At 39.9% G+C, this 60,948-nt stretch overlaps 1 protein-coding gene across 1 annotated transcript; it reads right to left on the bottom strand.

Moving 5' to 3' along the window:
• Positions 1 to 582: 582 nt before the first annotated feature.
• Positions 583 to 25,056, bottom strand: TMEM192 (transmembrane protein 192). Its single transcript, XM_065877209.1, has 6 exons — positions 24,946 to 25,056; positions 22,442 to 22,588; positions 17,434 to 17,698; positions 14,225 to 14,359; positions 1,044 to 1,146; positions 583 to 721 (listed from the first exon to the last, which is right to left on the bottom strand). Exons 1-6 carry the CDS (start codon positions 25,054 to 25,056, stop codon positions 583 to 585), a joined length of 900 nt encoding a protein of 299 aa, XP_065733281.1.
• Positions 25,057 to 60,948: the final 35,892 nt, after the last annotated feature.

Genomic DNA, 60,948 nt, shown 5'->3' with positions numbered 1-60,948 from the left:
TATTTCTGGAGAATGGAAACCTGTAGGGGCTGCAAAGTAAATCATCCAGTGAGACCTTGGTCCTACAGTGACGAAATTCTTATAAAAGCTATAAGGGCCAAGGCTATCCAATACCACACAAGCATATAAAATACATAAGGCTCCATGGGAAAAAACACTAACCATGAGAAATGATGACTTCTCTCACCAGTATAAAAGTGGGAAAAACTCAAGCCCAGTTTTAAATAGGTTGTCATTTTAGACTTCCTCTATAAAAAGCCAAATTATTACCAGGTCCCATAAGTATGGAAGAAGTGCTGGTCAAGGAGATGTTTAATCTATACCTTTGATCCTAGGATAAACCAGGCAGTTAAATAATTTCAAAATGTGCAAAACAGACATTCCCCTTGAGTTCGTGAGGCGCTACAAAGTGTCTTTCAAATGACCTGCGAGTCCAACTTATTAAACAGCCACACAGGTGAGAACCAAATTCAGGTTTCCAACAGAAATTGTAGAATGTTACTTGGCAAAGCTACATTTCCCTAAGACAGCTTGTCAGGTAGCTGGTCAGTCTAAATTACTTTGGCTCCTCTGGAATTGCTGTCAAATCCCACTTGGCTGAGAGCTGAGGTCAGAGGACGTGAAGGCCAGCAGACGCTGGCTGAGCAGGGCATTGTGCCGCTTCAGGTACACTATGATGTCTCCTTGCTTCTCCACAATCTCTTCCAGGCTTGAGAGAGTCCTGCACAGAACCAAGGTATTCATGAGTTACACATGTTCACCAAAAGTCTCTTTGCAAATGGATCTCTACTAGTTTTCAGTACAGCACGTTATATCCGTTACTTTTTCTTAGATTTTATAAGCCAAGGCAATATCCCCAAATGAGATTCTTTCTTTAGACTTGGTTTCACCACAGCTGAGAGGAAGTAAACAAATCAAACATAGTTGTAAACATATTTTAACATATGCAGAGTCCTTAAACTCCAAGCATCAGAATGGTCTCTAGATTTCCAGATGGAATAACCTTTTAAATCTCTTTCACTAATCTTTTACTCCACACTTACCTGAATCCAGTCTCCGAGGTAATATTGCTGGGGTAAGCATAGATTTTTTCTTCTTCAAGTACATCAGGCTGTGGCTTGGCTTTATTAAATTTTCGAATTTTCACTAAAATAATAAAGTCATTATTGTCAGGTTATCCAATCACGAAAAATTTTCTAATTCCATTTATTCAAATTTCATTAGTAACTGGCTATTCTTTTCAAGTAATATGCAAAAAAAAAAAAAAAAAAACGGTTCATAAAGTGAATAAACAAATAGGGAAAATGTGCTAAAAGGGAATGGAAATGATGATGCAGAGGCAAGAGAAGAGTCAGGAAAGAGCCATCAGCGCTCATTGGCCGGAAGTGAAGACACGTGGAAGAGCCAGGGAATTCGGTGACCTGGAGGCCACTGACGAACCTGAAGCCTTAACCCCAACATGAGTGTCCTTCGAGATGTGACCTTTGGTGAGGTAATCAAAGTAAGAACAAAGTAATGGGGGCTGTGCTGATCTGAGAGATGAAGGGACACCAGGAATGCACCTGCACAGAGCAAAGGCCACGTGAGGACACAGCGAGAGGCGGCCACCTACACACCAAGGAAGAAGCCTCTGGAGAAGCCAGGCCTGCAACACCCCGATCTCAGAGGTCCAGCCTCCACAACTGAGAGAAAATAAGTTTGTGTGTCTTAGTCACCCAGGCTGGGTATGTGCTCTGGAAGCCCCAGCAGCCTAATGCACGTGGGTAGAAGTCTGCTGCAGAGAGTTGAATAATCAGACACAACAAGGCTGTTGTTCCCAACCTTGCAGGTTTGGCTACAGACTGAGCTGAACAATCTGCATGTCTGAGTAAGAGCCACTGTCTGGGGACACTGACCCACCTGCGTAATAACCCTGGGACACGGCTGGAATGAGCACTCCCACCACAGATGGTGACAAGGGGACAAGAGAAAAGGCTGAGCCAGGCCTCAGTGATGGCAGTGACTGTCCAATGAGACTGGCCTTGAGAATTGTTCGTGCAGCTCCAAATGGGTCAAGTATTCAACACATGGGAAGGGGGAGGGGACGTCGGTTAGGCCCCAGCACAATTTTTAAAAACTCCACATATGATTCTTTCCTTTCTTGTAACAACCCTTGAGATATAATTCACATACAATGCAATTCCTTCAAAGTGTACAATTCAATGGTTCGGTACATTCAAACAGTTGTGCAACTGTCTCCACAATCAATTTTAGAACATCTTGTCACCCCAAAAAGAAGCCTGGGATCCATGAGCAGTCACTCTCTAGGTACCCCCACCTCCAGGACTAGGCAACCACTAATGTGTTCTCCTTCTCTATAGATGTGCCTGCTCTGGGCATTCCAAGTACACAGAATCATACAATATTTACGTCTGGCTTTTTTTTCTCTCAGCATAATGCTTTCAAGGTTCATCCATACTGTAAGTGTCAGTGCTTCATTCCACTATTCCTTCCTTTTTGTGGCTGAATACTATCCTCTGTATGGGTAGAACACCTTCTGTTGGTCTAGTCCTCACTTTATCCTAACACCATTTAGGTTGTTTCCACTTCTGGTTGCTATAAATAATGCCATTTGGAACATCTGTGTAAAAGTACACATGGACCCAGAAGTGCATGTGCTGAGTCATATGTTCAACCTGTCATGGAACTCCCAGGACCCACAGATGATTCTGATGTGACTCTCAGATGAGAATGAGGCTGGAGAAGATTAAACAAAGAGGTTAAAGAGAAATGTGAGAAGGTTAGGAGACATGCAGCGGGTTCAATCAGAAAGGACCAGAAGGAAGTGGGCAGTGAGATGCCGAAAGAACCAGTGAGGGAATGTAACAAGAAGCCCTTGATTTTTAGGTGGTGGCCAAGAGAGTTAGAAATGAGAAGCCCCTCACACAAAAACAGACACACACAGATCAACACACAGAAACAGAACAGAGGACACAGAAATAAACCCACACACTTATGGTCAATTAATCCATGACAAGGGAAGCAAGAATATACAATGGAGAAAAGAATCTCTTCAATAAGCATTGCTGGGAAAACTGGACAGCTACATGTAAAAACTGAAATTAGAACATTCTCCAACACCATATACAAAAATAAACTCAAAATGGATTAAACACTTAAATGTAAGGCTGGAGACTATAAAACTGCTAGAGGAAAACATAGGCAGAACACTCTGACACAAATTGCAACAGTGTTCTTTTGGATCCATATCCTACAGTAATGGAAATATAAGCAAAAATAAACAAATGGGACCTAATGAAACTTAAAAGCTTTTGCACAGCAAAGGAAACCATAAACAACACAAAAACAAAACCTACAGAATGGGAGAAAATATTTCCAAACCACAAGACCAACAAGGGATTAATTTCCAAAATATACAAACAGCTCATATAGCACAATATCAAAAAAACAAACAAACAACACAATCAAAAATTCGGCAAAACTCCTACACAGACATTTCTCCAAGAAGACATCAAGATGATCAACAGACACATGAAAAGATGCGCAACACGGCTAATCAGAAAAATGCAAATCAAAACTACAATGAGGTATCACCTCACACCAGTCAGAATGGCCATCATCAAAAGTCTACAAAAAAGGGCTTCCCTGGTGGCGCAGTGGTTGAGAGTTCGCCTGCCGATGCAGGGGACATGGGTTTGTGCCCCGGTCTGGGAAGATCCCACATGCCGCAGAGCGGCTAGGGCCGTGAGCCATGGCCACTGAGCCTGCACGTCCGGAGCCTGTGCTCCGCAACGGGAGAGGCCACAACAGTGAGAGGTCTGCGTACCGCAAAAAAAAAAAAAAAAAAAGTCTACCAAAAAAAAAGTATACAAATAAAATAAAATAAAAAGTCTACAAATAATAAATGCTGGAGGGGGTGTGGAGAAAAGGGACCCCTCCTGCACTGTTGATGGGAATGTAAATTGGTACAGCCACTATGGAGAACAGTATGGAGGTTTGTTAAAAAACTAAAAGCAGATTTACCATATGATCCAGCAATCCCACTCCTAGGCATATATCCAGAGAAAAAACATGGTTCAAAAGGATACATGCAGGGGACTTCCCTGGTGGCACAGTGGTTAAGAATCTGCCTGCCCGCGAGCTGCGGCTAAAAGCGTGGACCCCAAGGATGGGCACGAGCCGCGGCTAAAAGCGCGGATCCCAGAGACGGGCGCGAGCCGCAGCTAAAAGCACGGACCCCAGAGACGGGCGGGAGACGCTAAGGCTGCTGCTGCCGCCACCAAGGGGCCTGTGTGTGAGCACAGGTCACTATCCACACCCCTCTTCCGGGGAGCCTGTGCAACCCGCCACTGCCAGGGTCCCGGGAACCAGGGACAACTTCCCCGGCAGAACGCACGGCGCACCTCAGGCTGGTGCAACGTCACGCTGGCCTCTGCCGCCGCAGGCCCGCCCCGCACGCCGTGCCCCTCCCTCCCCCCGGCCTGAGTGTGCCAGAGCCCCCACATCAGCGGCTCCTTTAACCCCGTCCTGTCTGAGCAAAAAACAGACGACCTCCAGCGACCTACACGCAGAGGCAGGGCCAAATCCAAAGCTGAGCCCCTGTGAGCTGTGAGAACAAAGAAGAGAAAGGGAAATCTCTCCCAGCAGCCTCAGAAGCAGCGAATTAAAGCTCCACAATCAAGTTGATGTACCCTGCATCTGTGGAATACATGAATAGACAACGAATCATACCAAATTGAGGAGGTGGACTTCGAGAGCAAGATCTATGATTTTTCCCCCTTTTCCTCTTTTTGTGAATGTGTATGTGTATGGTTCTGTGTGAGATCTTGTGTGTACAGCTTTGCTTCCACCATTTGTCCTAGGGTTCTATCCATTGTTTTAATTTTTGTTTCTTAATAATTAATTTTAATAACTTTATTATACTTTTCCTTCCTTCCTTCCTTCCTACCTCCCTCCCTCCCTCCCTCCCTTTCCTCCCTCCCTCCCTTAGACAACGAATCATCCCAAATTGAGGAGGTGGACTTTGAGAGCAAGATTTATGATTTTTTCCCCTTTACCTCTTTTTGTGAGGGTGTATGTGTATGCTTCTGTGTAAGATTTTGTCTGTATAGCTTTGCTTCCACCATTTGTCCTAAGGTTTTATCCATCCCTTTTTTTCTAAATAATTATTTTTTAATTCAATAACTTTATTTTATTTTACTGTATCTTCTTTCTTTCTTTTTTCCTTCCTTCCCTCCTTCCTTCCTTCCTCCCTCCCTCCCTCCTTTCTTTCCTTCTTGCCTTTTCTTTTCTTTCTTTCTCTTCCTTCCTTCCTTCTCTCCTTTCTTTCTTTCTTCCTACTTCTACTAATTCTCTCTACTATTTCTCCCTTTTATTCAGAGCTGTGTGGATGAAAGGCTCTTGGTGCTCCAGCCAGGAGTCAGGGCTCTGCCTCTGAGGTGGGAGAGCCAACTTCAGGACACCGGTCAACAAGAGACCTCCCAGCTCCACATAATATCAAACGGCGAAAATCACCCAGAGACCTCCATCTTTACACCAGCATCCAGCTTCACTCAACGACCAGCAAGCTACAGTGCTGGACACCCTATGCCAAACAACTAGCAAAACAGGAACACAACCCCACCCATTAGCAGAGAGGCTGCCTAAAATCATAATAAGGCCACAGACACCCCAAAACACACCACCAGACGTGAACCTGCCCACTAGAGAGACAAGATCCAGCCTCAACCACCACAACACAGGCACTAGTCCCCTCCACCAGGAAGCCTACACAACCCACTGAAACAACCTTAGCCATTGGAAACAGACATCAAAAACAACGGGAACTATGAACCTGCAGCCTGCAAAAAGGAGACCCCAAACACAGTAAGATAAGCAAAATGAGAAGACAGAAAAACACAGGGCAGATAAAGGAGCAAGATAAAAATGCACCAGACCTAACAAATGAAGAGGAAATAGGCAGTCTACCTGAAAAAGAATTCAGAATAATGATAGTAAAGATGATCCAAAATCTTGGAAATAGAATGGACAAAATGCAAGAAACATTTAACAAGGACCTAGAAGAAATAAAGATGAAACAAGCAACGATGAACAACACAATAAATGAAATTAAAAATACTCTAGATGGGATCAATAGCAGAATAACTGAGGCAGAAGAACGGATAAGTGACCTGGAAGATAAAATAGTGGAAATAACTACTGCAGAGCAGAATAAAGAAAAAAGAATGAAAAGAACTGCGGACAGTCTCAGAGACCTCTGGGACAACATTAAACGCACCAACATTCGAATTATAGGGGTTCCAGAAGAAGAGAAAAAGAAAGGGACTGAGAAAATATTTGAAGAGATTATAGTTGAAAACTTCCCTAATATGGGAAAGGAAATAGTTAATCAAGTCCAGGAAGCACAGAAAGTCCCATACAGGTTACAGCCAAGGAGAAATACACCAAGACACATATTAAACAAACTGTCAAAAATTAAATATAAAGAAAGCATATTAAAAGCAGCAAGGGAAAAACAAAAAATAACACACAAGGGAATCCCCATAAGGTTAACAGCAGAAACTCTGCAAGCCAGAAGGGAGTGGCCGGACATACTGAAAGTGATGAAGGAGAAAAACCTGCAACCAAGACTACTCTACCCAGCAAGGATCTCATTCAGATCTGATGGAGAAATTAAAACCTTTACAGACAAGCAAAAGCTGAGAGAGTTCAGCACCACCAAACCAACTTTACAAAAAATGCTAAAGGAACTTCTCTAGGCAAGAAACACAAGAGAAGGAAAAGACCTATATTAACGAACCCAAAACAATTTAGAAAGAGGGAATAGGAACATACATATCGATAATTACCTTAAATGTAAATGGACTAAATGCTCCCACCAAAAAACTGAATGGATACAAAAACAAGACCCATATATATGCTGTCTACAAGTGACCCACTTCAGACCTAGAAACACATACAGACTGAAAGTAAGGGGATGGAAAAAGATATTCCATGCAAATGGAAACCAAAAGAAAGCTGGAGTAGCAATTCTCATATCAGACAAAATAGACTTGAAAATAAAGACTATTAGAAGAGACAAAGAAGGACACTACATAATGATCAAGGGATCGATCCAAGAAGAAGATATAACAATTGTAAATATTTATGCACCCAACATAGGAGCACCTCAATACATAAGGCAAATACTAACAGCCATAAAAGGGGAAATCGACAGTAACACACTCATAGTAGGGGATTTTAACACCCCACTTTCACCCATGGACAGATCATCCAAAATGAAAATAAATAAGGAAACACAAGCTTTAAATGATACATTAAACAAGATGGACTTAATTGATATTTATAGGACACTCGTCCAAAAACAACAGAATACACATTTTTCTCAAGTGTTCATGGAACATTCTCCAGGATAGATCATATCTTGGGTCACAAATCAAGCCTTGGTAAATTTAAGAAAATTGAAATTGTATCAAGTATCTTTTCTGACCACAATGCCATGAGACTAGATATCAATTACAGGAAAAGATCTGTAAAAAATACAAACACATGGAGGCTAAACAATACACTACTTAATAACGAAGTGGTCACTGAAGAAATCAAAGAGGAAATAAAAAAATACCTAGAAACAAATGACAGTGGAGACACAACAACCCAAAACCTATGGGATGCAGCAAAAGCAGTTCTAAGGGGGAAGTTTATAGCAATACAAGCCCACCTTAAGAATCAGGAAACATCTCGAATAAACAACCTAACCTTGCACCTCAAGCAATTAGAGAAAGAAGAACAAAAAAACCCCAAAGTTAGCAGAAGGAAAGAAATCATAAAAATCAGATCAGAAATAAATGAAAAAGAAATGAAGGAAACAATAGCAAAGATCAACAAAACTAAAAGCTGGTTCTTTGAGAAGATAAACAAAATTGATAAACCATTAGCCAGACTCATCAAGAAAAAAAAGGAGAAGATTCAAATCAATAGAATTAGAAATGAAAAAGGAGAAGTAACAACTGACACTGCAGAAATAAAAAAGATCATGAGAGATTACAACAGGCAACTCTATGCCAATAAAATGGACAATCTGGAAGAAATGGACAAATTCTTAGAAATGCACAACCTGCCAAGACTGAATCAGGAAGAAATAGAAAATATGAACAGACCAATCACAAGCACTGAAATTGAAACTGTGATTAAAAATCTTCCAACAAACAAAAGCCCAGGACCAGATGGCTTCACAGGTGAATTCTATCAAACATTTAGAGAAGAGCTAACACCTATCCTTCTCAAACTTTCCCAAAATATAGCAGAGGGAGGAACACTCCCAAATTCCTTCTACGAGGCCACCATCACCTTGATACCAAAACCAGACAAGGATGTCACAAAGAAAGAAAACTACAGGTCAATATCACTGATGAACATAGATGCAAAAATCCTCAACAAAATACTAGTAAACAGAATCCAACACCACATTAAAAGGATCATACACCATGATCAAGTGGGGTTTATTCCAGGAATGCAAGGATTCTTCAACGTATGCAAATCTATCAATGTGATAAACCATATTAACAAATTGAAGGAGAAAAACCGTATGATCATCTCAATAGATGCAGAGAAAGCTTTTGACAAAATTCAACACCCATTTATGATAAAAACCCTGCAGAAAGAAGGCATAGCGGGAACTTTCCTCAACATAATAAAGGCCATATATGACAAGCCCACAGTCAACATCATCCTCAATGGTGAAAAACTGAAAGCATTTCCACTAAGATCAGGAACAAGACAAGCTTCCCCACTCTCACCACTCTTATTCAACGTAGTTTTTGAAGTTTTAGCCACAGCAATCAGAGAAGAAAAGGAAATAAAAGGAATCCAAATCAGAAAAGAAGAAGTAAAGCCGTCACTGTTTGCAGATGACATGATACTATACATAGAGAATCCTAAAGATGCTACCAGAAAACTACTAGAGCTAATCAATGAATTTGGTAAAGTAGCAGGCTACAAAATTAATCCACAGAAATCTCTGGCATTCCTATATACTAATGAGGAAAAATCTGCAAGTGAAATCACGAAAACACTCCCATTTACCATTGCAAAGAATAAAAGAATAAAATATCTAAGAATAAACCTACCTAAGGAGACAAACGACCTGTATGCAGAAAATTATAAGACACTGATGAAAGAAAATAAAGATGATACAAATAGATGGAGAGATATATCATGTTCTTGGATTGGAAGAATCAACATTGTGAAAATGACTCTACTACCCAAAGCAATCTACAGATTCAATGCAATCCCTATCAAACTACCACTGGCATTTTTCACAGAACTAGAACAAAAAATTTCACAATTTGTATGGAAACACAAAAGACCCCGAATAGTCACAGCAATCTTGAGAACGAAAAACGGAGGTGGAGGAATCAGGCTCCTTGACTTCAGACTATACTACAAAGCCACAGTAATCAAGACAGTATGGTACTGGCACAAAAACAGAAAGATAGATCAATGGAACAGGATAGAAAGCCCAGAGATAAACCCACGCACATATGGACACCTTATCTTTGATAAAGGTGGCAGGAATGTATAGTGGAGAAAGGACAGCCTCTTCAATAAGTGGTGCTGGGAAAACTGGACAGGTACATGTAAAAGTATGAGATTAGATCACTCCCTAACACCATACACAAAAATAAGGTAAAAAAGGATTAAAGACCTAAATGTAAGGCCAGAAATTATCAAACTCTTAGAGGAAAACATAGGCAAAACACTCTATGACACAAATTACAGCAAGATCCTTTTTGACCCACCTCTTAGAGAAATGGAAATAAAAACAAAAATAAACAAATGGGACCTAATGTAACTTCAAACTTTTGCACAGCAAAGGAAACCATAAACAAAACCAAAAGACAACCCTCAGAATGGGAGAACATATTTGCAAATGAAGCAACTGACAAAGGATTAATTTCCAAAATTTACAAGCAGCTCATGCAGCTCAATAACAACAAAAAAAAAACAACCCAATCCAAAAATGGGCAGAAGACCTAAATAGACATTTATCCAAAGAAGATATACAGACTGCCAACAAACACATGAAAGAATGCTCAACATCATTAATCATTAGAGACATGCAAGTCAAAACTACAATGAGATATCATCTCACACCAGTCAGTATGGCCATCATCAAAAAATCTAGAAACAAAAAATGCTGGAGAGGGTGTGGAGAAAAGGGAACACTCTTGCACTGCTGGTGGGAATGTGAATTGGTTCAGCCACTGGAGAACAGTATGAAGGTTCCTTAAAAAACTACAAATAGAGCTACCGTATGACCCAGCAATCCCACTACTGGGCATATACCCTGAGAAAACCAAAATTCAAAAAGAGTCATGTACCAAAATGTTCATTGCAGCTCTATTTACAATAGCCAGGAGATGGAAACAACCTAAGTGCCCATCATCGGATGAATGGATAAAGAAGATGTGGCACATATATACAATGGAATATTACTCAGCCATAAAAAGAAATGAAATTGAGCTGTTTGTAATGAGGTGGATAGACCTAGAGTTTGTCATACAGAGTGAAGTAAGTCAGAAAGAGAAAGACAAATACCATATGCTAACACATATATATGGAATTTAAGGGAAAAAAATGTCATGAAGAACCTAGGGGTAAGACAGGAATAAAGACACAGACCTACTGGAGAACGGACTTGAGGATATGGGGATGGGGAAGGGTGAGCTGTGACAGGGCAAGAGAGATGCATGGACATATATACACTACCAAACGTAAGGTAGATAGCTAGTGGGAAGCAGCTGCATAGCACAGGGAGATCAGCTCGGTGCTTTTTGACCACCTAGAGGGGTGGGATAGGGAGGGTGGGAGGGAGGGAGATGCAAAGGGAAGAGATATGGGAACATATGTATATGTATAACTGATTCACTTTGTTATAAAGCAGAAACTAACACACCATTGTAAAGCAATTATACCCCAATAAAGATGAGAAAAAAAAAAAAAAGGAATCTGCCTGCCAATGCAGGGGACACGGGTTCCAGCCCTGGTCTGGGAAGATCCCACATGCAGCGGAGCAACTAAGCCCATGCGTCACAACTACTGAGCCTGTGCTCTAGAGCCCCCGAGCTGCAACTACTGAGCCCACGTGCCACAACTACTGAAGCCTGTGCACCTAGAGCCTGTGCTCTGCAACAACAGAAGAAGTCACCACAATGAGAAGTCCTCGCAATGCAATGAAAAACAGCCCCCGCTCGTCACAACTAGAGAAAGCCTGCACGCAGCAACGAAAACCCAATGCAGCCAAAAGTAAATAAATAAAAATAAATAAATCTGTTTAAAGAAAAAAAGGATACATGCACCTCAAGGTTCATTGTAGCACTTTTTACAATAGCCAAGACATGGAAGCAACCTAAATGTCCATTGACAGATGAATGGATAAAGAAGACGTGACACATATATACAATGGAATATTACTCAGCCATGAAAAAGAATGAAATAATGCCATTTACAGCAACATGGATGGACCCAGAGATTATCATACTACATGAAATAAGTCAGACAGAGCAAGACAAATATCATATGATTATCACTTATATGTGGAATCTAAAATATGATACAAATGAGCTTACTTACAAAACAGAAATAAACTCACAGACACAGAAAACAAAGTATGGTTTCCAAAGGGGAAACGGGGTGTGCAGGGAGGGATAAATTAGGAGTTTGGGATTAACAGATACACACTACCGTATATAAAATAGACAAACAACAAGGTCCTACTGTATAGCACAGGGAACTATATTCAATATCTTGTAATAACTTACAGTGGACAAGAATCTGAAAAAGAATATATACATCTGAATCATTTTTCTGTACACCTGAAACTAGTACAACACTGTAAATCAACTATACTTCAAGAAAAAAAAAAGATATGAATAGGCCCTTGGCTTCCGATGGCACGAGAACAGCGCGCCCACCCAAGGGCGGACAGGGACTGAGCGCTGGGCTCCACCACGCAGGCCGGGAGAGCTCAACAAAAGAGAAGATGGGGCCATCAGGGGGCCAGGCGGGATGCCAGGAAACCAGCTTCCCAGGACAAGTAAAGAACACACCTCAAGGAGGGAGCGAGCCACTGTGTCCAGTGCCACTCAGGAGATGAAGGCTGAGACTCGACGGTCTCATGAGGCTTGCCTCTAAATTGGAGTTACGTTCATATGGCATCTCCTTATAATGATGTCTTCCATATAATAACTCCAAGATAAATGAAGATACTTGGAACAAGTTTAAGTTTCTTGAACTGGGCAAAAAGAAATAACAGTTACAGGATATTAAAGTAAAAGTTAAGAGGCAGAAATAAAAGACAATAGCTCAACAACAGAAAAATGTCCATCTTTGAGACTCATCTTTGTGGGGTTTTTTTTCCCTGAAGGTGTTCCTTTTTTTTTTTAAATTGAAGTACAGTTGATTTACAATGTTGTGATAGTTTCTGGTGTTTGTGGTTTTTAAAATAAATTAAATTCCATGCAGTCAGCATATATCAGATCACAGGCCAGGCAATAACACCAGTGCAATCTACATGGAATGAGAATCTTCCACTCTTCCTTTCCACCACAATAAGCCAAGGAGAGCTCTCACTAAACTGCAGGACACTGGACATGGGCCTGCTGCCCCTTACCGTCTTTTCCTCCTGAGCTGAAGCCCAAACATCAGGGCTACTGGAAGGCTGGTAACTGAGTGGCATTTTTTGAATCCTTGCTTATTTATTTATTTAATTATTTTATTTTTTTGCGGTACGCGGGCCTCTCGCTGTTGTGGCCTCTCCCGTTGCGGAGCACAGGCTCCGGACGCGCAGGCTCAGCGGCCATGGCTCACGGGCCCAGGCGCTCCACGGCATGTGGGATCTTCCCGGACTGGGGCACGAACCCGTGTCCCCTGCATTGGCAGGTGGACTCTCAACCACTGTGTCACCAGGGAAGCCCCGTTGCTTATTTTTAAACAAATGGAAAGCTAATCAAATCACCACAAAGCTTTTAAGTTTTATTTCCCTAGTTTTTTCCTACAGAGGCAGTCAGGTGCCCAATGAGAAGAGTCCATCTTGACTTTTAGAGATTAACTACTTTACTGCAGACAAATTAGTCAAATTTAGATTAGAATTAGTATATCAAAGAATCATATCATGAAGAGTTACTATCAGCATTACCAAAACTAGGAATCTTTTAAATCTTTTTAATATAGAGAAGCGAGAAAAATGCATGTATCAGGGAATCAACCTTAAATTTTTTGCGATACACTGAACAAAGTCAACATTTGCCCTAGAAGCCTTAAGAAGAGGTACAAAACAGTAAAATGAAACACAAGCTTTGGCCCATGTGACTTTTCCTTCATAACTGAAGAAATAATCTCTTTCAAAATGGACAGATAAGGTATTTTATTGTCACAAAACAACTGTTGCTCAATGCCACCAAATTAGCTGCTATTACAGATTTTAGTGCATGTCAGTACTGCAGCTGGAATGAAATCTTGTTTCTTCCGGGCATGGAGTTTTTTCTCTTCAGGTATCCTTCCATCTATTTTTCATGTTAACATGTTTGAAGCTTATTTAATTTTACCACTGAGAGTTTTGAGAGACAGCCAGACAGAACAATCCTCAGACAGTTCTAAATTTAGAAAGAAGTGGGTTCTTAAATGGTTTATCAAAATCAAGTTTGGGCTAAATGCAGTTTTGCACGTATTAACTTATTTACTTACTTTATTTTACTTTTATTTTGCCGCACAGCATGTGGGATCTTACCCCTACCAGGGACTGAACCCATGCCCGCTTCAGTGGAAGCGCAGAGTGTTAACCACTGGACAGCCAGGGAAGTCCTATATTTAGCTATATTTTAAGTTAAAGCCAGACTTACATCTCAGTTGCTTTTGAGGATGCAAAAGTTTGTAGATCTTTTTTATTTTTTCATTTTCTTCTTTTTTTTTTAATGGAAAGCCTTCATTCTAGTTGATAAGAATTTATTGATGACACAACTTTAGAAATGCGACTCACCGGTATGTTCCTGGTGGTTTGAAATTACAGGAGTCTGGATGTGGTCAGCAAGGAGGTATGGGTGCTCAATAGGGTAACGGCCACGTAGAAAAGGTTTCCCGCCAGAAAGGTAATGGGCTGGGCTTCAGGTGGGGATGCGACCAGCAGTGAAAGGCCTTTCTATAAGAAGAGGCTCCTTGTCATTCTCACCTGTGTACACGAGCAGGCACGTCAGGGAACAGACCAGCTCCACGGCCAGGGTGGCCAGAATGAGGTCCAGGTACAGCGCGCTGGGCTCGGGGAAGGAGTGCTGCAGGCAGAGCAGGAAGAGTAGCGCCGTGTTGCCTGCGGGGAGGAGACGCAGCGTGCGTGTGTGCGTGGGCAGGGCGGAGTCCCGGAGCCCGCGCTGCTGCCCCCGGCGCAGCCCCCTCAGGAGTACCGCGAGGGCGCGGGCACCCACCCAGCTACGCGGCGACCAAGGAAGGTAGAGGATGGAAATCAAACGTAACACGGCTAAGAGCAAATGATGCCCCATGACACAAATACGTAAGAATCTGGACTTTTTTAAAACTCAAGGAGTGAGTTTCTACGAGGACCCGGTGGCCCCTTCTGGTCATGCAGCACAGTAAAGGACGCAGCGAGTATCCAGAAAAAAACCGGGGACACGCTGCTGACCTTGGACAGATGACCTAACACCTCCACTCCTCGTCTGAAAAATGGGGTGACAATAAATATGAGCTGTTTCCCCCCTGCTCAGCATATCCATTATTTATTTTTGAAGACCATTTTAACCTCATTCTGCACTTACAGTCTGAAGACTGTCAAAGAAAATTTAGGGGCAGAAGTCATTCCCGTAATGTTTTACCTTAGAATTTCCTAAAACTAACATATTTATCCAAGTCTGATCAAGGCTGGCGAGATGCTCATTTGATTTACCTTCTGCTTCTTGGTACAAAGGGATGACTGTGAGCCAAAGAACCCTGTTTAAATAACCTATCAGAAGTCCCTCTACACAAAGCAGTGGTCCAGCACAAATCCCTACGCCCTCCCCTTACACTCACAAATGTCACAGTGTCTTAGCATGTTGACCAATAGCTCAATTTATGAATTAGTTTTGTGTACAAGACAAATATAACTTTACAGCTTTAGGGAGAGGAAAAAACTAGGGAAAAACCTCTGCAGGGAAAGTGAACACAAAGTTTCCAGAGGATTTCTGATGCCCTGAGCAAGGCCTGTGTCAGCAGTGTGGCAGGTCACAGGGTGAACTGCAGGCTGGCAGCAGAGACTGCAGAAGTAAGACATTCCCCTGAATGATAAGCACTGTGGACATCATGAGAGCACCCTGCCCAGCACCATGTCTCCAAGGGTCAAGTTTTCGCTTCAATGAAAAGAACAAATATGCAACTTGCTATGCAGCTAATAACATTTGATAGAGTTCATGATGTATTTCAATCTAAGGAAGGAGAACAGATAAATCAGATAAATATTTTCAACTTATTTGGAAGGAAAGCAAAGCCCCTTCTCCCATCTCCACAAACTAAAATAAAATCAATTTATTTTTCTTTCTGCAGAGAACAACAAGCATCAGGATGAAGCCAGACAATACCCAGCAATACTATCACAGGCAAAAAAAAAAGAATGGTCACATACTTCGGATTAGCTGGAAGTTCTATATCCTCATAGATTTACCTTCTTTTTCTTCAAATAAGAAAAAAATATTTAAAAAAATAGAAACAAAGTAAACACCTGCCCCAATTCTCCTGGATTTTCTGGGTCCTTATATGAGTAACTTAAAAGTGATGCTGTCTGTGATTAAACTGAGGGTCCAATTGTTTAGAAACAGACTGTGATTCAAGGTCACATGTGTAGCAATAATTTGAAAGTCAGAGGAAAGGCAAAGATTAGACAATCTCTTGGTGGGCCTCAAAAATACTATTTCCAGACCATCAGTGGAGAAACTGAACATTATTTTGGTCAGTATACAAATAGGTTTCTGCTTTTCTCTTTGTCAGAGGCGCAAAGATTATAGGGACATCTTCTGGCCAAAAACAAGTACTGCAATCAGCAGTAGAAGTAGAAACCGCACTCTTCCTCAGGGGGCAGTAAAGGCCGCCCCTTGGAAGTGCTTCAAGACCAGCCACTCCAATACAATACTTTTTTCTCTGCAACCGCTGGGCCCTCCCGCTCCCATTTACAGCCTCGCTGAGCAGATGAACTCAGAGCCTGCCCTTTAAGAAAATGCACTACCAGAACACAGGAAAAACATTAAATTCTGTAGAACTGTTTTTCTGGGGAAAAATTAATTTCTAATTTGGTTTCAAAATGTTCAAACATTTATTCTGGACTCAAATTGAAAAAGAGGGCTTTTTAGAAAAGGTAGAAACCTTGACAAAAAATACCTGAAGAAGTTCAATTTAATTCCATTAAGCCTTTAAATTGTCTGCATCCTGGATGGACTTTCTGACCTTGCCTTCATAAATTGTTTTCCAGGTTTTCTGCTTTAGTAATACATCTTATTATATAACAGTCCTTCTCTTACTGCGGGAAAAGCACTGAGCTTCATTTAAAATAAAACAATCCCCTCTTATCCTACAAGTATCAACTAGCGTCAGCTGTATATCTCCTTGCGATGAGTAAGTCTGCTAGTATCAAAAGGGGGGAAAAGTCCACATTTCGCACAGGGGTACCTTGATCATAATGAAGGGGACAGAAAATGCTACCCCAAAACATGCCTCCTTTGTCTTAAGGATTATTTTAAGCTGATTATTTTTAAGAAATGGCAGACACTGATGAAGCTCTGAAAACCAAGTAGGAATTACCTTTTATAAGAGACATTTACAATTATAAGGGAAATCTCCATTTGTAAGGTTATATCCCTCTCTGTACCAGGATGACTCTAAATCTCTAGAAACTCTAATCAATGCAGAAGGCAAGCATAACAAACTTACCCTTGTTTACTGTGCTTTTCCTGGTCACCTCCCAGAACTATCGCCCCTCCCACAACCCTCCCCATCTTCTTTGGTCTTTAGCTGGAGATATTACTTAAGAGGGTGGCTTAGGCCATTGTGGAGTTACTCTGCTTTCCTGGGTCTCTCCCATGTATACAGGAGGTATAATGTTATTAAACTTCTATTCGTTTTTCTCCTGTTAATCTGTCCTTTATTGGTGGAATCTCAGGCAAGAACCTAGAAGGGCAGAGGGAATATTTTTCCTCCCTTACATAACAAATACAGATTTCAAAGGGAAATATAAGAAAAACTTCAAGACATTAAGGTGATCCTAATTTTAGTGGCCACGTCACTCTCACAAAAATGAGAGCATGTATTTGATTATAAAATCAAACTTAACATTTTCTTTCTGCTGTCATTTATTACACTCAAGCAAGCCACCGAATAGCTGAGTGAGACAACTGGGCTTACCAGTGGAGTGTATCATCAGCGCAAGGCTTTTAAGATGCCTTGTTGACCGGTAGATCTTGTTATAGCCTCGGTTTCTTACTTTGCTGTGGTGATACTGGATGTATCGTTCAAGGAGGAAATGCAGAATCCACAAAATAACTTTTCCGAGGATTATGACTGTCTGAACTTTCAATGGGTTGGTATAGTTTCCTGGGCACTTGTCCTCAATTGGATTGGGGTAAGAACAAAGCACACCTGTTAAAAATGCTAAAATAACAAACACAATCTGGTGGAAAGGAAAACAGTAGAATTAATATTCAATATTTGGATTTAAGAAACAATAATGACCATCCCCAGCACATATTCTTATACCTATGACTTTCAGTATCCTACTTTTATGAGTTTAAAAATACTTTCTTTTTTGCCATTTTTACAAATTTTTTAAACAGATAATCTGGAGAAAAATTTGCAGAAAATTTGGGAAACAGATAAAATCACAAATAAAATAAAAATCACCCCAAATCCCATCTAACAAAGATGAGTACTTAATGTTAAATTCAATTTCCTGCCCACTTCTCTTTTATTAAAATGAGTAAAAACAGTTAATTTAGCACCTCAAAACTAATAAAAATTGTAAATTAAAAAAGTTTATTTCTAGCTTCAGTTTTAAGAGAACAAGAATAACTATCCAATTAGATTGACAAAAATTTAAAAGATTGATGTCAACATATGGGCAAACAGACAGTCTCATAAAATGCTGACTGGTCTGGGAAGTGCTGCTGAAAAATAATTTGGAAATATCTTGACCCAGAAATCCTACCTTAGGACCCTATCACTCAGAAGTAAAAGCACAGTACCTAGGATATATGGACACATATATTTACTGCAGTGTTCTCTGTATTTGAAAAAAACTGTAAATTGCCCAAGTATATGTATGCATCCATAGCAGAATATTTGAATAAATTAAGGTATACCCACTCACATAATAGAATGATATTTAGCTATAAAATAATTAACTAGGCAACTTCCCTGGTGGCACAGTGGTTAAGAATCCTCCTGCCAATGCAGGGGACATGGGTTCAATCCCTGGTCTGGGAAGATCCCACATGCTATGGAGCAACTAAGCCTGTGTGCCACAACTACTGAGCCTGTGCTCTAGAGCCCACGAGCCACAACTACTGAGCCCTGGTGCCACAACAACTGAAACCCACATGCCTAGAGCCCGTGTTCAACAACAAAAGAAGCCACTGCAATGAGAGGCCAGTGCACCACAATGAAGAGTAGCCCCCGCTCTCGTCACAACCAGAGAAAGCCCAAGTGCAGCAACAAAGACCCAACACAGACCAAAAAAAAAAAAAAAGAATTAACTAAAGCTCTATGTATTAGTTTGGGTGGATACCTATGATATGTTAAGATTAAAGAAAGTAAGGTGTAAAGTAGTAGTTCAAAGTGTGATCTCCAGACCAGTTAGAAATGTAAATTTTCAGGCCCCAAATCAAAATCTCGGCGTGTGGCGAGCAGCCTGTAGTGTAATAAGCCTGCCAGGGTATCTGGTGCATGCTCAAGTTTGAGGAACACTGCTGTTGAGTAATAAATACCGTATTATCCAATCTTTTCTTTTCTGGAAATGGGGGACATCCTTTTATAACGTGGTAATCTTTTTGTATACATTTGTATGAACTTAACGAAAGACACTGAAAGAGATACAGTGAACTGACCCCATTTATTAACTCAGGGAGAAGGGGTGAAGCAGAGAAAAGGGAAGATTATATCTTTGTATACTCTGGTAATGTTTTACTTGTTAACCATAAGGCAGTATTATTCTATAATTTTTAAAAAATCAAAGAAAATTTTAAATGCTGTCATTAGCATCCATCACCAAGCATCCAATAGCAGCCAATCTTAGCATGTAATAAATCTATTTAAAATTTATGTGGTTTGTCAAGAGCAGTAATATTTGCTATAGCAGCTCAAGATGCATATCCTCATAAAGTAAAAGTGGAAAAGTCAACATATTCCCTCTACTGTAATATACTGTACATTGAACCCAACTGATCCATTTTGTACAAAGTAGTATATAAAGACATTAGTTTTTCTTGTTCTTTAACACAAGATTCTCTTAGTCCTAAAATTAGGGCAATCAATCCCACAGTATCGAAGGCAGGCAATTTAACATAAAAAGTTTTTTTTAAGTGGTGTGTGTGTGTACTGTACATGCATAAAGAGTATGTTATACCCTTTATATAATTTATAATTATATAATTTATAAATTATATCAATACAAAGAGGCACAAGGAAAGAAGTGCTTCAGCTGCTATTTGGGGATCAGGAAGCCATGGCAGAATCAGGCCACTTACTAGATCTACATGAGGAAAATAGGTGCACCTCTGTCCTCAATGCACTCAGTTCTGAGTGCAAGTCTTCCACAGTGCACCTCACTGGAGCAGCAGCTGGGCCAGTCCTCAACCACATCCACCCCTTCATGAACACCCAAGGAGTGGTGAGAATCTGCCTTCTTTTGATCTTTCACATTGCCGCAAAGAATAACTACAGCCCCTAGTGTTTGAGACTGCAGTAACCAAAATGAGGAAATAATTAACAGACTTGGAGCAGAGCCCCCAGTAAGCCTACAAGACCATTCATACATGTGTCTTGTTTTGTTTTTATGAGGTTGAACTTTATTTATTTTTATTGAGGGATATAATTGACATAACACTGTATAAGTTTAAGGTGTGCAATGTGTTGATTTGAAACATTCGTATATTGCAAAATGATGGCCACTGTAGCTTTAGCCAACACTTGTATCATGTCACATAATTACCATTTCTTTTTTGTGGTGAGAGCAATTAAGATATCTAGTCTCCTAGCAACTTTGAAATTTATAATATTAGTGTTGACTATAATCACTATGCTATGCATTAGATCTCCAGGATTTATTTATCTAGTGGTTGCAACACACATTTTTAAAAATCCCCAGACATTTGTAATTTTATCATATAAAACATGGGGCAACAGTACACTGATTCCTCTGCTTAACACTATTTCCTAGGTGTAAATAAATAGATAAATTTCCATGTCAACATACGTAGATTTATTTGTATCTTTTTTGTTTTTATAACTTAAAAAGTAATACATGCGTATGATAAAAAAATTCAAATAGTACAAAAAGTAAACATTAAAATATATTAGGTGTCCCTTCCATTGAGGCGCTCAGTGCAACTAGCATTAAAAGGGTCTTGTGGGGCTTCCCTGGTGGCGCAGTGGTTGGGAGTCTGCCTGCCGATGCAGGGGACACGGGTTCGTGCCCCGGTCCGGGGGGATCCTACATGCCGCGGAGCGGCTGCGCCCGTGAGCCATGGCCTCTGAGTCTGCGCGTCCGGAGCCTGTGCTCCGCAGCGGGAGAGGCTGCAGCAGTGAGAGGCCCGCGTACCGCAATAAATAAATAAATAAAAATAAAAAATAAATTAAAAAAAGGGTCTTGTGTATGCTTCTGGAAATATTCTATTACAGAATACGGGAATAAACGTTAAAAGTTTCCAGTACCAATTCCAATGTGTTTGTGGGGGGGAGGGGACGGCGGAGGGGGGCAGCAAATCTCTGACACCAACTGGGAGCTCAACTGGTGAAATGGGTGTCTTGATGAAGACAGCTCAACTCAATTCTGACACTACCTGGAGAGAGCATCAGATCCCATGGGTTGAAGGCTCAGTCCCACAAGACTGCCCTCACTTCAGATGCTAACTGCAAGTCCAAGTTGTCACCAGCGCTTCTTACCCACTGGCTACAAATCAGAGGTTCCCACAACCCCCTCCTTGGACTTTAGATACCACTTGCAAATCCAGGTTGTTACCTGCACTTCTGACTGACAGGCTATAAATCAGAGGTTCCCATCAACTCCTTCTTGGGTTCAATTAGTTTGCCAGACTGGCTCACAGAACTCAGGAAACCTGTTTACTCAACACATTACCAATTTATTACAAAGGATATTAAAAGATACAAATCAATAGCCCGATGAAGACATACTTCCTGCCAGTTCCCAAACAAAGGAGCTTCTGTCCTGGTGGAGTCTGGGGGCCTGGCAGTGGTTCATAACAAAGTGTTCTAGCTCACCAACCTGGAAGCTCTCTGAACCCCCTCCTTTTGGGTCTTTATGGAGGCTTCATTACATAGGCCTGGTTGATTAAATCATAGGCCATTGGTGGATGATTTAACCTCCAGCCCCTTTCCCATCCCCAGAGGCCAGGGCGTGGGACTGAAAGTTCCAACCCTTTGTTCCTGCTTGGTTCCCCTGGCAACAGTCCCCATCCTTAGGTGCTTTCCAAAGTCACCTCACCAACATAAATACAGCAGTGGTGGGAAGGGGTTGTTATGAACATCAAGACACCCATTTCACCTTTATGACTTTGAAGTGATTTTAGGGACTGAGGACAAAAGACCAAAAATTATAACAAAAGATGCTCCCATTGCTCTTATCACTCAGGAAATTCCAAGGGTTTTGGGAGCTATGAGCCAGAAACCATGGATGAAGACCAAAGACATATGAGAACTATATTTTGATCATCTGAATGACCAAATATATTTCTTATAAGTCACAACATCACCCATATACACATTTGTCTCAACACTCTTTTAAAATGTACAAACAGGAACATTCTGTACACACCACTGTAAACCTCATTTTTTTCCATTCAACAATGAACCGTGAAGGGTACACATCCACCCCAAGTTTCTCTTCTAAGTTTCTCTTTTGATATTGTATAAGCATTCCTTCATATGGACAGGACATACAAAGCATCTTCTGGATGGTGGCAGATTGTAGTTTCCTCATATTACAGACAACATTGCTATCATAAACGATATCCTTACATGTGTGCAAATATGTCTACAATAAATTATTTGAAGTAGAGATATGAGTAAATGTATGCACACTTTAAATGTTAATAGATATAGCCAAACTGCCCTCTGAAGAGGTTATAAATTTTTGAAAAACATCGCCTTTGGATGGATCACTTTCTCCCAGTCAACTTACATGTATCAACAAGAGAAGATTTGCAATGATGACTGTAGGAAGAGCCTGGAATCTGGGCCTAAAATGAGCGTGTAATGAGTGATGTGGGAGATGCTGGGTGTCCAGAAGGGGGTCATCTTCAATACTTTGGATGAGATCCAAGGAACCCTGAGGTGCAGAAAAAAGCAAGCTATAATCACCACTCTCTGGATTATGTTTCCAAGACAAATCTACTAAACTATAAAGCTTTAAAATTCATTACACAAATTATAGGCAAGAAAACACACTCCCTACCTAAAGCTAATTTTGAAAAAATACCATAAACTTCTTGATGACTACTGTAAACTGGTAAAAACAATTATTAAAACAAGTAGAAGAATTCTTTATCGCCAAATGAGGTAAGTCAAAATGAGATTATGTATAAATAATCTCATTAATTATCAATTATTAATCTCATTAATCTCAAATAATTTTCTTCAAGCCCTCAAAACTTAGATATTGATTTATTTAACATTATACACACACACACACACACACACACACACACACACACATATATTTACATTTCTGGCTGTGCCGTGCAGCATGTGGGATCTTAGTTCCCTTACCAGGGATCAAACCCGTGACCTCTGCAGTGGGAAGCGCAGTTTTAACAACTGGACCACCAGGGTAGTCCCCAACATTATTTATATTATTGATAAAAATTACATATGATTGCAATTCTTAAACTATATCTCGGTGTTCCACAAAATTTTGGAAAGCTGGTTGAGGCATTACTAAGAGGTCTTAAACAAACTTTCAATCATGAGAGAAATATGTTAGAGTGTTAATAGAAACAGATCACCCTGATAGACCCTCGAGGAGATTTCAGTTTGTAGATACCAGATTCTCAATGAAAACAACTAGTTGCAACGTCACTGAAGTAGCCAGCAAAGGCTGAGCTGCAACCTCAAAATCTTGTTAGTCATGTTTAAAGTTAGGGTCTTGACAGGAACAGCATCTTAGGTATCTGGTGCATAAAACAATCTCTCAGTCTCAGAGCCTTACTGAAAACTGTTACATATAAGGCACTGTTCCTGAGATAAAAGAATGTAAGACATAGTCCCTATTCAAAAGGAGATGACATTTTCATCGGGGAGGTTAGGATAAAGGCATGCAGGACTGAACAATATAAGAATGCAAAATAAAATATAGTGTGTGGCATATTATGGGGCAGTACATAATAAATTAGCAAATGAATAGCACAAATGATGCAAAAAATTTAGGTTAGATAATTGCACTAGAACAAGAGGGAAATGAAAATTTAGTGGGAAAAGGGGAAGCCTGAGAATTGGATTTGAAGACAGAGGATATGGGCTCTTCACTTTGGAAGGGGTAGAGAGGGGGACCAACGGTGTAAGGGCAGGCTGCTGTGCACCAGGATTATAAAGATAACACAGCAATCTGGGAAATGATCAGATCTGGAATGGGCTTCTCAATATCCACTCCCAGACATTCAATGCTGCTGCAATTTTTTTTATTCAATGCCTAGAGAGCTTCCTGTTTAGTTTGCCATAACTCATGGAGCAATTCTGATGATTTCTATTCTCTTCAAGACTCCTCTGCTTCTAGCTTTCTCAGTTAGAGGCTGTCCCACCTCTATGGCTCTTCCCTTAACTAATGTCCATGAACCTCTCCAGGCCATCCTTCCAGTCTCTGTGCCTCTTCATCCCTCCCCACCTGTCAAGTGTCTGTCTTAGCAAAAATGCTGCCTTCTCTGATGCCTCAATGCTGTTCCTTTTTCATCTGACATTGTAGTTTTTATTTCTGCAAGTTTGAGTGGGTTTGTTTTATATCTCCCATGTGTCTTTTTAACCTTTGGAACATATAGAAAACAGTTATAATAATTTTTTTAAATGTCCTTGTTTGCTATTTCTAGCATGTCATTTTTGAATCAGTTTTAATTGACTCATTATGTCATATTTCCCTGCCTCTTTGCATGCTTGATCATTTTTTCCACTTTATTGAGATATAATTAACATGTCACATTGTGTAAGTTTGCATACCATGAGTTGATTTGATACACTTATATATTGCAAAATGACTACCACCATAGCATTACCTAACACCTCCACTAAATCACATAATTAGCAGTGCCTGGTAATTCTGGACTGGATGCCAGACATTGCAAAATTTACCTCTTTGGGTGCTGGACATTTTTGTATTCCTATATTACTGAGCTTTGTTCTGGGATTCAGTTAAGTCACTTGAAACAGTTTGATCTTTTTGGTCTTTCTTTTAAGGTGCTTTCTTAGGTGGGACCATACCATGTTTGGTCTAGTGCTAATTATTCCCCACAAGTGATGCAAGACCTTTCTGAAAACCTAATACCCTGTGATTATGAGGTTTCCACTCTGGCTGGAAGAACAGGCACTACTCCTGGCCCTGCATGACAGTACTGCACCCTCTGGTCTTTCTGAGTGTTTTTTTTCCCAGTCCTCAGGGAGTTTCCTCAGAGGCACGAAGAACAGGACTCAGCTGAATACCTGAGGGGACTCTGCACCTCTTCCGAGCTCTCCCTCTGCGCAGCGCTCTCCTTTCTGGGTTCTCTGTCTTGTGAACTCCAGCTGCTTCGGTATCTCCAGATTCAGCTCCATCTCCTCAACTCGGGGTCTACTGAAGCCCCACTTGGTCCCCCTTCCTCTGCCCACCCCGAAAACTCTCTCAAGGCAGTGAGCTGGGGCAATCATATGGCTCACGTCATTTGCTTCCCATCTCTCCAAGATCACTGTCCTTCATCGCCTGATGCCTATGATCTCAACAAGTATTTTTTCATATATATTTTTTGTTTTGTTTCATTTTTGTGTTTTTTTTTGCTTTAAAATATACTCTTTATTTCTCCAATTATAAAAATAATACACCATCCAAACAGATAGCTTAGGAAGCACAAAAAATCACCCAGGAAAATGACAACAAAAGCCCCTCCATCCCACCAGCCAGAGACTGCTGGTGTCTGTGACAAAGGTGCACCTGAAGCCACGCACCATGTACAGATGATGCCTTTTAAGTCCGGGCAGAAGACAGAATAACTCACACTAGAAGGAAGGCTGCAGTAAGGCTCCAAAGTTTCTGCACATAGAAGAGTGACCTTAAAGTCTCCTCCCCTTGACCATTTTTGATGCTGCAGAGCCCCACCCACGGGGGGACGGAGGAAGAGCAAGTCCTGGCTCCCTGGGGACAGGGCTGGCCTCTCCTCCTCTCAGTCAGACGCCCACATCCATGGCCACATGAGATGCCCCAGGGCTCCACGGGGCATAGCGGGGACTTGCAAGCAGGGACCCCGAGACTGTGGGTGCGAATACGCATTCCAGAGCAGGCAGCAGGAGACAGGGCTGGAGTCCCAGCTCTGCCGCCCACTGCCCTTGGACCAGGCAGTCTCTTGGGCTGGTCTCAGTTTCCTTGTCTATAAAATGGGAATAACGCCTACCTCATGGGCTCTTGAAGGGACTAAATAAAACATGAGAAGCAGGTCACAGCACTGGCACATCTCAAGGGTCAATAAATGTCACAGTACGCATCACTCCTTCCCATTAACCTGCTTCGTGTCAACCCTGTGGCTCTCATTTAAAAAAAAACTGTCCCTCTGAGAGCTGACCAAAGCCCGGTGGGTAAAAGGGAGGTTTATCCTATCCAGGGCCAACCTGAGTCTAGATCCAGCCAGGCCTGCCAGGTGACAAGAACCCATGAGCCAGGGGCCTGGACCCTGGACCAGAGAAAAGCAGACTGGTGAGGGCTCTGCCAGGGCCGCGTTCACGCTGCAGAGCAGACAGGGCCCAACAAAGGGCGGGCCTGTGTGGAGGGGGCCCCGTGGGGGGCACTGAGGCTACCCGGCAGATCTCGGGGGAAGGAAGCCCTTTCACCGGCCAAGCTGGAACCTTCCCTGCAAAACAGTGAATCCCCCATCATTGTTTTGCCCTTAATCACATTTTTAAACACTTGACAAGCGAACATCTGTTCCCTGATGTTTTGTCTTTGTGCGTCTGTCATCCTCAAAATGAAAGTCCGGAACCTTCTGCACTAGTTTTAAAGTCAGGCTGGACGTTTAGTCATGAACAAAGCTGCTTAAATTTCCCTCTAATTCTAAGTCTTCATGAAGTTTATCATAAGTAGGGTCATCATATGAGAATTTCTGAATCATTCCAGTCAACGATTCTAAGACCTTCATCTTTTTGCTTTCTCAGTGGCATAGCCGTGTAGGAGACATCTCCAAGCAAAAGCAAAACCCTGGTAGCACCCGATCTCAGATCCGATTCTAGCTCCATGCAACGTGCCATACTGTCTTCCTTCAATCATACCCAAACTACTTCCTTCTTCATAGCCTTCCTGATAACCTTCCCCATGAAACCGATCTTGGCAGGCGAAGTCCACTTCCGGTGGTGGCTGTGCCTGTTTTTTCATATATTATATACAGGTTTTTGGTTATTTCAGGCAGAAGGAAGGACAAGGTATCAAAGTGGTTCGAATAAGGTGTGCTTCACAAAGGCAGGACTCTACATTATACTATGTTCTTTGTACCTTTAGTACCTGATACACAGCAGGTACTCAATATGTGTGTTGAGTGAATGAAAGACGGCCCAACTTCTTGTACAGTTGGGACCTGGGAACTTTTTAAAAGGTAGCATTGAAACCCTGACTGTAAGACAATAGTCTACTTTTGTTTTCCCTGACTACACTGAAGGGGCTGGGGACAATATGGTTTCTATGTCACTTATTCAATGTTCATGAAATACAATGTATTTGGTGACTACATCAAATACACTGCCCTTTGGAGCCTATAGGAAATGTGGGAAAACCATACAAACAGCACCCTCTGGAACTCACCATCTGCAAGTGAAGATAGCTGTTGTTTTTTCCACACCATCTCTTCCCTCTTCTTTTGTGACAATAGCTACTTCCTTTGGGGACCCAATGTCTACCTCTGCATTAAGTCTCAAGGGGAACATCCTTTGATGCTCTTCACCCTCCTCTGTCCTGGGGTGGTCATGGAACCAAAAAGGGCTGGGCCAATCCAACTCTCTCTCACAGCAGCAAAGCAAACGGAGTCCATGGTTGAGGTGATCCATCCCAGGACAGATTCTGAAAGGACCCCTGTCTCTGGATCCTTTGAACTGCCCTTGTTTGGATCCTTTCAGAGGCCTAGGTGTTCATCTACCCTATATCCTTTCAAATAAATCCCTTTCTTCCTTAAAGTAGCCACAACTGGTTCACCCACTTGCAAACAAAGAATCGTTAACTAAAAAGCCTTTGCCTCTTTTAACTCATTTAGGTGTCTGGGCCTAAGACATGGCACACAGTTTTTAACTTACTACTGAGTGGTAGAAACCATACCCACAAAATACCAAAAGCAGGCGACTTGCTCAGATCTAAAGCTACGTAGCTATTGGTGAAACATTACTCTCCAACTGTTTGGTGAAACAAATTTCTAGGGTTGTACTAATCCTAACGCTAAAAGCTACAGACCCAAGAACCCTGGGGCAGCTTAGCACCAACCAAGAAGCATTTACTGCACACATTTTGATGAGTCTCTAATTTTCCTCTTACTCATTTTCTCCACACACTGTCAGTTCATGAATCTCACTCTTAAAAGATTTAGAAACAATCAGTTTTTCTTTAAATATAAATGAGTCTCAAATCTACTTCCAGGTGTTACAGTTAGCTTTCCATGTTCTCAACTGAAAAAAAAAAATAGAATTTTTTAGTCTTATCATTAGAAATTGTTCCGTCTTTATTTAGTCAAGATAATTGAACTATAGTCACTATTTGCACAAGAATCTAAGGTCTTGTGTAGGGCTGGAACTGTGTTTCATGTGTCTTGCCTGATGCACCTCATTCAGTGGTAGGATCACAGTAATATTCCTATTAATCTATTAACTCAAATCAGTGCTTTAATATAACTATCAACTTTGCATTTTTCAAGAGCAAGAATTTTGTGCCAATGGGTAACCCAGTTAATTTTGGGCACAAATACATGCTTTTCCTAAAAATGTTTTAATACATTTAAGCAAAGACTTTTGCAATTACTCTTCACTCTGCACACTATATACACTGTAACTAGTGCACTGGTTTTTTAATAATCTGGTTTGGATCCATCTAAGTAAAGAGATTTAAAAATCCCTTCACTCCTACCATGCCTCGACTCAAAACATCATGACATTGTTTTTCTCCAATGTGGGTTTTCGGGTGATGATAACGACAGGTGTGCCGCAGCCGCTCCAAGTCACAGCCCTCAGGGCCAAGGCCGGGACCCAAGAGGTCGGGGACTCGCCCCTGTGCCAGGGCGTCCCAGCGACCCCGCGCCCTGGGCCCCGCGCGCACCTCGGGCCGCCCCAGTTCCGGGACTCGACACGCGCCCGCACGGGGCTGGCGCCCGCCCGGCCTTCCGCCAGGAAAATAAACCCGGGGCCGGCGTGGACCCCGACGCCGCCCCGGTGCCTCCTCCCACAACCCCGCGCCCGGGCAGCCCCGCGCAGGAGGCGCCCCTCCGGCCAGGGCTGCCCCCACCCCCGTCTCCGCCCAGCGCGCCCAGCACCGGAAGAGTGGGCTCCGGGCCTGTCGCTAGCCACCAGCATCCGCGAACTCACGTCCTCCATACTGCCCGCCGGCGGAGGCCGCAGCCCTACCGCCCAGCCTTCGCACCTGCACCTGGCACCGCCTTCCGGGACCCGCCCGGGGACCCGCCCCTCGCTTTCAATTAGCCGAGGCGCAGAGGGGGGACCCCTCTTCCTCGCTCCAGGGCTCCACGGCCAATGGCATTCCCGGACCCGCCCCCTCGCTCCCGATTGGCAGAGGGGGCAGGATGGACTGGCCTCGCCTCTCGCTTACTATTGGCAGATGCCCCGACACCTAGATCCGGAATGGCCGAGGAGGAGGGGGACGTTATACTCCCCGAAGGCCAGCCTCCAGCCGCCGCTGCCTCTGGGAACGCTGCTGTGCCTGGGGATCCCGTAACCTGCGTTCGCGTTCTAGGTTGGCCGGAGATTTGGGCACCAAAGGATGCATTCCAAATCCAAGAATCGACCTGTTTTCGGCCGCCACTTGCTTCTTTGTAAAACATTAACTTTTCTCGGTCGTGCTTAATTATTGTTTGCAGCACAGCTCCGTGCACAGAACCAGCGGTGGAATCCCAGGTTCCTATTTATAGCTCAAAATTCCACCTGCAGAGGGACACGAACAGAATAAAGACTGATTTCCAGGACATACAGTTTTCACCAGAGGGACAGGAGGCAATAAGGAATTTTTAGGGCTTTCTCTCTCTCTCTCTTTCTTTTTTTTAAGTGGAATTGAAAAAGAAATTTTTATGACATTTTTTCTGAAAATACACGATCGTTGTAAAACTGTAAGGAAAGTAAAATTTTCTGTTAATACCAGTCCCTATGCTGATACTACAATACATACACTTTCATAGTTTTTAATGCTTATTTGTACATTGTGTATGTTATAATCTTGTTTATACCGTTGGTGAAATAAAATCATTTAAGTAGCAGCAAAGAAAAAGATGGTGTAAGACTCCACTTGATCTTTAAAATCTCATGAAAATTTTAAATCTTTAAAATTTCCTGAGATTCTATGAATTATTTCTTAAGAGGCTTGTCTAAATGTGCATTTCCCCCAACATTTTATTTAAAAAAATTTCAAACCTAGGGAAATGTTGAAAGAATAGTACAGTGAACATCCAGGTACCCTTCACATTGATTCAACAGTGGTTAACATTATGCCAACAGTTAGTTGCTCTGTGTGAGGGTGCATGCTTGTGTGTGTGTCACACATTTTTTAACTGAAGCATTTGAAAGTAGATTGAGGACATAATGAAACTTCATTCCTAAATACTTCATTGCTAAAAATAAGGACATTTTCCTACCTAACTACAATTATATTATTACACTTAAGAAAACTAATAGTAATTCCATATTTGCAAAAAATTTCCAAATTGTCCCCCATATGTCTTTTTTGCTGCTTTTATTTCCATCATCTAGGATCCAATCAAGGTTCACACACTACATTTAGTTATTATGTTGACATGTATTTTAACAGGTATAGTAAACTGTAAGCCAGGGTTCTGGAATTAGTCATGGAGGTTTGAATTCTGCATCTTACTAAGGGAGTGATCTTTAAGTTCTCTAGGGCTCAGTTTCCTCATTTGTAAAAATGGAACTGTTACTATTTCTAATTTCAGAGAGCTATTTGACTAAATGAAATATGCATGTAATGCTCTTGTATAGGGTGGTCTCTACAAAGCACTCAGCAAATATTAGTCATATTTTTGTCTAATTCAAGTTTGTTGAAGTATTATTAACATACATCGTCACTGTTTTAATAACACATTAAAATACTGTTATTCAAATCATTCAGCAAGTCTTTTTTCCAAAGGTTAACATTTTTCAAAATAAAAAAAGTTGGAGGTGTTACCAAGTCCAAGATTGTACTGCTTGCTGCACAGCAGGCCAATAAATCGAGAGACGAGTTGTTGGGGCAAGGAACACCAACTTTATTCGGAAAGCCAGCCAAACAGGAAGATGGTGGACTAGTGTCCCAAAGAACCATCTTGCCTGAGTTAGAATTCAGGCTTATTTTATATTAAAAGAGGAGGGAGTAAAATCAAACACTTCCTGGTTCCCATCAGCCTCTGGAGGGGAATGTGTTAATTTCTTCCTCCCTGCAGTCATTCACAGGTGGGCCTGGTCAGGATGTTTCCTGTGAGCTAAACAAAGGTATTTTAGCTTAATGCTCATTACCTGGGAGGCAGGGTTCCCAGAGATGGGCCATTATGTATAATTTAAGCTTATAGGCAACATCCCTTTAGTGATTAACTTAGAATACAAAGGTTCTTGCCTATTACAAGGGGACAAAGATGATGGTGTACTTGATAGGTTAAAGGACTTGCTTACACTTTAGGGTAGAAATAATCTATGATTACCCAGTATAAACCAGGGGGAGCAATGGTCTTAAGAAATAGAATTCTGAACTTCATGGAGGTTTTATTGGAGTGGGTTGGTGGGGAGTGAAGTTGTCAGGTTAAGAGGTGTGCTTCTGTAGGAGACCTTGACTTCCAGGAATAACAGTGAGGGGGGGAAAAGGGTGCTCTATGGAAAGGTAAGAGTGAATACTTAGAAGGAAGAAGTAGAACAAGCTTATCTTTGCCTCACCAATTTGTGTAGGCCTAGACATTCAGGAGTAGGTGCTATGTCACGTTTACTGTGTCTGGGTCAAAAGTTAGAAATAAAGAGAAATATATAATTGCCACTAAAAGTCATCAATACCCATACTAAGGGAATATAAGCAGAAAAAATGGGTTAGGTACAGGAGTATGGTTCTGTGGAATTCTGTCCGAAAGGCAGCCTCCAAATTGTGTTTTTATAGAACCAAACGCATATATGATAGGTATGGGGAATTAAAACTTAGTCATCATCAGGAAAGATGATTAAAATCTTATGTCTACATAATGCTCTAGTGATAGACAAAACAAGTTAAATAAGCATAGCCCTATGAAGAAATTATATTTATAAAAGTGTCTGACACTTCCTATTTGCATGATTAAAATATTTTTGGTGAAGATTCTTGTACTTGTTTACCTATGAGGAGTAAGAGGAGAGCAGAGAACCTGTCTTTCGGCTAAACAGTTCACCTGGTAAAGATTCAGGTCTGAAGTGCCATCTTTCCTATGAGTGTTGTCACCATTTATACAGTTCCAAGCACAGTGCTTAGCCCCTATCACAGATACTACAGTGTTAATAATATCTCATTTTTTCCAACGTCAAAACACAATGTGTCCTTAATTCACTGTAACTTCCATTTGTCAATGAAAAATTAATGTTGATCTAACAAAGAAACGGAAGATTTTACTCGAAACAAAGTGAGGATTATAAGCCAGGAACAGCCTCTCAGAAAGCTCCAAAAACTATTCTACCCATTAAAAGTCAAAGCATAGTTACATAATGTTTTGAGACAGAGAGTTGTCCATCAAATGACATACATATTACTGACAGTTTACACAATCCAGGTGTATACATACAAAGCGAATAGTGGGTCATGGGTCGCTGTGGCCCCTTACAACATTAAGAAGGAACGTTATCTTTTAAGGAGTTGTCTTGTTGGTGCTAGGAGAATGTTGCTCTTTATGGTTGAGCAGGTATTTCTGCCAATGGAGAGGTTTGTTTGATGAACAATGCAGACACACAATGCACAGTGAGGGGAGATAGGAGGCCAAAAGGCAGAGAAAATTTTTTATGCTTAAACTTTTCTTGTCTTGCCATAAAATACAAATTTTATTTCACACATTTTTCAGCTTAATATATCTAGGATCATGTATTATGCAAACGATAGGTACCTAATTAATATTTATCATTGATTTTAAAGTGAGATCTCTTTGCTCTCTTTCACAATTGTGACATTTTCACAATTCCCTTAAGTTTCCCTGTACCTCACAAATGCACACATTCTAAATTCTGGCTTTGGATAATGCTTTGTAGTTAAGTTTCTCTTAGCTCCCCAGAGATGTGTCACTGAAATTTTCCCTTTCAATGAACAGTCAGAAAAAGTAAGTCAACAGTTATTTTAGTGTGTCAAATTTTTTTTGGCTTATGTACTTTTTCTAGAAAACATTTTACCGAAGAAATGTAAGGATATTGTGAGTAATTGGAAATATTCCACAGTTTCCATTTATTTGTTCCATAAGTGTTTGTGTCTTTCAGAGCACTGTGTACCACAAATAGAAACAAACTGCAACCACACATTTCAAATTTGGGTGAAAATGGCCTATTAGAAGTCCTCAGAACCAATGAAATTTCAGACATTATCCAGTACTTCCTCCCACGTTATTGGTTTATGTTCTCTAGGAGTTCTTGTGCCTGACTTTTAAAAACACACTTGTTTTTGAAGGCAGAAAAATTTTATTTTGGTTTCACTGACTAATTCGGGAGTGGGAGAACAAATTTGCTAAAACTTCCAAAAATAATTTGTCCTTGGATAGACACCAAATATGTGAAGTTTTAGACCAGAACCAAAATTTCCCTGAAAGTTTAGAAAAAAACTTATCATAACTCAGGAAGAACTGAATTTTGTAACTTTCGTGGAAATCAAGGCTACTACTTAGTACTTCTAGAGCTGGTCTCATCTGATCTCTGCTGTTGCCTTATTCTACTCTAATGCTAAGTCCCAGGCTCTGCAATCCAGCCAGGTTAGTTCTTAACATTTTCATGGAGGATTTCCTTATACCAGAAAGAACCAGAAGATGAGGCTTTCAGCTTTCTGCAGTGATGTCTCATTTAATCAAGTAAGATTAAGAAGTAAAATTTTTCTTTTGAAATACAATTCACAATTCTGTGTGCTGAATTGTGACATTTGAAATGTCCTCCAATAACTTATAAAGTAATTATTTTGATTTTCCAGTATTTAGAAACACTTGCAGCTTCAGTCTCTGAAGTTGTGTGGGCAGAGGTGACATAAAGCAGGATGTGTGATGATTTGCTGTTTATAGCATCTTTGTTAATATAAGCTAGCGATGAATTTGTTCTTTAAAATAAGTGAAAATTAAGTTACTAGAGTGTTAAAAGGAGAAAAAACAGAAAACAAAAAGAAATAATATGTAAATTTGTACACGGACATGTGTATATCCTGCCTCTCTCTAAGAAGGATCCTAGGTACAGCATTTATGGAGGAATGACAATTGACAAAGCCTTTACACATTTTTAAACAACATTTCTATTTTGGTCCTGATGACAATCCTCAGAGGTGGGGTTGCACAATATTATTACTTTCATTTTATTGTTCAGAAAATTGGTAAGAGTGTTTAAATGACTTTCCCAAGATCATCTGTTAATCACAGGGACACTGGAGTTTGACTTTATGTTCAGCACTGCCTCATTCATTCATTTATTCATTTATTAATAAATATTTGCTAAAGTCCTCCAACATGGGAAACTGATAGGCACTGTGGGAAACTAAAAAAATTAGTAAGTCCTATGTTTCCTTGTTTTTATTCTTTGCCTCCTGGCTAGTCTTTGTAAATGCTGCTCTCAGATTTGCCCTTAGACTCTTGTCTTTAGGCTTAATTTCTACATGGACTGAGTACCCTATACTCACAAATGCCCGTAATTCTCCCAATTATACCCTCATACCATACGATGTTCTGGTTTCCAGCATTAGCCCAATTCTCTGGTATCTCCTGTCAACCTTTCCCATTTTCAGGTTTCTATTCTCAGCTGACAGTTAAAAAGGATTCCTGGATGTCCTGATATGTGTGTTTGAAGTAAAGCAGGAGAAAAACCAGAAACTTTTGGAGAGCAAATAAATATTTCATTGTGGTTGAGGTGGTAACTGAGTTGGATTTCACAGAGAAAAGTAGAAAGGGAGGGATATTTGGATTAAAGGGAATGAGCAAAGAACCCAAATTAGAAGCCATAGTCTCACACACTGGGCTGAGCAATTGTTCTTAATCTGGCTCCAATTCAGTTCTGAATGATAAGCAGGTTTCATCTTCTTTCAGGAGACTCATGCTCCAGAGCATGAGTCTTTGTCTGCATAACCCTCCTAGGAATAAAAATGTCCTAGTCCTTTTTCAACTTGAACTTTATATTTCTTTTATAAGTACCTCATAGTTGATGGATTATTTGATGAATGATGTTGAGAAAACCAGACAGCCATTTAGAAGAAAATGAAACTGGATCCCTCCCACATTCCTTAAGCCAAAATAAGTTCCTAAAAGTATAAAGATTTAAACATAAAAGATAAATCAACAAGTGTGCTAGAAAAAAGAACATTTTTTAACATAGTCTTATAGTAAAGAAAGACTTTCCATGCATAACCCCAAACCCAGAGGCACCAAAGGAAAAAAGTGTAATGGATTTGACTATGTAAAAGATTTGAAACTTTTGCATAAGAAAAAAAGACAGCATAAAGTTAAAATATAAATTCCAAATAATTGAAAATAACCTAAATATCCACTATTTGTGGAATGGTTAAATAAACTGTGGTATGGTATAATTAGAATACTATCCAACAATTTTTTAAATGAGATAGATCTATATATGTTGCCAAAGAAAAAGCAGCTGTATAATTTCGTGTGTCATAAAAGCAGGTTGCAAAATTTTTTCATGAAAAAGAGAGTACACGCATAATGCAAAAATCAAATATTTTGATATTCAAATATATGCTATAAAAGCATACAGAGCTAAAGAAATTAGGCAAGAGAAAGAAAATAAAAAGCATTCAAATAAAAAAGAAAGAAGTAAAACTATCTCTATTCACAGAAGACATGATATTACATCTGGAAAACCTTAGGGAATCCGCAAAAACACCATTAGAGCTAAGAAGCAAATTCAGCAAAGTTTCAGGATGCACAATCAACTCATGAAATGATTTGCATTTCTAAACATTAGCAGCAAACATTCCAGAATAAAAGAACTCCACTTAAAATAGCATCAAAAAGAATAAAATACTTAGGAATAAATTTAACCAAGGAGGTACAAGATTTGTACACCGAAAACTGAAGAACATTGCTGAAAAAAATTAAAAACCTAAATAAATGGAAAGACATCCACATTCATTGATTGCAAGACTTAACATTGTTAAGATGACAATACTATCCAAAGTGATAAACAGTTTCAATGAAATCACTGGGAAAATCCTAACAGTATTTTTTCAGAAATGGAAAAACTCGTGCTAAAAATCATACAGAATTTCAGGTGACCCAGAATAGCCAAAATAATCTTGAAAAGGAAGAACAAATTTGGAAGACTCATCCTTTTCCTGATTTCAAAACTTGTTACAAATCTGTAGTAATCAAAACAGTGTGATACTAACATAAGGTTAGACATTTACACAAGTAGAATAGAACTGATACCCCAGAAATAAACCCACACATCTATAATCAATTGATTTTCAACAAAGGTGCCAAGATCATTCAATGAAAGAAAGAATGATCTCTTCACATGTTGTGCTGGGAAAACTGGATATCCACACCATATTCAAAAACTACTCAAAATGGATTAAAAACTAAATTTAAGAGCTAAAACTGTAAAACTATTAGAAGAAAATATAGAGTCAAATCTGCATGACCTTGAATTTGGCAATTTTTAAAAAATATGATCTGAAAATCACAGGCAACAAAAGAATAAAAAGATAAATTGGACTTCATTAAAATGAAAAACTTTTGTGCATCCAAAGATGCTATCAAGAAAGTGAGAAAACAACCCACAGAATGAGAAATATTTGACACTCATATATCTGATACAGGTTTAATATCCAAAATATATAAAGAACTATAACTCAACAACATCCCAATTAAAAATTGGGCAAAGGACTTCAACAGACACTTCTCCAGAGAAGACATACAAATAACCAATAGGCACATGAAAAAGTATTCAACATCATTAGTCATCAGAGAAATGCAAATCAAAACCCCAATGAAATAGCACATCATACCTACTATACTCAGAAAAATGGAAAACAGCAAATGTTGGCAACAATGTGGGGAAACTGAAATCCCCAAACATTGCTGGTAGAAATGTAAAATGATGTAGCTGAAAACAGTTTGACAGTTCCTCAAAAAAGCTAAACAGAATTACCATAAGACCCAGCAATTCCACTCCTAGGTGTATACCCAAGAGGATTGAAAGCAGGCACTCAGACAGGTACTTGTCTGACAGTGTCCACTGCAGCATTATTAACAATAGTCAAAAGGTGGAACACTCCTTTTTCTTTTCTTTCTGTTTTGTTGTTGTTGTTTTGCAGTTCTCCATGTTTATTTTAGAGTTACAGATAGGAAATATAAGCATCATTAAATAGTATGAGTAGAAATAATAGCAGTCTTGTTAAAGGCAATAATGGTAATGTGTGTGTGAATATATATATATATATATATATATATATATACTGTATATGTACACATAGGATAGATTTTACATATTTACATATGAAAGGAGTCAGGGGACTTAAATCCCTGTAATTTTCAGCTAGAGTTATGATTTCCTGCCACTGAAATTAAGAAGATTGACAGATGAGGCTCTGGAAACATCACAAATGTAAACAGATGGAATGAAGAGCTTCAGAGCTGAGCTGTTCCTCACAGGTGCATGGCGAGACACACAAGGCAGTCACACCGTGCACATAATCACCCACCAAATCCTCTGTTTACAACTCTTTTTTAGCAATTCCTGTGCCAGTCAGGCCCCAGCACCTGGCCTGAACTCTTTGGGCATCTTGGGGACATGAGCCTCTCTCTGCAGGGGTTAGGGTGTGGAGGCCAGGCCTCTCCTTTCCAGCACCTCCCCTCACTCACAGCTCAAGCATCCATCAACAGATGACTGGATAAATAAGTTCGGTCTATACATGCAATGGAATATTATCCAGCCATCGAAAGGAATGAAGTTCGATACATGCTACAATATGGATGAACCTTGGAAATATTATGCTAAGTGAAATAAGCCAGATACAAAAGACAAGTACTATATGTTTCCACTTATATAAAATATGTAGAATAGACAAGTTCATAGAGACAGAATCTAGATCAGAAATTACCAGGGGTCTGGAGAAAGGAGGAAGTAGGGAATTATTGTTAGTGGGTAAAGATTTCTGTTTGGGGAAATGAAAAATTTTGGAAATAAATAGTGGTGATGGTTGCATAATATTGTGAATGTAATTAATACCACTGAATTGTAAACTTAAAAATCGGGAACATGGCAAATGATATGTTATAAATATTTTACCACAATAAAAATATAGTTAATAAAAAGTCTGGAATAGGAATACACACACAAAACTGCTTACTGTGTAATTATGAATCATTGCATGATTCTAACTTTAACTCACATGATAAAGAGCTAATTTCCTTATTATACAAAGAGTGCTTCAAATCACTGTTAAACAAAAATGTAAAAAAAGGGGAGGGGGCAAATGATAATAAGTGGTTCACAGAAACAGAAATACAAGTAGCATAGGAAAAGTATGTTCAATTTCACCCATAATTTTTTTAAAGGCAAATTAAAACAACAGAAGATGCTATTTTACTTATCAGATTGACAAAGGTGGAAAGTCTGGGTGACAGTGTGGGAAACATTCCCACACCATTCTGAGAAAAATTTGGCCAAATCTGTCTAACCCATCAAATCAAATCCAAGTTTTAAATATTTATCATTTGACTCTAGGAGTTTTTCCTGATGTTATACTAGAAAAGATAAGAAAGATATTTGTTTGTGGACATTTGTTGGAATATTGTTTCTAAACTCTCTTCTTTATTAAAAACAGTAATAATCTGAATATCCATCAGTAGGGGACTAGTTAAATAAAATATTGCACCAAAGAAACTTACCATTAAAAAGCATAGGGGTAGATCTCAATGCCATAGCAAGTAAAAAATTTCCAATTTGCAATTAAATGTATATTATATATGTTTCCCTTGTAGTTACCTCTACTGAGTAGGAGTTAAGGGTACTGAAGAATGCTTTCTTTCCAGGTTAAAATTTTCCACACTTTAAAGTGTCTACTATATGTAACTTTTAACACTTAACTTTTAAATGTTTCATTAAACAGGTAATTCATGACTACACCATGAGCAGTTTGGCATGTGTTTTCTTGCAGACTATTTTCTGTATACTTATATAGCATACATTTGCATTTGGTTTTTCTATTATGTATACATTTTTTAATGAATAAAATGATATCATAACTATTTTTTTCTACACTGTAGAACCGAGTGTTTTTGGATAATGTATATAGATCCACTTCATTTTTTAAAAATTGCTGAATAGTATTCTAATTATGAATATCACAGTTTATTTAACCTCAATATATATACTCACATATTATATAAACTCAAATAATATATATTCTCAAATAATATCATCAAATAATGGATATTTAGCTTGTTTGATATTTCAAATAATGCAATAAATGAACATTTTCCTACTTCTTTAAGTACACTTGTGCTTCTTGATGCATTTTCTGGAACAGGTATGTTATTTTTACAATTAAAAATAGTTTGACAGGGCTTCCCTGGTGGCGCAGTGGTTGAGAATCTGCCTGCCAATTCAGGGGACACGGGTTTGAGCCCTGGTCTGGGAGGATCCCACATACCTCGGAGCAACTAGACCCGTGAGCCACAACTACTGAGCCTGGAGTCTGGAGCTTGTGCTCCGCAACAAGAGAGGCCACGACAGTGAGTGGCCCGCGCACCATGATGAAGAGTGGCCCCCGCTCGCTGCAACTAGAGAAAGCCCTTGCACAGAAACGAAGACCCAACACAGCCAAAAATTAAATAAATAAATAAAGAAGCTTTCATTAAAAAAAAAAAAAAGTTTGACAAAGAATCATGCTTTGGAAGGCTACTAGACATAAATTTGGAAAGTTCAGACATAAGTATCCAACCATATAAATAGAATATATATTTAAAGGCTGAAGGTGTCTCTCTATGTGTCATTGGAAAGCAGCCAAGAGAAATAAAATGGGGGGAAAATGACTTAAAAACCTACCTCATAGTCAACATGCCTAAAACATGGTTTGAATTAAATATATTGAATCAAAGATGGGAAACTATAACCAAAGAAATTAAGAAAAATACTATAAGGAAAACAAACATCAACAGGAATGTGAGGAGGAGTCCTGAACAAGGGGAGTCAGAGAGTAAAGGTTTCCTCAGCCAGGATCAGGCCGGACTCGAGAGAAAGATGCACTGATGCCCTTGGCTCCTTGACGCTCCTGTCTGGACCGGTGGCTCCTCTTCCTACCCTGACAGCAGATTTTCTCCAGCTGCTTAAAAGTAACAAAACTGAATTTCTTTCTTTCAAGGTATCCTTTTCTCATACCTTTTAACATACATTTTAAGTTGACTTTCATCCTTTAGTGACTGAGAAATTAGCAAAGTTTAAACCAGATATTTAGAGTTTAGAAGGTTAAAAAAAGACCAAAGCCCTCTCCCGCCGCGGAGCACAGGCTCCGGACGCGCAGGCTCAGCGGCCATGGCTCACGGGCCCAGCCGCTCCGCGGCATGTGGGATCTTCACGGACCGGGGCACGAACCCATGTCCCCTGCATCGGCAGGCGGACTCTCAACGACTGCGTCACCAGGGAAGCCCTCTCGTCTCTTTAGATCCCAGTTCACACCGTGTTTCTGTCTGACTTCCAATAATGATTTCCTGTAATCGCCGAGTTTCATGGTTATGCCCCCCACCCCCCCAAAATCAGACACTTTAAAGTGTGATCCACACACACAGCCCAGAACTGAACAAGCAACAAATGGAGGTTGAATTGAACTCAAAGAGAAATGAGGGAAAAGGGATAAAAGTAAGATGCTACTGGAAGGTGGGAAGTGGGATAAATACGATCAAGAAGGATGGGTTAGGAGAGATGTGGGAAGGAGGAGGAGAGAGAGGGATGGTGGAGGAACAGATAAGAACGCTTGTGGCAGTTGAGCAGAGGTACAGAAAAGCAGTGGGGCGAGGCCTGAGGGGCACTGACCTGGGGACTCACCGCGCCCCTCCTCAATTAGTTCAAGACCTGGAGAACAAGATCTACGTGAAACACCAAGGGCTGGTAGGGGCACAGGGAGATAAACCGTGTAGGTGCCTGGCATAGGGCAGCAGAGGCACCAAACACACAGACACTCCGTGCTGACAGTGAGTGGCAGACGGATGCCAGGCAGCGAGCAAACGTCTGCGTGGTGACAGGGTCCCGGCCCGGCCACCAGCAGCAGCGGGCTCTGCGCTTGGGCGTTTCTGTAGACCCCGCCGTAGCCTTGCAGCCTTACTCTCCAAATGGTCCTGCATCTGCGGCAGATTCACTGTCCAGAGGCGTTAAATACGAAGGGCAATCTCGGGATCTCATAACAGCCTGGAGGGGTGTGGGAGGGGCAGCCGCTTCTCAGTCCCCTGCACTCTGCAGCACCCCAAGCCTGAGAGAATAAGCAAAGTGTTTTTGCCTCAAGCTTTCAGGACTGAATAAAGAAGTCTCTTTCAGGATGTCTACAGGACATACTTTCTTTGATCCCAAATTACATTTCATTCATCATCTCTGCCTTCCATCCCCAAATGCTGGGAAGCTGTCTTATTGTTTTAAGGGGCCATTTTGCTGAGCACACTTTCCACGTCAGCCTGTCCTGTCAGAGGCACTGTGGTGTCCAGGAGAGAGCCTGGCACTTAGAAAATTCCAGCTCTACAATTTCCCCTCTGAGCCTCCCTTTCCTCATATATAAAATGGACAAAATGATACTTGTCTTATAAGTTTCCATAAGGATTAACTCACATGTTGATGGGACTGGGCACAAATGAGGAACTCATGATGTGTTAGCTTCCTTCCTGTCTCTCCCTCTGCCCTCCCTCGCCCCTCCTCTTCTCTATACTGTAAACTGCAGGAAGGGGGCCTGGGGCACCTAGTTCTCTCTGTGGGTATCCAGCACAGCAACACCCGTAATTAAGTACTTCACAAATGCTTTTTGATTAAGCTCAGCAGCATCATAGCAGGCGAAAAGCACTTTGCTCAATCACCCTGATTAGATGTTTTTCCTTGGCAGAATTTCAGATGGCACCAATGCTAAATTCAGAGTGTTGTTTTGGCAAATCACATAATGTACTTCAATTCACTTCTCCCCAAGATGGAATGATACTTCTCACACCTGTCTCACAGCTTTGCCTCTATGGCACTGGGCAGTCAGGCATCTAGAATTTGAGTGTCCTGCCCTTAGATCACATAGTTATCTAAGATGGAAGCAAAGAGGTTAAGCTGGAGGCTGGTCAGAGAGACTGATGAAGTGCTTTGTCGCTTGTTCATGGTCATCACCCCTTCAAAGGTCAGGAAGAGAGGGTGAGATAAGGCTTTCAGTAGGAACCCAGATGTTAGCTGGGGTCTCCTGGCCCTTCTCCCTTCACTGATTTCTGCAAGAAACCAATTTACACCAGGTGTTTGTGGATTGTAGAATTTTCTGAGGATTAGGATTTGAGGAAGCGTGGGGCTTTCTGCCATCCTACTGGCTCAGCCCCTTTCCCCACTGTTTGCTCCGTGCATATTCTTTTCCGGTACACGGGCCTCTCACTGTTGTGGCCTCTCCCGTTGCAGAGCACAGGCTCCGGACACGCAGGCTCAGCAGCCATGGCTCACGGGCATAGCCGCTCCGCGGCATGTGGGATCTTCCCGGACCAGGGCACGAACCTGTGTCCCCTGCATCGGCAGGCGGACTCTCAACCACTGCGCCACCAGGGAAGCCCTCCTTGCATATTGTTGCTTACATCTTTTGTTGTCCCATCAGGCTCTTGATGCCCTGCCCTCCTCCACTAGAAGCTTCCAAACAGAGCTTCAGGGCTCTCCCGAGGAGAAATTCTGTGGTGTGGAGTCTTCTCTACCTCATCACCCCTCCTCCTACTCTTTAACTCCCACCTCTCCCCTACACTGCTCTGGTGGCTGCCCCCTAGGAGCAAGCAATGAAGTTTGGGCAGGATGGAACACGCTCATCTCACTGCCTTAAGGACTGCAAGCTATCCAGAAGCTTTTCTGAACTGACTTGCTTTGCAAAAGCTGGGCAATTTCGTTGTAAGTTCCCTGCCCACCCCTGCACTTAAAGACGCCGTTCTCATCCAGCCCGCTGAGCGGTGCTGCTCCTCCACTAGTAAATGGACAGTGGACCCTTAGAAGTGTAATCTTTCTCACCAAATGGATAAATAATATTTCTGGCTAAGTGTTTAAAGATAGATATTTGTTTCCTTTTCATGATGTGTATGAAAAGGCTCTTTAGTGGACACTAAATAATTAAAGCGAGCTGTTATCTGTATAGCACTTAGTGTGCATCAGGCATTGTGCTAAGAGGTTGACATACCAGAATATCTAAGAGTCTTAAAACGTGAGACCTTAATAATGTGCCTCAACTCTGATGAGAATCATCATCATTTTCATCATCACTAAGGCCGGAGTCTTTAGTTCTGTATTAAGCTGTTGCCATGTACCTGGATACTCTTTTCTTTGTGCAGGTGGCAGGAACATGAAGCCAGATAACAGAACCAAAATTCTTTACCTGTGAGTTTGGGAAGAGGCATTCTGGGTGTCTTTATTTTTTTTCTCGAGAAGGAGAGCAGGGAAAGGAGATTAATATTTATTAAATGACCACTATACAGTAGGTATTATGTGCTTATTTTATAAAATTACCTCATTAAACTTCATAACCTTATGAGGTAAGTGATAGTATGTTCAATTTAAAGAAAAGAAAACCAAGGCTCGGTAAGCCAGATGATTTGGCCAAAGTCACACAGTTACACCAATGTGTAAACTCAAATATATGTGGCAGCAAAGTGATGGTTTTTCACCCTAAACATGGAAGGCAGATGTTTCTTTCTACAACAACAAATGGAAGGCAGATGTTTCTTTCTTTGTCGGGTCTTTGTTGCTGCATGCAGGCCTACTCTAGTTGCGGCGAGCAGGGGCTACTCTACATTGCGGTGCACAGGCTTTTCATTGCAGTGGCTTCTCTTGTTTCAGAGCTTGGGCTCTTGGCGCGTGGGCTTCAGTAATTGTGGCACGTGGGCTCAGTAGTTGTGGCACCCGGGCTTAGTTGCTCTGCGGCATGGGGGATCTTCCCGGACCAGGGCTCGAACCTGTGTCCCCTGCATTGGCAGGAGGATTTTTAACCCCTGTGCCAGCAGGGAAGTCCCAAGGCAGATGTCTTTGATGGGAGAGAGTATTTTTAGGTTTCTGAAATTATTTTAAAATTTCAAGATTAGGAAACTTGGATAAGGTTGCTGTGTTTTCTAGAAATCAATGTTGAGCATTCATTCTCTTTTTAAGACATTTTCTTCAATATTGATTAACTTTATAGAAATCTTAGATGACTGATGATTTTAAACTAAATGCAAAGCAACATAAAACTATTTCATTGCATACTCTTCAGCAGGTATTATATTCAAATGAACTCTGTGTGTATTAGGGAGGTTCCTTTTTTGCTCTAGGCAGAGATTACATGACTTTTACGTGCTAACATAGCAGCATAATAAAGATACATTTGGTTCTCCGTTTCAGGTTGTCTTCAGCCTTTTAAAAGAAGGTTAAGGAGGGAATGAAAGTTGTTTCCTAGCAAGAGAATGTGACTGATTATAGAATATTTTTTCTCCCTCACAATTTTCATGCTACATCTGGACACCTGAAGGAGTTGTGTCTATCTGAAGCCTGTTACAGACATCCTTAGCAATTTTGGTGACTATATCAAGTACGTACTCCCATGAACTAAATAACGGTGATTAAATCAATCAGAAGCAAAGTTGACTGGAATATAGGTATTGTAAATGTTCTCTTTTGTTTCAGGAGCTTCATGGTTATGCCCTAACCCACTCAGCTCAACTTCAGACAGCCCATAACTGAACATGCAACAAATGGTAGTTGAATTGAACTCAGTCAAAGAGAAAAAAAGGGAAAGGTATAAAAATAAGGTACTAGTGGAAGGTGGGGAGTGGGTTAAATATGATCAAGAAGGATGGGTTAGAAGGAGAGGTGTAGGAAGCAGGAGGAGCAATGAGAGGAATGGTGTCAGGCTTACCAGTGACTCTATTCTAGATTTTCAGCCCCCTTCAAGCTTCCAGATGGCTGCATCCAACACTACATGGGAAAGAACCACACAGTTAAGTCCAGCCCAAATTGCAGAATTGTGAGCAAATAAATAGTTGTTATTTTAATCCACCAGGATTGGGGTGTTTATTTATAATAGCAACAGATAATTGAAATAGAGGTCTATATGGAGAGTTATGCTTCTGGTACCGTAGAAGAAGCTATCAGCTAAAACTGCCTGCAGATAACAATTATAAACTCTGGAAAAAATATAAGAAGCAACTACTCAAGGGCTATGAAGTCTGGTCAAAGCAGTAAGTTTTGGAGAAGAGTGGAATCTTGGAAGAAGAGACTATTACAGGGTGAGTTTCCCGTTTATTTGCAGCTTTTTCCTGAGTGCAGACCAAAGTCAGAGGAGGGCACAGAGCAACAAAAACTCCAATGGAAAGTTAGCTATCTTTCTGATTTGAACAATAAATTTGGGGCAAATAAGGGTAGCCAGAACATGAGAGAGGAATCCCAGAAAGGAAAGAGCTAGAGAAGGGAACCAAAAATTTTGTGTGTAAACTTTGTGCCAAATGCTGGCTGACTCCTGAATTATTCATGGTGTCAGACTGCAAGCAGTGAAGCTAAAGGTAAAAGAACAGAACTGAGATTTGAGTTGCCACCCACCACAGGTGAGATAAGGTTTCCATTGAGTCTAGCCAAATTGACTATGTGCTAAAACAAAACTATCAACATTCTTCAGAAAGATAGAATCCAGAGTCTCTACAACATAACATCCACAATGTCTAGGATATAATCCAAAATTACTTGACTTAAAAAGAACTAGGAAAATCTGAGATATTCTCAAGAGAAAGAAAATCAACAGAGGTCAACTATGAGATGACCCAGATGGTAGAATTTAAAGGACTTTAAAGCAGCTGTTATTATGTTCAATCAGATAAATGGAAATATGCTCAGAATAGAGATCTGGAATAGGATTTGTAGATGGAAGAGGGAAATTCGGGAGAAAGAGGGACAAATGACATATACAGACAAGTTCTTCCCCTTTCTCTGTCAGACTCATAGAAGGCATTTGATTGTCCTTTCACCCTTGGCAAGGGTAAGTATCTTGGCAAGGCGGTGTGTATTTTCTTGAAAAAGCCTCTATTGATAGAAAAGTTACTGTTTCAAGGTACAGAAATATGAGTCAAAGTTGAGTCAGTATTATAGGTGGGAAGGAGGAAATTGCAAAGAAGTAGCACAATATGGAATCTGAAGAACTAGACGATAGCCATCAATTTATATTATCTTAGGCATATCATTTAACCCTTTTGAGCCTCAAATTTCCTCACTTGCAAAATGGGGATATTAATAACACTTGCTCCAAAAGGTTGTTGTAGAGATCAGCTAGATAAATATAACACATGTGTAAGTATATTTTGTAAAGTACTATAACTTAGACATGTTAAACACAACACTCTTAATGCAAGACATAATAAGATAAAGGTTTTTATTTTGAAGAACACTTGGGAATAAGAAACAATAACATAAAAATAAAATAGTGGTTTTGGCATTGTTTTCTGTTGAACCATTTTGGGGAAAGTTCCCTTTTTTCCAGCTATAAATCCAAATAGAGAAATTTAATTTAGCTACTGAGAAATACAGGTAAGTTTAAGCGTACTTCACAAAGAAAACTTGTGCTTCTTTGCATCTAAAGAAGACTGACTTTAAAACATTTTTAATATGTTGTATTTTTCTTACACATTCTGATATGGTGCTGTGATTTTTGTGACTCTGTTTCCTGATAAAGTTTCAGCCTGGAAAGATATTTACCTCTCTGTCTCTCTCTCTCTGTCTGTCTCTCTCTCTCTGTCTCTCTGTCTCTCTCTCTTAGGCCATTTTAAAAAACCAGTGTCATTTATTGAGCAAAATAGTTTATTTTAAGCACAGTTTTACCAGCTATCTGTTTAATCTAAGAACATATTTACTCCAAGAAATTTCCTTTGCAAAGTGGTGAAATGTCACGATACTCATTGACATTTCTAAAAGGATGCCTGCTTCTTGATCATTGAGATTATCATGAGGACTGACTAAAAAGTATTGTAAATACCTACTTATGGGGTACAGCTCAAGTAGCACTTAGGTGCCTTTTTTATTCACCCCAAATTGGAGCAATATGAATGTCTGAAATTTTGCCACCAGAAAATGGCATAATGCTTTGTCCCTTATTGAAATTAAACTATCTCTAAAAGGAGAATGTGTAAAATTTCCATCAAAATTTGTAGTTTGATATGAATTAAGTCTTTGCCTGAGAACACAGGGGAAGGAGGGAAAATATGAAGGTACTGATCCTCTAAGTTACAGTCTCGTATATTAAATGCCAACTTCATATTGCCACTTGAATGTCTAAAGGGCATCTCAAACTTGAAATATCTCCCCCCAACAACAAAAAAACCTCTTGATTTTCTTCCCTTCTCCTTCATGAACTTCTCCAAATTATTGAATAGAAATACTACCATTCAGCCAGCTTCTAATGCCAAGAAACTTAGAGATAGCCCACAATCAAGCCATCAACAAATCCTATTTGCTTTAGTTGTAGAATATATTTTAAAAATCTATCTCCTGTTACCTCCTATACCACCTTATAATCTAACCATCATTACTTCTCACTTGGACTATTTCACTGGCTTTCAAATAGTTTCTGTTTCAATCCTTACCCTCATCCCAATTTATTTTCTACATATCAGCCAGAGTAATCTATGAAAAGCAAAAATTAAATCATGACAGTTCTCTGCTCAAAGTGCTCAGATGGCTTGCCATCTCACCCTGAATAAAGTCAGAAGTCCTTACCATGGCTTTTAGGTAAGGAGAGCAAAGCATCAAAACTCACTTTATTTTAGTCTGGGAGATTCTAGATCTATACACAGAGAATTCATACAGAATCATGAAGGTCCCAGGGGATTTGGACAAGGCATTCAGGGTACCATGCTTCAGAACTGACATAATGAGACAAAACCCAGAACCTCCAGGTTTTAACATTGGAAGGAGAATTTCCAGAGAGAGGGGAGTAACTAACCAAACCCACCTGCCTTCTTGAATTTTACATTAAATTTGGGATCTTTCTGTAATTCATGATTTTATGCTGCCACTACCAGGCTGGTACCTTAGTTTCCTCATTTTGTAAGTGGAGCTACTAACAGTACCTATCTCATAGGATTGTGGTAAAACTTTGAGTTACATGGGTAAAATGCTTAGAACAAACCCTGGTACACAGTAAGTCCTTAGTAAAGTTTAGCTGTTATTATTAGAACAATTCTATCTTAGTACCTAACCATAACCGTTGTATTCATGTAACATAATTGGTCTCTCTTGAGTAGTAGCTAACTCCCTTACGTATCATGGCTCACAGGCAGTTATTCACATGGGTAAAGACAATGTTCAGGGCAAATTTCTCCCAAAACATTTTGATGAGAAAGTAACATGTAATCTAAACTCTCTACACACATACTGAATTACAAAGACATCACTTAACCCTCTTCCTGTAAATTCACTTTAATTTTGGATGGGAATATTGGTACCATTTTAATTTTTTTTTAAAGGTTAGTAAATACTATTTATTTTTTTAAAAAATAAATTTATTTATTTATTTATATATTTTTGGCTGCATTGGGTCTTTGTTGCTGCACGTGGGCTTTCTCTAGTTGCAGCGAGCGGGGGCTACTCTCTGTTGCGGTGCACGGGCTTCTCATTGCGGTGGCTTCTCTTGTTGTGCGGGCTTCAGTAGTTGTGGCTCACAGGCTCTAGAGCGCAGCCTCAGTAGTTGTGGCGCACGGGCTTAGTTGCTCTGTGGCATGTGGGATCTTCCCAGACCAGGGCTCGAACCCGTGTCCCCTGCATTGGCAGGGAGATTCTTAGCCACTGCGCCACCAGGGAAGTTCCAGTAAATACTATTTCTAAAGAATTTATTTTTTATTTTTTTCTTAAGAGTCTTTCTTTGGAATGGGGTCTGACTTAGTGAAAAGTTTAGTGCATGGCTGCCTGTGTAACTGACTTACCATCATAACTCATATAGAAACCCCATCCTGTCATTCTGTCACATGGCAAGAATTCAAAAAGTGTTTGTGCCTCTCGGAGAACAAAGGGAAATGTAAGCTGTGTGATCAGCAGTTAACAAGCAAAGGAGAACAAGCATCTGGTCAGAGAGATAAAAAGTCCATTTTGTTTCAGGGACCCTTAATAATTTAGTTTTGTTCTAAGATTTGTCTTTGACATCAATTTCCATGGAAAGCCAGGATTCTAGGAAGGATAACAGGCTGGATCCACTCTGGGGTAGTTATAGGAGGGGTAAAGTGTAGCTTAAGTACTTTCCTACCCATCAACAACTTCTGCCCTTTTTTACACTCCTCTTTCCTCTTTCTTCTCTCTACTTCACAACCTGATCCCCCACTACCCCTCTCATAGGCCCCAAACATTAGTGCTACCTTCTGGTGCTCAGGACCTAGCAGGACATAGTTCGTTCTTTGACCATTGCCCACCTTCTCACCACTATGCCTTCCCCTATCAACTGTCCACATTGAAAAGAACTTACACTTTTCCATCATATTTTCTCTCCTCAAGGTCCCAATAAACGATAGCTGCTTACCTGAGAGGTTAACTAAAGGAGTGAACAGCCGATACTGGTTTTTTTAAATGTAACTCTGCAAAATATATTGCTTATAAATAGGGGTTTCCAGAAGTGGCAATGCCTTAACTAAAGAACCAATTTCTCCACTAATAGAATTAGAGGCATCTTGGCATGGTAGTTGGGGAGGGATTTTTTTTTCTGAATTATATCATCAACAAATTTAATTTTATTATATCACGTTCTAATTTAAACATGTATTACCCACTGTGGCTAAGTTTGTTGTTGTTTTTATTAATTTTTATTGATATTTAACTCACATATCATAAAATTGCCATTTAAAGTGGATAATTCAATGATTTTTAAAAATATATTTACTGCTATCTAATTCCAAAATGTTTTCATCACCCCAAATGGGGAAATATTTTTGAACAAGAAAATCTTTCAACAGTATGTCTCAAAACATGCCTACTTTACAAGATTGTGCCTAGAAAAATAATTAATTGGAATGCCTTTTAGAAGATTTAGAATTCTTTTGAGTAAGAGGAATATCCAAGGCAATCATACAATAACATCTCCCTACAATTAAATTGATTACATTTGCTAATTGAATTGATCACAGTTAAATTGATTACATTTACAAGAACACTGTGATAATAAATGGTTTGCAATTGTTTTGCTAAAAAAAGAGAGAACAGATGGAGTAAGGGCAGTTTAGGAGAAAATATATCCTTTCCTCACCAGTTAAAAGTAATTAGCATGCTCTTTATTCTCAGGTAGGGTGGTAAAAAAACAAAAAAGGGAGGTGGGTGGTTGTATCCTTTAGAATTGTCTTGTCTGCAAATAGGAGAAACCAACCCTAGCCAGCACTAAGAAGAGATGGAGATGGAGATGGAGATGGGGAGAGTGAGAGAGAGAAAGAGAGAGGGAGAGAGTTGTGGGGTGAGAGAGGGAAAACTTGAGAGAATTTATTGTAAAGAGGCAGGGACCCATGGCAGTAGACTGGAAGTAGGATGCCTACAGCATCCTAATGAACCAAGGAAATACTTGCCCCATTTTTCTCTACTCGCTGACCAACTTTCTCTGTTTCCCAAGCCACATGGCAGAAAACCTGGCTGCCAAAACATCCCCAATTTTTATTAGCCTACAGGTCCAGCCACCTGGTGAAAGAATTTTCTGATTCCTGAAGATTAGGATTGGCCCAGTTTTGGACAGTTGTCCACAGTAAAACCAATCTGTCAGTGATAATTTATATAGACTTCAGGGGTAAGAAGTCTAATTTTTATTAGCCTACAGGTCCAGCCACCTGGTGAAAGAATTTTCTGATTCCCGAAGATTAGGATTGGCCCAGTTTTGGACAGTTGTCCACAGTAAAACCAATCTGTCAGTGATAATTTATATAGACTTCAGGGGTAAGAAGAGCAGGAAAGAGGTCACAAAAGAAGAGAAATTTGGGCAATCAAATAGGTTTTCACTATAGTGATCTTTGTGGTCTCATCCATCTAAATAAGATTGTTTCTGTTTGAAATTTCTACAGTTCCCTACCCTTACTGCCACTAGCCACAAGAAAAGAAATATACCCACTGCCTTGTTTGAAAATTAATTACAGGGATTTCTCTGGTGGTGCAGTGGTTAAGAATCCACCTGCCAACGCAGGGGACACAGGTTCCATCACTGGTCCTGGAAGATCCCATATGCCATGGAGCAACTAAGCCTGTGTGCCACAACTACTGAGCCTCCGCTCTAGAGCCCGCAAGCCACAAACAACTAGTGAGCCCGCGAGCCACAACTACTGAAGCTCACAGGGCTAGAGCCCGTGCTCCACAACAAGAGAAGTCACTGCAGTAAGAAGCCGGCGCACCGCAAGGAAGAGTAACCCCTGCTCTCCACAACTAGAGAAAGCCCGTGCGCAGCAACAAAGACCCAACGCAGCCAAAAATAAATAAATAAATTTATATTAAAAAAATGAATTACAGTCAACACTTCCAATATCCAATGTCTATTTTCCAACTTGAAAAAGGAGGGGCACTTAATCATACATGGTAGAAAAGTGTAGAGTCTATTCAACCTAACCTTTCAGTGAACTCCAGTGAAGACTGACTAGAAAATAGCATTCAGAAGATAAGAAAGACTCTGTTACTGACATACTCTCAGATATCCACTAGAGTTTTCCATTCCAGCATATAAATAATGAAGAGCTGTTGGGAGTTGAAGCCAAATGTTTCTGTTACCCAGCTATAGCTTGAAAGGAAACAAAGTTCTCTTAAGGTATTGCAGAAAGCATTATTTCTGGGATTCTGGTAATAATACTTGAAAGGAGGCTTCCATCGCTGTCAAATGTTTTGCCTTAAAGAGGGTTCAAAAAGCATTATATTAAAAACAAATGGCCAATAAAAAATTTATGTGTGCAACCTCACTAATAATAAAATAAATAAAAAATAAAGCAAAAACCATTGGTTTGGTCAGCAATTTGGCAATGAATTTAAGAAAATGATCATTGTTCATTATTATTAGGGATGTGTTAAAATAGACACTATCAGGCTCTGATGATGGGGTGAAAATTGGCACAAACTTTCTAGAGGTAAATTTGGCTGTCTGTATCAAGTGAGTTTTTAAAGATTTTTTAAAAAAGGAATTTATCCCCAACACACACACGTATGTTCATTATGACATTGTTTCAATAACAAAGATCAAAGAGAAAGAAAAAATTAAAATATCTAGTATGAGAGGATTAAATGGCTAAGTAAATTAAGGTTTAGCAACACAATAGAACACTATGCAAGTGCTTTAAATGATGCACAGATACTAATATCACTCTTTGATAAAAGTAGCTATTTGATAAATGAAGTACAGTATGTCCATAACTTAGAGTCTGGACAAAAGCTATGATATAAATGTTAAGCAAAAAAAGTAGGATTCAATTTGTTACCCCCATATGCACATGAATATAGAAAACAAAACTAAGGAATTACAGTTTTAATAGTGACTATCTCCCACATATGGAATTACATAATGTTTTTAGAGTTCATATTTTCTGGATTTTCTAGTTTTTTATATAGATCATATGTATTAGTTTTGTAATAAATATATTAAAATTGAAATGCTAGTCAGCTGCTCTCTAGGGGTCCTCTCTGATAGCACTATCGATGGTACCTTCTAGAAAGTATCAAAGGCTGTCTGTCTTCCCAGCCCTCTCTGCCTGACTGTTGAGTTCATTCCTGCTTTCCTTACCCCATTCCCTCAGAACCATGGCGCCTTAGTGGCTCAGATGCAATCCAGCCCCGTACCCCCACCCCCATGCTTCTGTCCCCATGAACTTCATATTAATAATAGTGGCTATTTCTTAAGTAGTTACCAAATGTCAGGCACTTGCTTTTACAGGCATTATGTCATATAATACTTACAATAACACTATGAGATAGCTACTATAGGGGGGAATTAGAGCTCCAGAAAGTTAAGCAATTTCCCTAAGGTCACACAGCTAGAGGGTGACAGGACCGGCTTTCAAAATCAGGTCTGTTTTGACTACAAAGGCAACGTGCCACTGGAAATGACCTGGTCTGCCCCAAACATTCTTCACTTTCATTACGCAGACCTCTCATAAGACCCCTTCTCCCTCACCTTGCTGCCCTCAACAGCAGCCTTACATTTACCTGTACTGCAATCTGACTGGAGTTGCCAATCTTGTAGATGATTAGTAATGACCAACCCCTCTTTAAAGCCATACTTCTACCCTGAGTTTTTCTCTCCCCCAGCTGCCCTCCACGTGGCCTCTGTATCTGAGCAGCTAGCTGACAGATTGTCACTCCTGCTTTCTTCCTGTCAGCCTTTTGGGGACCACCTTGCTCGTGCCATGTTTACTACCCTTCCCTTACTTTCCTTTGTCTGTTTCTTTTTAAAACATTTTTTTGCACATAACATGATGCTATGCATTTAATAAATGTTCCTTAAATGTTTCTTCAGTTAAATTCAATCTTCCTTTTCTAACAACGATCATTACATTATTTTACTGTCTTGCAAGGTTATTCCTTTCCTATGGCTTTTCTAACCATCTTTCTTCCTAGCAATTTGGCATTCATCCTCATTAAAATTACCCTCTCTCATCACTGGTGATTTCCTGATTATAAAATAATTGAAATCTTTTTTGGCGTGTTCTCATCCTTTTTGATCTTCTAGTTCACTTAACAGCACTTCTTTTTTTTGCATTAAAATTTTTTTTATTGAAGTACAGTTGATTTACAATGTTTCAGGCATACAGAAAAGTGATTAAGTTATACATATATATGTATTATTTTTCAGGTTCTTTTCCATGATAGGTTATTACAAGATATTGAATATAGTTCCCTGTGCTATACAGTAGGTACTTATTGTTTATTTTATATATAGTAGTGTGTATATGTTAATCCCAAATTCCTAATTTATCCCTCCCCCACTCTCTTTCCCCTTCAGTAAACATAAGTTTTTTTTCTATGTCTGTGGGTCTACTTCTGTTTTGTAAATTTGTATTTTTTTTTTAGATTCCACATATAAGTGATATCATATAATGTTTGTCTTTCTCTGGCTTATTTCACTTAGTATGATAATATCTAGGTCCATCCATGTTGGTGCAAATGGCATTATTTCATTCTTTTTTATGGTTGAGTAATATTCCATTGTGTATATATACCACATCTTCTTTATTCTTTCATCTGTCAATGGACATTTAGGTTGCTTCCATGCCTTGGCTATTGTAAAAAGTGCTGCAATGAACATTGGGGTGCATATCTTTTCGAATTAGATTAATGGCACTATCTCTGCTTTACCTTAGCCTGAGATATGGGCTACTGTTGTTCTCTTCTTTCCTTCTCCTGTTCTCTCCCCATCTCTCTCTCCTTCACTAACCTTTCTCCTGTTCTTTAATTGTGGGCTATCTCTTAAACTTGATCTTTGTCTTTGGCTTTTCTCCCTTTTATACAGTAGTCACCTTTAGAATGAAGTAATTCCAACAACCTGCCCTTCCTTCAGTAGCCTCTTCATCGCCATAATGAGTGCTTTTAAGCCTAGGATTTGCTTCCATTCAATAAGAAGTTAGCAAAGGCAAGAAGGAGGTCTACTACAAATCCAGAGTTTACCAGGCATGTTCCATGAGGCTGTATTCACAGACTTGCAGATCTTGTTGGGTAGATAAGTGACTCCTATTACTTCATTCTACTTTGGCTAATGCTCTGCTTGCTGAAACCTTCACTATCTGCTCCATCCCTTCTGCCTGGCTGGAGTTCCCTCTCTGGCTACTACTGGGTGGACCTCTCCAGTGTTTCTTATGCCTGCGCAATTCTCTATTCTCCTAGTTGTTACAATCACCTAACTAAATAAACAGCTTTCAGATATACAGGACTAGCACTCATTTCTCACTTTTCTCCAGATTTATGCTACCAACTTCTTTTATTTTTTTATTTTTATTTTTTGGCTGCGTTGGGTCTTCGTTGCTGCAGATGGGCTTTCTCTAGTTATGGCGAGCGGGGGCTACACTTCGTTGTGGTGCACGGGCGTCTCTTTGCGGTGGCTTCCTGTTGCGGAGCACAGGCTTTAGGCGCATGGGCTTCGGTAGCTGTGGCACACGGGCTCTGGAGGGCAGGCTCAGTATTTGTGTCGCACGGGCTTAGTTGCTCCGCGGCATGTGGGATCTTCCTGGACAAGGGATCGAAGCCGTGCCCCTTACATTGACAGGCAGATTCTTAACCACTGTGCCACCAGGGAAGTCCCACTACCAACTTTACATAAGAGCATTTCACTTGATTGTTGAGACCTGAAACTTCACGTACCTGTAATTGGCTGGATCATCTTTACCCACCTTGTCAACGTTCCCATTGGTTCCTAGCAACACTACCAGTCTGGCATACTTAGTATCAAACCTTGGGCTATATGTTTTGACTCATTCTTCACTTTTCATTCACGATCTCAATGGCTCTTCTTTCCAGGGTCTTGAGAAACTTCCTGTGCTTGATATTTCTGATTCTCATCATTTTTTACTGTATTGCCCCACTCTCCTTTATTCGAATACACCATTTTTCCATTTTCTCTTAAGCTGAATTCTTCAGATAATTTCACTTAAACAGTTTTCATCATGGTGTTTCCCTTTTCAAAGTTATGTAGTGGCATTTGGAATGCCTAATCATAACGTATAAAAACGCTCCAGCAAAATCAGCACTGCTCAGTCACTCATCCTTACATGCTCCCCCAAACTTATTTTCTACTATTTTTTGTCCCAATTCTTCTGCTCCATCCAAAACTATCTGCTTTCTTTCTTTTGTACTAATACACAAATACTGTTCAGGCAAAGGTCAACTACATTAATTATCTCTGTCTGAGAGATCATTGTGGGGAACACTGCAGTCATCAGTCATAGACTTGCCTCCCAGCTGTGCTATTCACTCATGTGACCTTGGTGAAGAAACTCCCTTGAGCTGTTTCCCACTTATAAGATCAAAAGGACCAGCCCTACACTTGTGAGAACTCCCTGAGAGAATGCATGAGAAAGTGTTTTATAAACCACCAGACAATGTGCAAGAACAAGGGGCCCAATGATGTGGACAGCTAAATTTCCAGGAAGCTGCTGCTATCTCTCCTTTGATATGATTTGATTTTGACTGGAGAAGCATGTATTAAATAATTTTAAAATTTAAAAGTCTTAAAAATTAAAAAAAACCAAACTCCTTAATAAAAACATCTGACTTGCATATGTCACTCTGCTTGGTCCCTGCCTTTTACTTGAGAATCTGTTTTCTGCTCAGTATCTTGGTTCATCATGACAAGTAAATCTTCGCTCCTTAAAAGTTGGCAAGCAAAAGTCTTGTTTCTGAGGATATTTAAATCTTTCTTGGCTCATGATCGTTTCCTCTTGGGTGTTAAAATGAAATGATGCTTTCCAGCCTTTCTGAAATAGAGCTGTAAGAAAGACTCGTGACGCTCTCATTTTGACAAAATGATCTTCATAAATCACAGATGTAATGGACTGTGGTCAAGTTAACAGCTATTCAAGATCTCTCAGATCTCCTGCTTTGGTTTTAGATTCCAATTATTTAGATTATTTTTCTATCTCTCTTCCTTTTCTTTCTTAGTGTTAATTAACCGAGGATATTTCCCTGATATTATTTCTCTGTTATTTCCCCAGTGCTTGCATTTTTTTCCTAGCAGTTCTGACAGACCATCTGTCAAAATTTTGCTAGTTTCACAGCAGTTGCATGCTTTTGATTTTTTCCCTCTCTCTCTTTATAGAAGTGCACAAATAATACACAAATAAATTCTTATTGTAAATGGTTCAAACAATACAGAAGTTTGTGGAGTAACATTTTGGTTTCCTATTCACCCTACTCTCATTTCTAATTCCCTCCATAGAGGTAACCACCACTGTTACATTTTGATGGGTATCTCTATTAGTCAGGGGTCTCCAGAGAAACAGAACCACTAGGATATATATATATGGCTATTGCTATAGCTATAGCTATAGATACACATAGAAGAGATTTATTATAGGAATTGGCTCACATGGTTACGGAGGCCAAGATGTCCCACAATCTGCCATCTGCAAGCTGGAGAACCAGGAAAGCTGGTGGTGTCATTAGGTCCAAGTCTGAAGGCCTGAGAATGGGGGGTCAAGGGATGATGGTGTAAGTCCCAGTCTGAGTCCAACAGCCCAAGAACAGGGAGCACTGATGTGTGAGGACAGGAGAAGATGGATGTTTCAGCTCAAAGAGAGGTACTGAATTCACCCTTCCTCCAACTTTTTGTTCTATTCAGACCCTCAATGAGTTGGATGATGTCCACTTGCATCTTCTTTACTCTGTCTACTGATTCAAATGTTAATCTCTTCCAGAGACACCCTCACAGACACACCTGGAGTTAATGTTTTACCAGACATCTGGTCATCCCTTAGCCCAGTCAAGCTGACACATAAAATTAACCATCACAATTTCCTTCACTTCTCTTTCTATACATGTATATCATGGACATACACATCTTTTACACAATGGATCTATGATGCACTTCTTTTTTTAATTTTTTTAAAAAATTGAGGTATAGATAACATACAATATTATATAAGCTTCAGGTATACAACATAGTGATTCACAATTTAAAAGGTTATACTCCCTTTATAATTACTATAAAATATTGTCTATATTCCCTGTATTGTACAATATATCCTTGTAGCTTATTTTATAGATAGTAGTTTGCACTTCTTAATCCCCTACCCCTATCTTGCCCTTCCTTCCTTCTCTCTCCCCACTGGTAACCCCTGGTTTGTTCTCTATATTTGTGAGTCTGTTTCGTTATATTCACTAGTTTGTTGTATTTTTTAGATTCAACATATAAGTGATATCATACAGTATTTTTCTTTCTCTGTCTGACTTATTTCACTTAGCATAATGCTCTCCAAGTCCATCCATGTTGCTGCAAATGGCAAAATTTCATTCTTTTTTATGGCTAAGTAGTATTCCATTGTATATCCATATCACATCTTCTTTAACCCTTCATCTGTTGATGGACACTTAGGTTGCTTCCATACCTTGGCAATTGTAAATAATGTTCTTATGAACATTGGGGTATATGTATCTTTTCAAATTAGTGTTTTTGTTTATTCAGATATATACCCAGGAGTGGAATTGCTGAATCATACAGCAGTTCTATTTTCAGTTTTTTTGAAAAACTTCCATACTGTTTTCCACATTGGTTTCACCAATTTACATTCCCACCAACAGTGTACAAGGGTTACCTTTTCTCCACATCCTCACCAGCATTTATTATTTGTTGACTTTTTGATGATAGCCATTCTGACAGGTGTGAGGTGATATATCACAGTGGTTGTAATTTGCATTTCTCTGATGATTAATTATGTTGAGCATCTTTTCATGTTCCCATTGGCCATCTGTATGTCTTCTTTGGAAAAATGTCTATTCAGGTCTTTTGCCTATTTTTTAATTGGGTCGTTTGTTTTTTGAATATTGAGTTGTATGAGCTCTTTATATGTTTCATATATTAACCACTTATCAGTCATATCATTTGCAAATGTTTTCTCCCATTCAGTAGGTTGTCATTTTGTTTTGTCGATGGTTTCCTTTGTTGTGCTAAAGCTTCTAGGTTTAATCACGTCCCATTTGTTTATTTTTGCTTTTGTTTTCTTTGCTTTAGGAGACAGATCCAAAAAATATTGCTGTGATTTATGTCAAAGAGTGTTCTGCCTATGTACTTTCCTAGGAGTTTTATGGTGTCATGTTTTATGTTTAGGTCTTTAATCCATTTTGAGGGTTTTTTTGTATATATTTTTGTATATAGTGTGGGAAAATGTTCTAAATTCACTGTTTTACATATAGCTGTCCAGTTTTCCCAGCACCACTTATTGAAGAGATCGTCTTTTCTCCATTGTATATTCTTGCCTCCTTTGTCATAGATTAATTGACCATAAGTATGTGGATTTATTTCTGGGCTCTCTATCCTGTTCCACTGATGTCTGTTTTTTGATGATGCACTTCTTTTTAAATTTAATAATCTTAAAGAAGATTTCATGTCAGTACACATGTGTCTACCTCATTCTTGTAATAGTTGCACAGTGTTCATTCATGAATATGACATCATTCCTTTATCACTCACCTGTTGTTGAATATTTTTCAACAGAAAATAGTTCCAGTAAAATACTCTTGAACCTACGTACATTTATGTATATATCTGTAGAATAAATCCCTAGATGAAGGAGTACTAAGTTATATGGATCCATTAGAATATACACTTGGTGAGGGCAGAGATTTAAATATATGGGATGTGGAATATAGCAACAACTCAAAAATATTTATTAAATTGAATTGAAATAGTATCTGCATTTTAATATAATAAGACCCATTATAATAAGAAATTAAGGGAGAAAAACATGTTTAACATCATAAATGATGAAAAAAACATTTGATAAAATGTAATGCACACTCCCAATTTCATAGCAAGAAGTAAAACAAAAACCTTAAACACTGGGAATAAAAGGTAACTTCTTAGTTTGATAAAGAGCATATATAAGAAAGTCATAGCCAACACCACATTTAGTGATGAAATAGTAGAAGTATTCGTGTTAAAGTTAAGAACCAAAGTGGACTCTGATAATCACTAGTACTATTCAACATTTTACTGGATATTCTAGCAAATTCAATAAGACAGGAAAAATGAGGTAAGTAAGATTATTGGAAATTTGTCACTATTGGCCAGTAATATAATTACCTCCCTAGACAATGCAAGAGAATCAACTTTAAAATAATCAGAACTAATTAGATTGTTTAGTAAGGCCATCAGATACAAGAACAAATACAAAAATCAACATTGTTCTATACACCAGTGATAAGCAACTAAAAATGTAAGGCTGAAAAGGATCCATGACATCTCTAATGACTTTTTCTTCTGCTTGATCCTTGGCACTACTTCCCATGGTCACAATCAAGATATCAATCTCAAAAAAAATACTCACTTCACCACTTCCTTCCTTTGAGCTCAGTTGCTGGAGTAAGCCCCCCTCTTCCACATCATGGAGCTATCCAGTTCCTGGACTATACCATAATTTCAGGTTCCTCTCATCTTACCTCCCTCCTTGCTGGTCTGTATTCCATGGTCTTACCTCCTTTCCCTCTTCCCCACACTTGGTATTCACCTGGGTTGAGGCAAGGCACAACCAGGGAACCACTCTGGTTGAAAGCTTTCTTCTGCCACCTAAGCAGTTGGACATTTGGGGACCACACAACCCAGCTCAATACCTTCACTTTAAATTCATGGTGATAGACTTCACATAGATCTTTGGTTTTGGAATCCCACTGTTTCCTACTGACTGGTTTTCCCACTCCTTGAGATGATTATTCTCTATCTCATACTCTCTCCTCAAACTTTTGCACCCACTCCTGCACACCCACTCTCAAGGTGATGCACTCACTTCATACTTCATTGTGAAAATACTTTGCCTGAGAAGACAGAAACCATCAGACTTCAACTTCCTCATCCTCCTGACACCAAAACCACAAATCTGGCTATTTGGACTCTCAATTTTTTCTTTCTTCCATCTGGTTACAACAGGGTAAACCTCTCTCCTCATGTCATTTAAAAAAAAAAAAAGGATTGACATGTATGGTACAATAAAACTGAAGAAGTTAATATTTCTTAGTTGTGTGAGATTTCTCTATATATGTTTCTAATTGAAAAAGGAAACCATCTTTTTTTTCTTTTCTTTCTTTCTATTTAAATAAATTTTTAGTAGAATTGGATTATTTGTGTTATTTATTTCTGTGGTGACTGGGTAGTTATCATAGACTGCAGTATTGGGGTGTAGGCATGGAATATTCTAATCCATCAAGAATCTGGATTATTTGCACTAA

Source organism: Phocoena phocoena, chromosome 5, assembly GCF_963924675.1.
Source record: "Phocoena phocoena chromosome 5, mPhoPho1.1, whole genome shotgun sequence".
NCBI lineage: Eukaryota > Metazoa > Chordata > Mammalia > Artiodactyla > Phocoenidae > Phocoena > Phocoena phocoena.
Note: the sequence above shows the minus strand (reverse complement) of the source record. Positions and strands in the feature narration are given on the sequence as shown.

What these genes read in the sequence shown, in the direction of transcription:
- TMEM192 (XM_065877209.1), bottom strand. Translation starts at nt 25,056, where the DNA reads ATGGAGCTGAATCTGGAGATACCGAAGCAGCTGGAGTTCACAAGACAG. An exon ending in ATCTTCTCTTGTTGATACAT is followed by an intron (nt 17,699 to 22,441) that starts GTAAGTTGACTG and finishes CCTTTCCACCAG; the next exon opens with ATTGTGTTTGTTATTTTAGC. An exon ending in GTGCCTGCTCGTGTACACAG is followed by an intron (nt 1,147 to 14,224) that starts GTGAGAATGACA and finishes TTATTATTTTAG; the next exon opens with TGAAAATTCGAAAATTTAAT.